The sequence below is a fragment of the Oryctolagus cuniculus genome, chromosome 4 (assembly GCF_051225735.1).
Source record: "Oryctolagus cuniculus isolate XC-2025 breed Fujian yellow rabbit chromosome 4, ASM5122573v1, whole genome shotgun sequence".
Lineage (NCBI taxonomy): Eukaryota > Metazoa > Chordata > Mammalia > Lagomorpha > Leporidae > Oryctolagus > Oryctolagus cuniculus.
The window spans coordinates 84,977,586-85,047,239 of NC_142870.1; the positions used below are offsets into that span (position 1 = coordinate 84,977,586).

Here is a 69,654-nt window from a genome sequence, read left to right on the forward strand (position 1 = left end):
AGCCTGGTTTGGGCTGCAGAGAGCTGGGGGGGAGCAGAGGGAGGCTATTCTCGCCGCCATGGAACAGTACCTGGACGGGAGGCGGGGCAGGGGGGACTGTGTGGCTCCTGCGGCCTGGTGGTCGGGGCCCTTTACCGGGGGCGGGGCGGGGGGGGGCTGTGTGGCTCCTGCGGCCTGGTGGTCGGGGCCCTTTCCTTTCTGGCTCTGAATCACGGTGCCAGGGTGAGGAGGAATTCGGAGTGATTCAGGCTACAGTGTTGGCCACTGGCAAGCCACCCAGGTGACTATTTCGGTAATAACAATACGCACTTTTATATCTTCCTTTCATCACAGATCTCAAAGCACAATGCAAACATTCATTAAGGCCTGGGCATTCCACGAGGCACTGTGTGTAAATATCACTCTCCCCTCTTGGCTGAGAGGGTAAGCCAGAGAGGGGCAGGATGGCTTCAGTTCAAAGCCGCTCACGCCTTGTGGAGGTTGGGTCTTCCAGGCATGTTGGGGTTAGGCAGCTCCCTGCCCCTCCAGCTACGACTTCTGAGTGGGATCCCCCGGCCCTGTTGAATGGAGATGGTTTCCTGGTCCCCACTGGGGTCGGGACAATGGAAAGGGGCAAGGACAGCAGGGCCTGGGCGGAATGCTGAAGTCAGGTGTACAGAGGAGCCCCGGGTTGGGACACGCCCCTGACTGCCAGCCCCACGCAGGGACAGTATGCACCCACCTCAGCTCCTGGGAGGGCAGTGGGGGCCCCCAGGCAGCTGCCTGAAGGAAGTCCAGAACGTTGTTCTTGGGGTGATTTTTCTTTGCCTTGCAATCTAAAATAAACTTTCCCTAAAATGTGGACAACGGGGGGAACGCGGTGAAGCATCCTTGTACTGTGCTCCTTGCGTTCCTCCTGCAAAGTTTCCGTAAACTTGATGCTCTTTTCAAATAAAAAGAGTGAGAAAGAGGCGAGCATGAACGTGTTCTCAGGAGCCCCATCGGCAGCGCGGCTGGTCCCTCCCCAGGCAGGTGCACGGTCCGCTGTCCCTTGCAGGATGGACCTCCCTCTCGAGAGCCACCGTGGCCGTAAGAAACAGGAGGGAAAGGAGAAAAGAGGGAAGCCGGTTCCTGTTTCTCCCCGCGGGCTGTGATCCCCTTGGTGGCGCCCTCCCGCCCCCTCCCCCGGCCCCCGCCCCCGCGCCGACACTGCCCCCTGCGGTGACTCACGCCCACAATCGTTTAAATACCGGGAGGCTCTGGCCAGCGGCACTCATGCTGCAGCCTTGAGCCGCCCCGCGTGCTCGTCTGGGGCTCCCTCTGGTCGACTGAGGGCGTGCGGGAGGCGCCAAGCTGCGGGTAAGTGCCAATCGGTCCTCTCCCCGCCCCCGGCCCTCCACCCCTTGCTGGGGACCCCGCTGCCCGCCCGCCGCGGGAGAGAGCCGGACGGGGCAGGGCTGGCGTGGTGCCTGGGATGCTCACCGAAAAGCCGGTGGAGCTGCTCTGGCGGAGACGGGGTCGGCCCCTGAGGTCAGCTGGGGCTTGAGGGCGACTCCAAGACCGCGCCCGCTGACTGCTCCGGACACCAGACCCTGGGGTCAGGTGGGCTGCTCTGCCTTTGGGTCTGGCCGGTACCAGGGAGACCCTCTGCTTGCGAGTGTCCTGGGAGGGAGGTCCGTCCTGTTCACAGACTCGGAGTTGCTGCCAACGCAGCTTTGCCCAGGTGCCTGGTCGCAGCTCCAGTGTGGATTCGGCTGCTGGCCCAGAGTGGGGCCGGTTCTGTGCGGGGCTTGGGTGTCCCGGCTCTGGAAGCGTCTCCCCCGGCCTGGGCGGCACTGAGGGCTTTGAGGGGGAGCTGTGCTGAGATGCATTTGTCATGGGGTGGTGGTGGTGGTGTGGATTTAGCATTGCCTTTCTTGAGCCTTGCTCAAATGTAGAAGCCGAACCCAGAGCCAAGGAATCCAGTGTGGAAAACCAGAACTTTCTGGACCTTCCCAATTGAGCCGAAGCATGAGAGCACTATGCCACCTTGGGGGCCAAGCGTGTGCCCTCCAGCAGGTCCTGGCCCCGGCCCGTATCCACTTTGGGGTCACCTGGGGCTCTGGGTGCTGTCTCTGGCCCCATTGACTGAGACACTCCCTGACAGCTGGCTCTGCCCTTTGGCAGCAGTTGAACATCTGGGCTGAATTCAGGACCAGACAATCCAATTTGTCTGTGGCCTTGAGTCAGGCGGTGGGTGGCTCAGCCCGCGGGAGGGGGCGGGGCCAGCGGAGGGTGTGAGCAGACCCCCGGAGAGTCAGGGCTGGGGTGCAGCCTTGCCTTGCTTACTCAGTGGCCGGGCTGGAAGTCAATCCAGACGCGGAGAAAGGAGGGCCGTCCTGACTTGGTCCCGCCGAGGCCGGGTTTCACATGGCAATTTGCTGCTCTGGAGCCCAGCCACCAGAGCGTGGCTGCAGCTTTGGGTTTTCATGGCTTCCCTTGCTTTTGGGACACAGAATTGAGAAGCCAAGAGACTTTGATCAGGGATGGACCCGGCTCTGTGTCGTGGGGCTGCCCCGGGTGCTACTCTGAGAAGGGGAGAGAGTGGCTTCTTCCATAGAAGCCCCGTGGGGAGGGTCCCGTTCTCCTGGGCACTGTCAGTGGCTCCTGCTCCCTTGCCAACCTAATTACAGCCCTGCTGTGGCTTCTGCAGGAAGCTGAGCCTGACCTCCCCACCCTGGGAGGAGCCCCTCAGAGGGGCTGGAGAGGAATCCATTTTCCTTACTCATTTTCTTTTTTGGAACAGTGGACAATATTTCGGGAGAGATGAGGGTGAACAATTGAGCGAGGTGGAGAGGGGGAGAGGAGGGCGTGGCCAGTCTTGCCTTGGGGTTCAGGGGTGCTCAGTGTTTGGGGTACAGCGTGCCTAAATCAGGAACCGAAGGGTGGGGCTATGTGTGTTGGGATTACTGGGGTCAGCCTTTTCCATCCCTTCCCTCCACCTCCGGGCTACTCCAGTGAATTCAAGGGACACTGGTGTCACAGCAGCCTGAAAGAAGATCCCGGGAACCATGCAGCCTGGCAGCCGGGAGAGGCACTAGACCGGGGCCAATAATGTGGGGCAGGTGGAGGGTGGACTACACGTGAACCTCAGCTTCTGTGCGGTGAGGACAGCAAGGCCACCTCTTCCCCACTCTCAGGCACTGCCCCATGTGGCTGGCAAGACCTTGAAGCGTCGTGGCAAGGTTCAGGAGTCCCGACTGGCTGTCAGGAGTGGTCAACTAGCTGTGTGTCCTTGGGCAAGTCCCCTTCCCCCTAGGGACCTCCCCCACCCCATTTTCCCATCTACACAATGACCAGATGGGTTGACCAGATGCTCCCAAGAAGCTCTTGCTCCAAGTACCACTTCTGGAAGTAACTTCTACTGCTGGGTACAACTGGGCGTGAGCCGCGGATTCCTGGTGGGGTTGCGGCAAGGGCCACTGAAGGAAATACGCACTTGGTGAGCTGGGCTGGGCCTCCCCTGGCTGAGCCTTCTGTCTCTGTTCTGGGTGCTAAGTGACAGAGTTCCCAGTTGGTCTGAGAATTCCTGCATCAGAGTTGCATGGGGATGGGGGGGGGGTGGTTCTGCTAAACAAGCAAAGTCCTGGGCCCCACCCACCCCTAGGGGTCAGGTCTCCGTGGGTGGAGCCTCCAGAGATGAAGAGTTTACTCAGCTCCGAAAATGACAGTGGTTGTCCCTGCCATTGATGGGGACTCACCTCATGCCGGGAGCTTGCTTAAGTGTTTGCACGTGTTAGCTCGCTGGAGGTGCCAGCAGCATCGCCGTGAGGTCGGTCCCATTAACCCAGCTTCCTGGGTGTTGCTCACGTGCTGCTCTGGGGGCATGAGTGGTGAGTAGTGAGATTTGAACTGAGATCTTGGCCCCTGGCTTTGGCCCAGCCCCAGTCATTGTGGCTCTGGGGGCATGGAGGCCTGAGCCTCTCAGCCCTGCAGTGGCTTCAGCCCCGTGGGCCTGGCATGAACGGGCAGCGTGACCGGGCCCGGCAATGGCTCCAGGCCTCAGCTGCTCTGTACCCGTCCCCTCTCTCGGGAGCCCTTAGCCTGGTGGGGTGCCCTCTTGCTGGTAATTAGGAGCCCTGTGTCGGGGCGGGCATGAGAGGACGAGAGAGTCCCTTTGTGGGCCTTGGTTCCCCTTGGTGTGCTGGGAGAGGCCTGGGTCCCAGGAAGCGGCTGCTGGCTCTGTGCGGAACGGTGGGCTGGCTCTGCCTGGCAGCTTTGGAAACAATGTGGACATGAGCAGAGGGTACCAGCTCCGGATGCCGCAGCATGCAGGCGGGGCCCAGCCCCGTGTCGGTCCAGTGTGACCTCCAGTGAAGAGAGAGAAGGAAGAGAAAGGCTGGGCTCCAGGTCCAGCCTCCCGTCTGTGAGGGAGCTTTTGCCCGAGAGTCTTTCCAGATGGGGAAACTGAGGCCAGCAGAGCTTACAGACTCCCACTCCGAATTACGTGGAGGCCAGAGTAGGAGGGTGGTTGGCCGTATCCTCCGAACGTCTTACTTGGGAGGGGTTTGAAGCACAAAGGGGTCTCCCTCCAAGGAACCCTGAGTAGATGAGCATTGGAGGCCGGGGAAGTCCCAACTTGTCCAGCAGCAGGGCCCCCGGCTCTGAGGCTAATTGTGTGTTTGCCGCTGAGTCACAGGGCGCTTCCACTCCTGGGGAGGGGCCGCGTCGCTGTCCAGGTGAGCTGGCTGTCCTGTCTGCCTGACTTTGTCGACTTCACGGGCCAGTGGCAGACGCCAGGCTGTGCCCCCTCCCCAGGGGCTGGACAGGGGCTGGACCGAGTTGTCACTGTGATTGAGGACGCGCCAGCTGCCTGGGGGAGGGAGGTGTAATTAGGCCAGCTTTGTGGGCCTTTAACTGCCATGGGTCACGGCTGCCAAGCAGCACAGTGCAGCGTGGGCTATTAGGCTGCTGTGTGCGGGGCTCCCGGAGGCCACGGGCTGTGCACGCGCCTGCAGCCCTCTCTGGGAATCCAGGGGACCCGCCCCCGGGGCCTTACGACTGGGTTTGGGGTGAGCTCCGCGGAGGTCCTCCTGGCAGTCGTTGGCAGCTGCATCATAGACAGGAGGCGACAGCATGTGGTACTGGGGCGGGAGCTGTGGGCTGAGGACTTACAGAAAGGACCAGCTGCAAATTCTTGCCATGTCTGTCGCACTGAGTGTGGCCCTGTCCCCGCCCCGGCATTGTCTCTCCTCTCCTCCACCCTCCCTGCCACGCGCCCTTCCCAGAAGGGTCCTTGGGGGTACTCCATCCTATGCTTGTAGGTGCTTGTAGGTCACTTGTAGGTGCAGCACACAGCAGAGACTGCCCTGGGCTTGCCAGGTGATGGCCACTTCATTTAGTCTCGGATACTCGTGCTCTGACCCCGCGGAGAAGCGTTGTGGGCACAGGAATCTACATTTAAAAGAATTCCGCAGCGATGTTTGGCCTAGTGGTTAAGACACCTGCATCCTCTATCAGTGTTGGGTTCATTCAGGTCCTGCCTGCACTCCCAATTACAGCTTCCTGCTGGTGTGCACTCCAGGAGGCAGCAGGCAACAGTAGTTGCACACCTGCACACCTGCACACCTGCCACCCACATGGGAGATTTGGATTGAGTTCCTGGCTCCTGGCTTTGGCGCTGGCCCAGTGCTGGTCACTGTAGGCATCTGGGGAGTGAACCAGTGGGAGGGAGCTCTCTCTTTCTGGCTCTCAAATTTATTTTTAAAAGTGCTAGCCAGCCCATCAGAAGGCACAACTAGAGCTTTACGTTTTGTAAGGCCATCCCGGGAAATCTTTCACACATGTGCACCCACGGGCGGCCAGCCCTCTGCACGTGTCCACACAGACCCCTGGCAGCAGAGGTGCAATTATCCTGGTAGGTGGGTCTCCTATACTCGGAGCCTCAGGATCCTGAAATTTGGGCAGTGGACAGGGAATCGGCTGTCTTGAGTCCACCCCCTACAAGATGCAGGACTCTTCCCTCCAGCTTCCTCACCGAAAGGCCGCGCACGCTTCCAGCGACGCGAGCGTACTGCTTGCCTGGAGTCGTCCATTCCGACTCTGGACAAGCTGTCTTTGAGCTGAAATTGCTACTGCACGACTTCTGCACACTAGAGTGGAGGCCCACGCAGGGCAGCCCTGCATGCGGAGGAAGGGGTGCTCATGGTATCCTCAGATCTTCTCTGCTGCTGCTGCCTGTCCCTCCACGGTGCCTCTCTGGGTGCCCTCACTGCCCTCTTGAAGTGCTTCAAAGGCCCACCTGGTGTGTCATTGGCTTTCTTGAAGCTCGGAGTGGAACCGGACACAGCACTGCAGGTGTGCGAGACTGTCACCTCCTTTGTTTCACACTTGATGCTTCTATTCATTCGGCCTCAGATCGCAGTAGCTTTGGGGGGCAGCTTCCTTTCTTTGTTATTGTCTACAAAAAGCACCGTCTTTCTCCTGGGGTGGATGTTGAGCCACTTTTTCGGTGCTCCCTTGTTAGACAATTCACTTTGTGACCTAACATTTGTCTGTACAAGTTCATGCACTTTTTAAAGGTGAGTGTACAGAGGCTGGTGCTGTGGCATGGCTGGTAAAGCTGCTGCCTCCAATGCCAGCATCCCATATGGGCGCTGGTTCGAGTCCAAGCTGCTCCACTTGTGATCCAGCTCTCTGCTGTGGCCTGGGAAAGCAGTAGAGGATGGCCCAAGTGCTTGGGCCCCTGAACCCATGTGGGAGACCCGGAAGAAGCTTCTGGCTCCTGGCTTTGGATCAGCACAGCTTTGGGCATTGCAGCTATCTGGGGAGTGAACCAGCGGATGGGAGATCTCGCTCGCTCTCTGCTTCTGCCTTTCTGTAACTTTGCCTTTCAAATAAATAGATCGATCTTAAAAAACAAAAACAAAAACAAAAGTAGGTAAAGATGAGTGCACAGCCGAGCCTGGCGCTGTTCCTTTGCACCTAGATTCTGTTGGCCAGAGTCCTCTTTTTCCTTTCTTTTTTTTTCACAGTTCTGCATACTCAGTCAAGTCCCCAATGCAGAAGTACAGGAGGTCAGGGGTTGGGTATATAAGCAAAACAAAAATCAAGGTCTGTGTGGGTGGGAGGTGAGTTTGGGTTTACCCAACAAGAGTGAGCCTGCTGGGGGTAAGGGCAGGTGCATGGGGCCGCGGCCATCGGAAAGCCTGGATTATTCTGAACTCCAGAGCCCACAAGTTCAGGGTCACAGGGAGAGGGCAGAGAGAAGCCTTCCACACCCTGCTGGTGTCTGCCCTCCACGCCTTCATCTGAGACTCCTGCCTGTGAGTCAGGACTTGTGCTCATCAAAGGAGAGACATCCCATTAACGCTCGGAGGACTCGCTAAGGATCTGGAGGCCGGGGCTTCATGCTTTGAGCCTCAGTGTCCCTGCTTCCAGCATCCCCATAAAATGATGGGAGGGCAGGGCCAGCAGCAAGCCCTTAGCCCTCCAGGAGGTGCAGGCGCCTTTGAACCTGGACAGAAGTTGCAGACACTCTCATGCACAAACAGAAGCATTGGTCCCTTGACTAAGCTTGCTGGGTTAGAAGCACCCTGAGGCCTCCTGCCTCCTCTTGGCACAGCCACTCACGTTTGCACGTCCCTGTTCCTTAGCACAGCACTGTTCAGGATGCCCCGCACCCGTTCCCTGTCTGCACCTCACGACAACCCCACCAAGGGGAGGTCGAGCTTATCATCCTTAATTCACGGGTGAGGAAGCTACAGTTCGCAGGCCTCCAGCTTCATTCAAGGTCAAACAGATAGTGGTCCTTAAGTATGAGCGTGGTAGCCACATCCCATATCTCTACATTACACACACACACACACACACACAAGTGCACAAACCATGCACACTAACGGATGCTTATCATGGTCATAGTGACTTCCAACACTCAAACTGCAGTGAATTTGGCTCCATCCCCAGGTCAGCTCTGTGCCGCAGGGAGCATCTGGACCTACCCCCCTCCCCGTTAGCTCAAAGTGCTTCCTGAGTTTTCTGGGACTTATTAAAGGCCACCCAGTCGTTTCTTTGTGGAAACAGGGACTCACACCCAGAAGGCAGGCAGCAGCTGAGACAGAGTGGCCTCCCCCAGCCAGACAGGCTGTGGCCTCAGTAGAGCATTTCTTTGTACTGGGAAGGTGGTTTGCATGAAACCTGGGTGGAGCGCCTGTGAAAGGGTTAACAAAGGGACAGTTGTTGGTTGTGGTGAGGGTGCAGAGGAGTCAGCGTCTCTGTCCATCCAGCAGATCAGCAGCATGGTCCTCACTCTGCCGGCTGCACAGTCCCTCCTGGGAGCCGCCATGTTGGTGGCCTTAACGTGTCCCCTCCCCCAGGTTCGGGTCACATTTATTCTCATTTCCTTTTTTTTTTTTTTTTTAAGACTTATTTTATTTATTTGAAAGACAGAGTTACAGAGAGAGGTAGAGACAGAGAGAGAGGTCTTCCATCTGCTGGTTTACTCCCCAGATGGCCACAACGGCCGGAGCTGCGCCGAACCGAAGCCAGGAGCTTCTTCCAGGTGTCCCATGCGGGGGCAGGGGCCCAAGCACTTGCGCCATCTTCTACTGCTTTCCCAGGCCATAGCAGAGAGCTGGATTGGAAGAGGAGCAGCCGGGACTAGAACCTGCGCCCATATGGGATGCTGGTGCTTTAGGCCAGGGCTTTAACCCGCTGCACCACAGCGCCAGCTCTCTCATTTCCTCTCTGTTCCACCTGCCAAGGCCAGGTTCCACCAGCATCTTCAGGTGCTGTGAAGGACACAGAGATGGGTAAGACACAGGCCCTGCCCTGTGGAAGAACCTTCAGGATACAAGATGAACTCCTTGTCCTCACAAAGCTTATTGACTAAGGAAGGAGACAGACAGGCACATGACCCATGCCCTGTCATTGCATGGGCAGTGATGGGGGCTGGAAAGACCACCTGCACGGTGGAGTAACTAACACCAAGCTGTGGCCTCGGGGAGTTCTGTATGGGCTGTTGCACTTGAGCTAGACTTGGAAGTATGGGAAAGCTTTGGATGAGGATGGAGAGCTCTCAAGGTGGGGGAAATCACTCCAGTAAAGGTGTGGGCGTGGGAAGGCCTGGGGGAAGGCAAAGAGGCTTGCAGGCCACAGCACAGGGAGTGTGAGTTGGGCACGCGATGACAGGGCTTGAAGCCTAGTCGGTGCTGTCCGTGCCCTGACCCTGGCTAACGTGCGCTTATCTCCCCTTGCAGAGGCCATGACGCCGAGACATTATCTCCTTTTGCTGGTGGGCTGCCAGGCCTGGGCTGCAGGGCTGGCCTACTATGGCTGCCCTAGTGAGTGCACCTGCTCCAGGGCCTCCCAGGTGGAGTGCACGGGGGCGCGCATCGTGGCGGTGCCCACCCCTCTACCCTGGAACGCCATGAGCCTGCAGATCCTCAACACGCACATCACAGAGCTCAACGAGTCCCCGTTCCTCAACATCTCCGCCCTCATCGCCCTGAGGATCGAGAAGAACGAGCTGTCACACATCATGCCGGGGGCCTTCCGCAACCTGGGCTCGCTGCGCTACCTCAGCCTCGCCAACAACAAGCTTCAGGTTCTGCCCGTCGGCCTCTTCCAGGGCCTCGACAACCTCGAGTCGCTCCTCTTGTCCAGTAACCAGCTGGTGCAGATTCAGCCGGCCCACTTCTCCCAGTTCAGCAACCTGAAGGAGTTGCAGCTGCATGGCAACCACCTGGAATACGTCCCCGACGGCGTCTTTGACCACCTGGTGGGGCTCACCAAGCTCAACCTGGGCAAGAACAGCCTCACCCACCTGTCGCCCAGGGTCTTCCAGCACCTGGGCAACCTGCAGGTGCTCCGGCTGTATGAGAACAGGCTCTCGGACATCCCCATGGGCACTTTCGACGGCCTGGGCAACCTGCAGGAGCTGGCCCTCCAGCAGAACCAGATCGGGACGCTGTCCCCCGGCCTCTTCCACAACAACCGCAACCTGCAGAGGCTCTACCTGTCCAACAACCACATCTCGCAGCTGCCCCCCGGCATCTTCATGCAGCTGCCCCAGCTCAACCGCCTCACCCTCTTCGGGAATTCCCTGAAGGAGCTGTCTCCGGGCATCTTCGGGCCCATGCACAACCTGCGGGAGCTCTGGCTGTACGACAACCACATCACTTCTCTCCCCGACAACGTCTTCAGCAACCTCGGCTCCTTGCAGGTCCTCATCCTTAGCCGCAACCAAATCAGCTTCATCTCGCCGGGCGCCTTCAACGGGCTCTCGGAGCTGCGAGAGCTGTCCCTGCACACCAACGCGCTGCAGGACCTGGACAGCAATGTCTTCCGCATGTTGGCCAACCTGCAGAACATTTCCCTGCAGAACAACCGCCTCCGACAGCTCCCGGGCAACATCTTCGCCAACGTCAACGGCCTCATGACCATCCAGCTGCAGAACAACCAGCTGGAGAACCTGCCCCTGGGCGTCTTCGACCACCTGGGGAACCTGTGTGAGCTGCGGCTCTACGACAACCCCTGGAGATGCGACCCAGGCATCCTGCCTCTCCGCAACTGGCTCCTGCTCAACAAGCCCAGGTTAGGGACCGACACCCTCCCGGTGTGTTTCAGCCCTGCCAATGTCCGAGGCCAGTCCATCGTCATCGTCAACATCAATGCCGCGGCCCCCAGTGTCCAGGTCCCAGCCGTCCCTGAGGTGCCCAGCTACCCAGAAACCCCACGGTACCCTGACACACCCGTCTATACTGACACAACGTTCATCTCCTCCACCACTGATTTCACCAGCCCCATGGAAGACTACACGGATCTGACCACCATCGGAGCCACCGACGAACGCGGCACATGGGGCATGACCCGGGCCCAGAGCGGACTGGCCATCGCCGCCATTGTGATCGGCGTCATTGCCCTGGCCTGCTCCCTAGCGGCCTGCATCTGCTGTTGCTGCTGTAAGAAGAGGAGCCAGGCGGTCCTGATGCAGATGAAGGCACCCAACGAGTGTTAGGGAGGCTGGAGGCGGGGCTGGGGACTGGGGCCTCAGAGGGGCTGCAGATTTCATCCATCTGCCTCCCCTGCTTGGTCCATAGAGCTGTCTCCCCGGTGGCTCTGTCTGGGCCCTGGAGAAAGGTGCCTCCACCTTTTCCTGGTCTTCCTGGAGAGAAGCAGGTGTGGGAGGACCTTCTTCCCAGCAGGGAGCTCCACCTGGCCACGGCAAGAGCCTGGGGGATTCCCAGTTCCCACCCTTGGGTTTCCTTCAAGAGGGCACCTCCCTCGAATCCTCACACCTGTCTTCCAAGGACAGCCTGCCCCATGCCCACGCCCCTCCTGGCTTCTGTAGACTCAGTTATTTCCAAGCCTGCTGCTCACTTGCTGGGCGTAGTTCTCTCCCGGGCCAGCCCCGCTGCTGGGTCCTGTGTAAGTCGATCACCCCTTCTTTCGCTCTTCTCCTCTGGGCCCTGGGCCAGGGCTTGGCCCCGCCTTCTCGGGCGGAAGCTCCTCCCTGGGTTTTCTGCAGCTCGAGGCAGAGCCAGTTCTGTCCTCAGTAAGCCTCCACCCACGTAGCTGGTTTCCCAGGAGCTGCCGAGCACCCTGGCTTTGAGGATGCCGTGACGAGAGGAGCATCCTGCTCTTAGGTCCTGGGGACAGGGCTGTCGCCAGCACCTCTCTCGTCATCATCACCTGGAAAGGCAGGGAGGGCACTGGTGCTGCAAGTTCAGCCCTTTAGAGAATGCTGTCTACAAACTGTGACATCTTGGCCCTGTAAGGAATAAAAGCATGTAGAATTTCTGACTTCCACAAGCACTGACATCAGCTTATTGGTACTGGATGGAGAAAGGAGCCTGGTGCCCTGGGCAGGGGGGGGAGGTTCCTCATATTCATCCCTGGGGTTTTCTTGTTTGCCTTCTCATTGAAATGGAACAAACATGGCGGCAAGCACGTGGCCTGGAGAATGTTCACAAACCAAATGCCCATGTAGTCAGCATCCTGGAACAGCTTTGTCAGTGTCCCCGCCCCCAGCTTTTCCTGGAGAACACGGGCTTCCGGCAATGGCACTGATCTGCCTGAGACCTGGTCCCCTGGAGCTGGATGGGCCCCTCCCTGCTCCTGGCCCAGGCCAGCCCTTGCAAAGGCCCAGCTGCCAGGGATGGAGGAGGAGATGTGGCGTGGACAGGACAGGAGACTCTGGCCTGGGCAACAGATTTTATTAAATCCTAAGACCCCAAGGCAGCCACACTGGCTGTGTGACCACGCCCTCCTCCCTGCCAACAAGCTGGAGGCCCTTTTATGGGCATGATGGGCCTGTTTCTGTTTTTAATTTTCATTCTCCATTTGGGGGAAGTGAAATAGCTCAGAGATGAGATCCTTTAATTGAACAACCACATGTAGCAGCATAGAGCGATCTGTCTAATGTCGTGGAAAATTCTCCATGCACAGTAGTCAGCCAGCAGCCACCAGTCAGCACGCTCACGTATAGCAGGGGTCAGACACGCTGCTGGCTGGGCACCCGGGGACTGCGGGCTCCTGGGAGCTCCTCCTTCCCGTGTTCCGGTTCTAAGAGTTGGGTTGTTTGGTCCAGGGTTATTTTCTTCCTTGAATGGAAATCACACCAGCACCTTTGCTACGCTTTCTACTATACCTGTGTTTACTCACCATTGAAAACAATTATGCTCATGGCAACATAGGCCTTTCTCTGGACAACTGGTCTACCAGGTGAAGAGCAAAAACAGTGAAAAGGAGAATTTCAGGGCTTTCTGTCTGCCCAGGGAAGATCTTTAGCTGACCCTCACTCATTCCCTTTGCCCCACAGAACATGTAAGAAGTCTCCTCGAGGGTCGGAGAGGGGGTCTTGGCAGCACAAGGCTGATTTCCTCTCCCATCCGCCAACAGAAAGGGTCCTGGAAGGGATGTTTGTGAAAATGGATGCACCTGTAGCGTTCTACTCTCTATCCCAGGGAATCTGGAACAGGCGGGGCTGTGTCACAAAGCACCATCTGGCCAAGGCCAATCCTGCATCTTCGGTGCGTTTTCGAAATGTCCGTAGCCACCAATGGACATGTGCCACAGCTTTCTGGTGCCCGGGAAGAAGTGAGCCTGGGGAGGGGGCGGGAGCATCATGGTGCTGCCGGCCGCTGCTCCGGTGGTCCTGGGGCCGGAGGGGAAGCCAGGCCTGCTCTCCTCCAGGCGTGAGGCACGGTTTGCCACCACGTCCCTCTACTCAGAACCATCATGTGCTGTTGTGTGCTGGCTCCAGCCTGGGGACAAGTGGCCAGGGCTGGGGGGCCGGGGGAGGGGCGGTGAATCCTCTTCATTCCAGGTACACAAACAAGAGCTCAGAACCCCTGAGTGTTTCTCACACTGGCCATGACATTGGAGTCTGTTTCTCTCTGGCCCAAAGGCTGGCCCGAGGACAGCTGTCTTCAAGTGACCGGGCCTGGGAGCGCCTGAGGTGGCGTTCCCTTTTAATCAGGGGTGGGGAACTTCTGGCCGAGGGCCATATAAGACCTGCAGAATCACCTGGTGTGGCCCAAACAAGGTTTCTGCAGGTGGAACTCGGAATTCAATAAGTCTGGAGCAGGCTCATTTTTCAAAGTTGATAACTTCTTACAGCCTGTGGGTAATGTTGGAAATACCCAGATGGCCTTCATCAGTAGAAAGCTTCCCCAGACTGCTTTATGTGAACCTTCTAGGCCGCCTGGCCAGTCACCCAGCAGCCTTCACAGCAGGGAGAGGGGCAGTCCATGTGGGAGGAAAGAGAATAAACGTCAATGAGAGCCACTAAAGTGCCTACTGTGCACAGACACCCACTAACACGTGGGGCACATGGTCCCTCTTCAGCCCTCAGAACACTCCTGTGATATGAGCACTCCCCTTGTGCCAAGTAGAAAATTGCTCGCTCTGCTCCTGATTCCACAGGCTCTGGGCTCTGCTTCTCTTTCAAACATTATGCAAGGCCTCCTGGCCTGTGCCAGCTTTTGTCATTAGCCCCAAGGAAATGGGAGCCACCCTCCTGCTGTTCCCCTCGGCCTCGTCATTGGAACTCACCTGGTGCTGTGTACATCAAGAGCTTTGTAAATCCAGGGAGAGACTGAACTCGCCCACGCATTACAGAGAATCTGCCTGCTCTCACGGGGCCTGTTGGGTTGTGGGTCCACTGCTCCTCTCTCGGATTTAGAGACACAGCAGGGTTCTTCCAACTTTCCGTGGGCAACCCCACAGCTTCCGCAACCTTTCAAATGTCGCTGTTCTAGGAATTGACGTCCAAACCCAGGAAGCTTATGGGGAGTGGAAAGCTGGCGTGGGTAAACGGATGTGGGATGCGTCCTCGCTTTTTGTTATAAACCACTGCAAGATTCAGCCCGTGGATCCCGCAGTCAGAGCCATGTCTGGGTTTTGGGCAGGCAATGGTGGTCTGGACAGGTGGGCAGCCACAGCCCAGTGAAACACCTCCTGGTTCCAGGTCCCTTCTCCAAAGAGGAGGTTGCTGCCACCAGCCCCTCTCCTTCCAATGCAGATCATGTTCAGCTTGCTTAGAGAATCATTGCAAATACACCCAAGTGCTTGGTGATGCATTTAGAGATTTCTAGGCTGCTGGGGTTTGCTAGAGTGTGAGCCCTGGTGGGCAGGGTGGGCGGGTCTGTCTTTTGCTAGGTGCTGCTTGTAATACATTTGGTGTACAGAATCAGCAATAAACAATATGCACAGGACACGGGCTGTCTCTGGATGCCTTGGCTGGAGGACCGCACGCTGGCGGTGCTCTTGCCACACGTGTGCCAGGCTGACCTGGACAGTGCCTCACTGAGAGTAGATTCTGGGCTGAGAACAGGCTGTGAAAGTGAGTGGGGACCAACAAGGAAACCATAAACGGTAACCATAGGCCTCTGTGGCTGAAGGGACCTTAAGGATAGGTTCAACAAAGCTCATTAACTAAAGGAGTGAGCTCAAGACAGCACGTGAACTGGTAGCTGAACCAGCCCTTCGGCCCAGGCCTGAGGACTCCCAGGCAGGAGTTTCTTCTGTGCCATCAGGAAGACAACGACATGCACTCAGCACTTGCTGCAGCCATGCACGCTCACACGCATGCACACAGGCACACACGTGAGCCTGCACACAGGTGCACACACGAGCCTGCACACACTGGGGTGGGAGGACCGTGCGGCACACGTCTGGCTCTGGACTCCTGCCAGCGCTTGGCCCCGGGCCCAGTGACCCGAGGCTGAGAAGACACTCTCCGAATAACAGGATCCCCCCTGCCCGACACCAAGAGCCTGGGTGTCCCCAGGCTGCCTCCCTGCTGGAGCAGGCCCAGCCGTTCAGAGACGGGAGCTCTGCTGTTCCCTTATTTCACTGTTATGCCCGGGAAAGGCGCCCCAAGCCACATCCTCGTAGCCCTTCCCATGCCTTCTGTCGGCTGTAAGGCTGTGTGTAAGGAAGTGGTGCCGGGCCTGAGGCCATAATGTTCACCTTATTGCGGGACCAGAGTGTTTCCATGGCGAGGGGTGGGGTCTTCTTGCCCTTCCTGCCCTTCCCTAACCACTGAACCTGACCCACATGGGATTCTCGGATTTCCAGCCATGGGGAAGACGGAGTGGAGTCCTCCTCATTCTCTCCTGGAAGAACCTGGGGCCCCTAATGCAAAGCCCCCGCCACTCACACGCACACATGCCCAGCGTCTTTCCTGCAGGCTGCCTCTGCAGTTTGATCACACACCCGCATGTGCGTGCACACACGCACCTCACCAGGCCCTCTGCCATCCTCACCCCACACACGTGAATGCAGACTTGCAGCGATTAAATGACTTGTCGAAGGACTGGCTGGTGGATTGGAGCCATAATTCAGACTTGGGGCTGTGGAATGCAGCATGCTGACGGGCGGACCAGCTGTGTGTGTGGAGGTGAACACCCGTGCCTTGAGGGCCTGCCTGGCTGGGTGTCTCCCCAGAGGCATGAGCCCACAATCACTTCCTCCATGGGTGGCTAGCCCGAGGGTGAAAGTGTTCCTCTCCATCTCAGGCCCAAAGTCGCTGTCCTATAACTTTTCCCCTTTTAACTCAGAAAGGATTTAGGAAGTTGACTCATAAACAAACAAAGCCAAAAAACACAGCACCCCTCCTGGCTCTGTTAGGGCCTCTCGCCAGGCTGGGAGCCGAGCAGGTGCCTGTGGCCAGCGGCCGGCTGAGGCACAGCTCCCAGAGCCCTGGCCAGGCTCTCGAGAGGGTGCCAGTGTGGACGGCTCTGAGAACTCTGCAAGCAGACTTCTGGAGCCTTCTAGGGCTGCTGGGTGACCTTGAAGTCCTAAAGGCCCCAAGCCCGCGACCTCTGTGGGGCTTTGGCTTCGCCAGGTGTTCGTCCGAGGGAGCAGTTCAGGGTCATTGTGTAATCTCCCGAGGCCCTGTGACCCTGTTGACATTCCAGGAACACTGGGGCCACGTGAAGGGAGGAACCACTGCCCGGAACTTTGATCAGCGCTGGGGCTGGATTCAGCTGGCCACAGACCACACAGACACCCCCTGCTCCCAAGGAAAAGCCAGGGTGCTGTCGCTGGACACAGAGCCACTCACGGTAGGCGGCCTGGGGTGGCTCCCAGCTCCGTGGAGGGTGTGGGGTGGGGAGTGTCTGGCCTGGGGGCTCCGCGGGGGCAGCACGGGGGCTTTCAGCTCTTCCCGGTGCAGAGTACTCCCCAGCTCCTGGTGGGCTGCAGGGTCTGCCCACCCCCTCCCCCCAGGGCCTGGGGGAAGCTCCTGAGGGCTCAGCTGGGGTGGGCAGGGGGATTTGAGAGGAATGCCAGTCTGTCCTCAGGGCCTTGCAGGAGATGGGGAGTGCGGGTGGCTGTGTTGCCTGGATCCCAGCTGGTCTGTTCCCACACCCTGGCAGCACGGTGGCTAGTCCCTCCTGCCATTCCCGGAAGTGACGCGGCTTATGAGATCCAGCCCACGGTCGCTCTAGGAGTACAGTCTGCACCAAGCTACCTTTTACTGAGTGCTCACTGATTGCCAGGTCCTGTGCTGGGTGCTTTATATTGACTGCTCCTGCATGTTTGGCACTCAACCCGATCCCTGCTAGCCCCAAGGGATGAGTTTGAATTATGGGGTGGGGAGGGACTGGGGCAAGCCCACACAGGTAGTAGGCATCACACTGGAACCCAGGTGGCAGCTTGGCAGAGCCAAGAAAGTGCTTTCCCCATTCCCCTAAGCGGGATGAGGAGCCGGGCCTCAGGTTCAAGGTCGCAGAACGCTGGGACACATCCTGTTCAGTAGCACACGGGCTTGGGCTCCTCCTCTGTGCCCAGCCCCAAGCCAGGTGCCTGGTGCAGAGCTGGATAGAGATACAGCAGCATGACCCCGGCTCCTAGGGGTGCTGGCTGGGTGGGTGCCACTGGCTGGAAGGCGACGCCGAGGGCCCCGCAGATGTGGCAGAGGATGGAAGTGACCTGTGGATCCAAAGGAGAAGCAGCAAGGACGTGCAGGCCTGGGAGGGCGGGCAGAATCCGGGTGCAGCAACAGGAAAGGCAGGCCCAGGTGTAGCAAGGGACGGAGGCAGCGAGGGCGTGCGGGTGGAGCCAGGGTGCTGGCCTGTGGCAGGGCCTGGTTCGCAGTTCCGTCTTGCTTCAGACACCTGTCTCCTCTGTGGACAAGCTCCCTCTCGCAGCCTTTGCATGGCCCCTGGCTGGAAGGAAGGAACTCGTGACCTGGGCTGCGGGAGCTGCCACCTCGCACAGCCACCAGCTCCTTCCAGAGGGGTCCGCAGCTGGGTGCTCGAGCCCGCGCCTCGTGTGTTCCACGATTATCTCAGCTTTGAAATAAAATGTCTTCCCACCTTATTACAAACAGGATACGTGTTTACTCTTTTTTTATTTTTTAATTTTTATTTTTTTGACAGGCAGAGTGGACAGTGAGAGAGAGACAGAGAGAAAGGTCTTCCTTTGCCGTTGGTTCACCCTCCAATGGCCGCCGCGGCTGGCGCATTGATCCGCCGCGCACCGCACTGATCCGAAGGCAGGAGCCAGATGCTTCCCCTGGTCTCCCATGGGGTGCAGGGCCCAAGCACTTGGGCCATCCTCCACTGCACTCCCTGGCCACAGCAGAGAGCTGGACTGGAAGAGGGGCAACCAGGACAGAATCCGGCGCCCCAACTGGGACTAGAACCCGGTGTGCCGGCGCCGCTAGGTGGAGGATTAGCCTGTTGAGCCGCGGCGCTGGCCAACGTGTTTACTCTTTAGCATTGTAGACTACACATCCAAATATTTAGTGTGCAATTTATTTATTTATTATGTTGTCCGGGCACAAGTGCATCTGCAAGTGGAAACTCAGTATTCTGGGCCTGAATATACTTGATTTAAGATGGTGCAAGCCTCTTGTCCATTAATACTGACTGGTAATACAATGATGCGGACAGCACAGGAGGCCGCCACCACACCTGTGCAGCGTCATTCACCCAGGAACCCCTCATGTGAGGTATTCAGGCTATTTCTGGCGTCATCCAATGCCTCTTCTCTCATGTGAGAGCCACAGTGGCCCTAATGGTGCTGTAGGTTGGGTGTTAGGATGGTGACCCGCAGATGCAGGAGCAGGGACTCAGGGTGCTTCTGTCCTGGGGACACTCGTGGGCAGCAGGTGGGGGCGGGCTGCCAGGGAGGAGTCTCAGGCTGGAAGCCAGCCCAGGCGTCAGACCTTGACCTGCTCCGTGGTGTCTGCTCCATGGTCTGGGGAGCAGCAGGTCCTCCCTGGGGCTGCAGCCGAGCCTCAGCGGCTGCTTTTGTTGTTCTGGCAGAGCTGGCGACCAAGCGGCAGAATCCGGCCCTGTTGGCGAAGCAGATTCCAGGGCAGTGAGCACTGAGTGTGTCCCCTGGGGCTCTGGGCTCCTGCCTCCCTCTGGAATGGGTGAGGTTTAGCTCTGTGGTGGATGACAGACTGGCTCGAGGCACACGCAGAAATGCACCCGCCCAAGAGCAACTGCAGAGGAGCAAGGAGTCCACTTGCTCCCAGACAACCAAAAACAGTTCTACAAAACATTACAAAAAAGCTAAAAAAAAAAAAAAGCCAGACTCCCCTCTGCTTGTGGAACATTTTTGTGGGTATCTGCTGGTCTGGCTCCCAGATGGAAAACAGGAGTCTCCTGGCCCCTGTCCCACCGTGGCCCTCTAGTGCCAGTCTCTGCTGTCCCCAGGCTAGGGGATGGCCCATTTCCAGAGTGCCCCAGTGACCTGCTCTCTGGATGGAGGGTGAGTCGGGGACCTGTCCATAGGCCTCAGGATCTGTGCTCCCCTAAACCAAAGGCAAAACCACTACACTTTGCCTTGGCAGGAAGGGACCCGAAAGTGCACAGACAGGCCCCGGAGGAGCAGTGGGATGATCTCATCGGGTTTCCGTGGCTAGCCCCTGTGACTGCTTGAGGACCGAGCTGGGGCTGGCTGAGCTCGGAAGGCCCGAGGTCCCTGGTGTTGCTGCACATTCACCGTGTGCCAGGCTCGGGGCTTGCAGCTCTGCACCCTCCTCACTCAGTTGTCACAGCAGCCCCTCCGGGCAGGCAGCATTGTGCCACTGTTGTTGTTTTTTTGACAGGCAGAGTTAGACAGTGAGAGAGAGAGACAGAGAGAAAGGTCTTCCTTTTTCCGTTGGTTCACCCCCACAAAATGGCCGCTATGGCCGGCGCGCTGCCCTGATCCGAAGGCAGGAGCCAGGTACTTCTCCTGGTCTCCCATGCGGGTGCAGGGCCCAAGCACTTGGGCCATCCTCCACTGCACTCCCGGGCCACAGCAGAGAGCTGGACTGGAAGAGGAGCAACCTGGACAGAATCCAGCGCCCCAACTGGGACTAGAACCTGGGGTGCCAGTGCCGCTGGTGGAGGATTGGCTGAGTGAGCTGCGGCGCTGGCCTGTGCCACTGTTTTGAAGATGAGCAGAGTGACGCACAAAGAGGTCCAGGGGTCTGGTCAAAGCCACACAGGCCGTCAAGGGTGGAGACGGGACTGGAGCCCTGACTGACCCTCAGCCACTACAGAGTGATGCAGGGGGGCCAGAGTGACGCGGGGTTGAGCTCGGGCCGGGAATGGGTCGTTGGGCACTTATCAGTGTTTGCACTCTTGCAGTTTGCACCATCCCCTGCCTCCTTTGCCCCGTAGCCCAGGGCCAGAGGGGCCTTGACCTAGCCTTTAGCAGGCCATTCCCCAGTGAATCCTAGAAGGTGAGAGGCTGCCAAAGCCAAGGGCACAGGCTCACCTGGAGGCTGTGCCCTCATGTTAAATTGCGCTTCAGGGACCCAGGACCCCAGCCTGTTGGGGGCCATCCATGGTTTGTCTTCCCTAGGTGGACCATGCCAGGCCTGTGGGCATCCTAGGGCAGCCATGAGTGGGGTCCCTGGGCCCTGCAAATGTGGGGAGTGGAAGGACCATTCCCCCCTTCCCACCTCGGAAGGAAGTGTCATGGTGTGGCAGCAAGTACCCTGCATGTGGCTCATGTACGTCCACGGGCTGCTCACTGTGGCTGTGGGAAGCCCAATTTCCCTGTCCTGGGCACTTTTAGGCTTGCTCTGGGATCAAGGTGTGTGTGGGAGAGTGTTAAGATCTAGCAGGTGGGCATAGCACCCTCTGCTCAGCCCCCGTGTTGGCGACGGGCACCTACACGGATTTGCCTACCCTGACTTCCTGAGCCACCAATGCCATGGTTAGGATGCAGGACCTGACTTCTGGAGCTGCTTCCTCTGTGGGATGCTCCCACAGTGCATTGCTCCAAGTGACAGTGGAGCAAATGGGAGAGGCCCTGGGGAAGATAGCAGCACGCAGGCTCTGGGTGTCTAAGCAGGGGAGGCGCAGTCTCCCCAGGAGCACGGGCTGTCTTTTCTCAGGCCCCGCCCACCTTGGCCACCGCTGACCGGCTGAAACAACTAGGAAAACCGGGAGGCGGGCTCTCCATCCAGCTCTGCAGGGGCACCCTGGGGCCCTGCCTTGCTCTCTTAGATGCATGTGGGGAGGCTGGCCACATGGGCTCCAGGGTCCTCCTGTTCCAGTGCTGTAAGGCCCGGCATTCCGGTGGGACTTTTTTCTGGAAACTTCCTTGTGGAACCAGCAGCCAAAGAAGTCAGTAAGGTAGACTGAGTGGTACATAACTAACATCAGGGCATGTTAAAAAAGGAGATGGGGCCAGAGCTCTGGCATAGGGGGTAAAGCTGCTGCCTGCAATGCTGGCATCCCATATGGGTGCCGGTTCAAGTCCCAGCTACTCCACTTCCGATCCAGCTCCCTGCTAATGCGTCTGGGAAAAAGCAGCGGAAGATGGCCCAAGTATTTGGGCCCTTGCCACCCATGTGGGAGACCCAGATGAAACTCCTGGCTCCTGGTTTCAATCTGGCCCAGCCCTGGCCATTGTGCCCATCTGAGGATAGCTCTCTCTCCCTTTGTCTCTGTAACTCTTTCAAATAAATAAGTAAAAATCTCTCTCTCTCACTATAGATATCTACATCTATATATCTATCATATCATATATACCTCTATATATCATATATGATATCTCTGTCTTGAGAACTATAGATATCTATATATCTCTATATCATATATCTGTATCTCTCTCCATCTCTATCTCTGTCATCTCTATCTATACCTATATCTCCATCTATATCTATACCTATGTCTATGTCTATGTCTATGTCTATCTATATCTATCTTTATCTATATCTATATATCTATATCTATACCTCTTTCTCTCTCTCTATCTCTATCTCTATCTCTATCTCTATCTCTATCTATCTCTATCTCTATCTCTATCTCTATCTCTATCTCTATCTCTATCTCTATCTCATCTATATCTATAGGAACTGCTCCCCTTTTCCTCCCAGGTGGAATTGAGGTCTGATTGGGGCTCATTAACCCTGGCTCCAACTCTTCTGGTGCCCAGCAGCTCTGCCCCCAGGCTGCTCATCCCATCCTTGGAGGGCTGTACTCAGCACCGCTGTCACTGGGCCCACAGAGGCCAACACCATGCTGAAGCTGGGCAGAGGGATGAGAACCCCTGACTTTTCATAAAAACAAATACATGAAACGAGAGCTGTGAGGCGTCCTCCTCTACCCGAGATCACGCCGAGGGTTAGGAGGGAGAAGCATCTGCAGGGCCTCCTTCCCGGGGCCAGAGAAGGAGGCTCCTTTCAGGGCCCCTGGGGTCTTGTGTAGTTGCTTCAGGGGCAACGAGGTGCTGCAGGTGCGGGCGGGACGATGGTTACCCCATCCCGCTTCATCCAGAGCCTGGTGCTTACCGTCTGTCCTCTGTCCGGGTGCAGTCCTAGGAGAGCGAACAGGCTCGAGCTGACGTTCACCTCTGTGACTGCTGGACTGGGGAGCACACACAGGCATCTTAAGCAACAAGGATGTTTTCTTTCCCTGGAAGTGATGACAGCGGGGAGGTAGCTAGCAAGGAGCAGCTGAGGGCCCCAGCCCTTCCCTGTAGTCTCACCTGTGATGCAGTCCCACCTGTACCACCCCCTCCCCACCTTCCATTCAGCGTCTGCCATTTGGTAGCTTAAACCCAGAGCCGGCTAATAACCAAGGTGGGTGTCGGCCACCCCTTTGTAATGAACTTTAGCTAATTATAATGTCATTATAATAAAATGACCATGGCTGACACTTCTACTCCCATCATGCACTGACACCATGACACTTCTGCAATTTCAATAAAAGGGCAAAGAAAGGGGAAGTCCTCAAGCCCACTCCTTATGAATATTCAATTAAAGCCCACCCCAGACACCACCCCCTCTGCCTCCAGATCATAAAAAGGGATGGCCCAGGCCGGCGCCGCGGCTCACTAGGCTAATCCTCCGCCTAGCGGCGCCGGCACACCGGGTTCTAGTCCCGGTCGGGGCACCGGATTCTGTCCCGGTTGCCCCTCTTCCAGGCCAGCCCTCTGCTGTGGCCAGGGAGTGCAGTGGAGGATGGCCCAGGTGCTTGGGCCCTGCACCCCATGGGAGACCAGGAAAAGCACCTGGCTCCTGGCTCCTGCCATCGGATCAGCGCGGTGCGCCGGCCGCGGCGGCCATTGGAGGGTGAACCAACGGCAAAAGGAAGACCTTTCTCTCTGTCTCTCTCTCTCTCACTGTCCACTCTGCCTGTCAAAAAAAAAAAAAAAAAAAAAAAAAAAAAGGGATGGCCCAGAGCCTCACTGAGTGCCGCTGTCTCTTGAGCATGTCCGCACTTCTTCAGTGTGTTACTTTCACTTTGCAGGAGAATCATTCTTTTTTTTTTTTTTTTTTTTAAAGATTTATTTATTTGTTTGAAAGTCAGAGTTACACACAGAGAGAAGGAGAGGCAGGAGAGAGAGGTCTTCCATCCACTGGTTCACTCCCTAATTGGCTGCAACTGCCAGAGCTGCGCCAATCCAAAGCCAGGAGTCAGGAGATTCTTCTGAGTTTCCCACGTGGGTGCAGGGGCCCAAGGACTTGGGCCATCTTCTACTGCTTTCCCAGGCCACAGCAGAGAGCTGGATGGGAAGTGGTGCAGCTGGGTCTTGAACTGGCATCCATATGGGATGCTGGCAGTGCAGGCAGCAGCTTTACCCACTATGCTACAGTGCTGGCCTGGCAAATCATTCTTGCTTCTCTGCTGACCGTTAGCTACATCTTGTCCTCAAATTCCTTCTTGGGTCAGAGACAAGAACCTGGAGCGAGACACCCCAGGAGAGAAGGAGCCATTGCAGCGTTCAGATTCGAATCCCAGTCCCGTGGGTGTTATTGTGAGCCAGTGCTGCCTTCTAGCAGCCAGGCGCACGTAGGAGGAGCTGCGGGAGGTGCGCGCTTTCTCCAGGAGCCATTACTCCTTCCCACCTTGATGAGACAGAAATCCTGGGGAGACTGTGAGCCATGAGTGTCTCCAGGGGACGGGGGAAGGGGGCTTTTGAAGCACAGAAGCTCTCTCTTCTCCGGCATTTCCTTCTCCATGTTTCACTTCCAGGAAGTCATTGATTACTATCTGATGATACTAACTGGAATATTCCAGAAGCAAACAACTTACGGGTTTTAAATTGCACACTATTCTGAGTGGCATGCCCAGCGTGTCCGTGCTGTATGCACTATCCACCTGTTAGTCACTTAGTCACCAGCCTCAGCTACAGACCAACCTCTCAGTATCTCAGTGCTTGTGTGCAAGTAATCCTTATTTCGCTTGATAGTAGCCCCAACGTGCTTGAGTAATGATGCTGGAAATATGCATATGTCAAAAAGAAATTGTGGAGTGCTTCCTTTTAGTGAAAAGGTGGAAATTCAGCATAGGTGTGTATGTATAGGGGAAAACACATGGCGTACATAAGGTCCATCACTGTCTGTGGTTTCAGGCAGCCACTGGGGCCTCAGAACAAAGCCCTGGGGGATGAGGGGTGACTGCTGCACTGTTTCGTGGCTTGGACAGCAGGAAGCTGATTGACGGAGGAGGCAGCCAGCAGAGGGCAGCAGAGAGAGGGTCAACGCTGAGTCAGGAGCCGGGATCCCCACCCTGAATGAACTCTGACCAGGAAGAGGTAAACTGAGAACAGTTAGGATCCTGTTCACTAGAGAGAGCCAGGGATCTTTCTTTGTCAATCTGGGTAAGTTCAAATGTATTCTATCTAAAGGGCATTTTGTTCTCCCTACTTTTTTTGTGAAATAAAACCTCTTCTGTCACAACAGAGGCTTGCAACCTTGAACATTAGTGAATAAAGTCTATCACTTGCTCACTCTATGCTAGAACCTGACCTAAAAGGTCAGCCACACTTACGAACTTAATCCTCACCATCGCCCTAGCACAGTGGGAACTATTACCTCCCCATTTGACAGATAAGCAAATAGAAGTCACGTGCCCAAGATCTTAGGACTAGAAAGTCGTAGGCTTAGGATTCAAATTTATGGATTGCAAGCCACTCCCTATCATGTACACGAATCACACTTGATTTGTGACCTATAGATGCTGGAAACTGCTTACAAAATAATATTTGGGGGCTGGTGCCGTGGATCAGTAGGTGAAGCTGCTGCCTGCGATGTCAGTGTCCTGTTTGGGTGCTAGTTTGAGTCCCGGCTGCTCCACGTCCAATCCAGCTCCCTGCTAATGCACCTGGGAAAGCAGTGGAAGATGGGCCAAGTGCTTCGGCCCCATGCACCTGTCACTGGAGAAAAGGGCCGTGGAAGCCGTGGGGTCCTTGTCTTCATGCAAGAAAGACTTCAGGTGGGAGAAAGAGAGCAGAGTGATAAGGCTTTATTGGGGACAGGGCATCTGTCAGAATGGAGGGACAGGGAGAGAGTGCTCAGTTGCTCGGACTGGCGGAGAGCATGGTTACGTGGTTGAATGGAGAGAACACACCTGGGCAGGCCAAGTGGGTGGCTCAGCAGAGAGGCAAAGGGCTGAGCGCGCAGTCTGTTTGAACACCCCAGGTTTTTAAGAGAGTCTGTTTACCCACCTCCCACTCTCCTCCAGGACAAAGGATGGGGAGTCCTAGCAGAAGGGTTTGTTGGATGAAAATGAGCAAATTCCTCCCCAGATTTGTTCGGGCCTCGGCAGACTAGAGGGAGGAATTTGCTCATTTTCACACAACAAACCCTTCCAATGGGACTCCCAACCCTTTGTCCTGGAGGAGAGGAGGTGGTGCGTAAACAGACTCTTAAAAACCTAGGGAGTCCAGACTGTGCGCTCAGCCCTCTGCTCTCTGCTCAGCTACCCCCGCCTGGCCTGCCCAGGTGTGTTCTCTCCATTCAACCACATAACCTTGCTCTCCCCCAGTCCGAGTGACTGGGCGCTCTCTCTGTCCCTTCCAATCTGACGGATACCTTGTCCCCAGTAAAGCCTTTTTCTGACTTCTACCTAACAGGAAGATGGCAGAGGATGGTCCATGTGCTTGGGCCCCTGTACCCACATGGGAGACCCAGAGGAAGCTCCTGGCTTCAGATCAACCCAGCCCTGGCCATTGCAGCCATCTGAGGAGCAAACCAGCAGGTGGAAGATCTCTCTCTCTTTCTCTCTCTTTCAAATAAATAAATAAATAAATAAATCTATGTTTGACTTGAAAGAGTTATAGAGAGTGAGTGAGCAATAAATCAATATTAATTTACTTATTAGAAAGGCAGAGTTACAAAGAGAGATTTTTTCCATCTCCTGGTTCACATCCCAATGACTGCCGGGGCTGGGCTGATTCAAAGCCAGGAGCCTCCTCTGGGTCTCCCACATGGGTGCAGGGGCCCAAGGACCTGGGCCAACTTCGGCGGCCTTCCCAGGCACATCATCAGGGAGCTGGATCAGAAGTGGAGTAGCCGCAACTTGAACTGCCAACCATATGAGATGCCAGCTTCGCAGGTGGAGGTTTAACCTACTACAGCCCCTAAAAAAAATCTTAAAAAAAAAAAAAAAAAAAAAAAAAAAACTATGGGGCAGTGGAATCTCCAAGTCTTGGAACTGAGAGTGGACACAATGGCCTGTTGCTTGTGATGTCCTCAAATAATCAGCTTCAAGTGTGAGTTGCTCAAAAGAAAGCTTTTACTTACCTGTGATGATGTTGCGGGGTGGCCGTGTCTGGGTAGCAAGCAAGAGTTCCAGGACAAGATGTGAGTAAAAGTCAGCAGAGAAGCAAGATTTATTTGCCTGCAAAGCAGAAGGAGTGCAGGCATGCTTAACAGAGAAGTGTGGGGCTGGCGCTGTGGCGCAGCGGGTAGAGCTACCACCTGCAGTGTCAGCATTCCAAATGGGCAACAGTTCGAGTCCCAGGTGTTCCACTTCCGATCCAGTTCTCTGCTATGGGCCTAGTAAAGCAGTAGAAAATGGCCCAAGTGCTTGGGCCCCTGCACCCGCGTGGGAGACCCGGAGGAAGCTCCTGGCTCCTGGCTTCAGATCGGCGCAGCTTCGGCCGTTGCAGCCATTTGAGGAATGAACCAGCAGATAGAAGACCTCTCTCTCTCTCTTTGCCTCTCTGTAACTCTACCTTTCAAATAAATAAAAATAAATCTTAAAAAACAAACAAACTAAGAAGAGGATTCCACTCAGTGAGGTTCAGATCCATTCCTTTATATGATGTGGAGGCATAGGGGGTGGTGTCTGGGGTGGGACTGAATTGAATATTCACAAAAAGGGGTTTGGGGCGGGGCTTGAGCACCATTTATTTGGCCTCTTTTTGAAAACTTGGGAGTGTCATGGCATCACATGCATGATGGGAGTAGGAATGTCAGCCATGGTGATTTTATTATAATGACATTATAATTACCTAAAGGTCATTATGGGGGCATAGTCAGCAGCCATGTAGGATGTTTTTGGCTACTGCTAGTTCTGAGTGGTGTTGTCACAGAAACTTGTGGTTTTTCTACTGCATGGAAAGTAGATGTGCCCTTAGCTTTTGTTTACATTGATTTCAGTTTACATTGATTTCAGATTACAGTGAGTCATGGAAAAAGGGACATGCACACTAATTGTCCCAGTATCTTTGTTAGCCACCTCTCTCAGCAAACAAAACTTACCTCTACTGTAAGTGATTCCAGCTGGGCTGCCTCTGGGCACAGGTGGGGTTGCAAGGTGCAGGTGCTGGGCTAGTAGGGGATGAAAGAGAATCAGGGCTTGATTCAGCACCCCTAGGGAGGGTTCTAGCAATGGGACAAGCTGAGCCCGAGGGGCTGGACCCTGCCCACTTGACCCATCTGTCGGCTGCCTTGTGAAGCTGGTGTCCCCAGGAGGGCGTGGGCGGACCGAGCCAGCAGCTCCCCCTAAGGGTGGGCTGTGGAAGAGCGCCGGGAGGGCCTGGCCACAGGGAGCATTGAGCATTTCTTCTCTCTCACAGAAGAGGTCGTTTGAAGGACAGGATTAGGTTGAGGGGCTCATGTGGTGGCCAACTTTCCCCCTTCTCTAGCCTAGATTGTGGCCAGTGTTGCAAGAGGAAATAAGCTTTTTCTTGTTTGTAACATCTAGTGTAAAGGCTTCCCAGTTTTTAAGGAGGTAGCCCAGGGTGAGTCCACGGGGATGCATGGGAAGTTACCCGTGGTTGAAAAGGACTCTACGAGAACTAGGGGAAAGAAAAAGCAAGGTAGAGAAGGAGCGGGTCACAGCTGGCTGAGAGCCCAGTGGGTGGGCTAGGTTGGATTTGGTGTCCCTGGATCTTGACCATGTCCTCTAGTGTCCCGGGGGTCCCTGGGGATCCCCTGTGGACTGTGACTGGATCCCAAGTATGATCCTTGGTACCTAAGCATCCTCAGCTCCCTTCATTTTGCCCAGGCAACCATAATCCCTGGGGCTTCCTGTGAGTAGGAAATACGGGGTTGGCCACAAATGAGCTTAGGCCTCATCTTTAACATTTTAGCAAGGTGGTGACCTTCACGGCACTTCAGGTGCAGCCAGTAGCAGCTCAATATGACTGTTAAGATAATCCTGAATGTTGGGGCTGGCATTGTGACATAGCAGAGCAAGCCATCACACGTGACACAAGCATCCCATATGGGCATCTGTTTGAATCTCAGCTACTCCATTTCTGATCCAGCTCTCTCATAATGGCCTGGAAAATCAGCAGAAGATGGCCTGAGTGCTTGGGTGCTTGGGCCCCTGCACCCAAGTGGAAGACCTGGAAGAAGCTCCTGGCTCCTGGCTTTGATCTGGTCCAGTTGTAGCCATTTGGCGCGTGGACCAGCAGATGGAGGATCTCTCTTTCTCTCTCTCTCTCTCTCTGTCTCCTTCTCTAACTCTGCCTTTCAACTAAATATATAAATCTTTAAAAGAAAATCAGGATACATTTGTTAAAAATGATCCTGAAAGTTATCATTTGATAACTCAGAGGAATTTTTGAATGGAGCATTCTTTAAAATACTTGTCAGTCATGCCCCAGGACCACACAGTTGGGAAGCTTGGGATGAGTTATGGTTTCGAAATTTCCAATTCAGGAATAATCTACCCACAGTTTGCATATGACATTGAAAAATTGTACCGTACCTGTAGCCTACTTTCCACATCTGTCTTTTATGCCTCGTTGGTCTCTTTTCTACTTTTCCTCTAATTTGGAAAGGACACAGGAAGTCCAAAAGACCTGGGTGTTGGTCTTGCCGGGGCTGATACCTTTCAGGGTGACAGTGGACAGCCCACATGGCACCTTCATGCTCAGGAGGTGAGAACCCTGGCCCCACCTATCCTGAAAGGTTGCTGTGAGGTGGTGTGCAACAGCTATTAAATATACCAGCTGTGGGCGGGCGTTTGACCTTGAGGGTAAGCTGTCACTTGAGATGCCCTCATCCCATCTGAGAGTGCCTGAGTTCGAGTCCTGGCTCCACTCCTGACACCAGCTTCCTGCTAAAGCACACCCTGGGAGACAGCAGGAACTGGCTCAAGTATTTGCATCCCTGTCACTCACATGGGAGACCCAAATGTAAGTCTCAGCTCCGGCCTTTAGCATAGCCCAGCCCTGGCCACTGTGGACATTTGGGGAGGAACCAGCGGATGGAAGAGTCCTTTCTCTCTCTCTCTCCTAAACAGTGGCCTCCTTGATGAGGCTAGCTCTCGCTCACAGCCTGACCCCTCTATGTGCTCTGTGTCCAGTGCTCTGGCCACTGTGCCTCGCTGCCCTTGGTAAAGGTGCCCGTTCTGTTCTCTCTCCCTCCGGGGATCTAGGAGATGCTCCCCAGAGCCTGGCTGCTCTGGGCCTCGCTCCTGCTGCTCGCCGGGCCTGCCCAGGCCTGCCCCGTGGGCTGTGACTGCTTCGTCCAGGAGGTGTTCTGCTCAGATGAGGAGCTGGCTGCCATCCCCCCGGACATCCCGCCGCACGCCACCAACATCATCTTTGTGGAGACCTCGTTCACAACGCTGGGGACCAGGGCCTTCAGCGGCAGCCCCAACCTGACCAAGCTGGTCTTCCTCAACACGCAGCTGTGCCACTTTGGGCCGGAAGCCTTCGGGGGGCTGCCCGGCCTGGAGGACCTGGAGATCACGGGCAGCGCCTTCTCCAACCTCAGCGCCGACATCTTCTCCGGCCTGGGCTTGCTGGGCAAGTTCACCCTGAACTTCAACAAGCTGGAGGCCCTGCCCGAGGACCTCTTCATGCACCTGAGTGCCCTGGAGTCCCTGCAGCTGCAGGGCAACAGGCTCCAGACCCTGCCCGAGAGGCTCTTCCGGCCGCTGACCCAATTGAAGAGCCTCGACCTCGCCCAGAACCGCCTGGCGCAGCTGCCCGAGGGTCTCTTCCACCCACTCACCAGCCTGCAGAGCCTGAAGCTGAGCAACAACGCCCTCTCGGGCCTGCCCCAGGCTGTGTTTGGTCGCCTGGGCAGCCTGCGGGAGCTCTTTCTGGACAGCAACGCCCTCTCTGAGCTGCCCCCGGCCGTGTTCTCACGGCTCTTGAGCCTGGAGACACTGTGGCTGCAGCGCAACGCCCTGGGGCACCTGCCACCCACCGTCTTCTCCGCCCTGGGCAACCTGACCTTCCTGAACCTGCAGGGCAACACGTTGCGGACTCTGCCCGCCGGCCTCTTTGCCCTCATGCCGCACCTGGCTGGCCTGTCCCTGTCCCACAACCAGCTGGACACGGTCCCGGAGGACGCCTTTGCCAACCTATCCAGCCTCACATCCCTCACGCTGTCCCACAACGCCATCACCCACCTCCCCGCCAGCATCTTCAGGGACCTTGGGGAGTTGGTCAAGCTCTACCTGGGCAGCAACAACCTGACGGCCTTGCATCCGGCCCTCTTCCAGAACCTGTCCAAGCTGGAGCTGCTCAGCCTGTCCAGGAACCAGCTGACCACCCTCCCGCAGGGCATCTTCGACACCAATGACAACCTGTTCAATGTGGCCCTGCACGGCAACCCCTGGCAGTGCGACTGCCACCTGGCCTACCTCTTCAGCTGGCTGCGACAGTACAGCGACCGGTTCTTCAACATCCAGACCTACTGCGCAGGCCCCGCCTACCTCAAGGGCCAGGTGGTGCCTGCTCTGCAGGAGGAGCAGCTGGTGTGCCCCGTCGCCCGGGACCGCTTTGGCTTCCTGGCCCCGGGGCTGGACGACAGGGAGCCAGGGGCCAGCTGGGATCTGGCCGTGGAGGGAGAAGTGGCCCCGAGCCGATGCACCTATAGCAACCCTGAGGGCACGGTAATGCTGGCCTGCGACGAGGCCCGGTGTCGCTGGCTGCACCTGCAGCTGTCTCCCAGACAAGGCTCCCCGGGGCTGGCGTACAATGCCAGTGCGGAGTGGGACTTGAGGTCCGGCTGTGGCTCCGTGCGGGTCACTGTGTCTATCCAGGCGCTGGGACCCTAGGTTCAAGGTGTGCTGAGCCAGGAGCCTGGCAGGTTGGGCTTGGGGTGGGACCAGGTGACAGGTGCAGGGCGGGTTGGGAGCTGGGGCTCGAAGCTTTGCCTTTTCCGAAGCAAAGGGACAGGTCGCGTGTCCTAGGTGGGGGATGGGGGTGTCAGGCCTGCTCTACCTTCATCACCTCCTCCCTGAGTCTGAGACCTCACAAGACCACCCTCGTGGGGAAGCTGCTCATGTGGGCAGAATAAAGAGCCCTGGCCTTGCTGCGGTGTTTCCTGTCGGTTACTACCCAGCCTGCTCCTTCTGCACCCTGGGGCTCCAGCCCCTGAGGTCCAGTCCCCGCTGCTCCAGCGACTTGGAGTGGGCGCCACCTCCTGGTGAAAACCCAGCTCGAAAGGCAAGTGCCTGCTCCCATTCCTCTCCCCGCAACTTTATTTTTAACAGGTACAGAGAACAAAGTGGGTGATGGAGGCTGAGGCAGCCAGAACGTGCAGGGGCAGGAACTGGTGGGGGCTTGTGGGAAACAGGGGCGCCGTGCCAATCCCCCGCTCCCAGGCTGTGTCCAGGGGAAACTGCCATCAGGAAGGTAGACCCACCCTCCACTCTGACAGTACCAAGCCCCGACGGGCCAATGCAGCTTCGTCCGTTCGCCCGCAAGGTGCAAGGCGGCTGACCCCGAGAAGGAAGGCAGAGCTGGCCGGGTAGGAGGGGCAGACCCTTTGGGGGGTCTCATGTGCTGCTGTTGTGCTCCCTTGGTTTTTCTGGTGCTCCCCAGTCTGCTGCTTCCTCACATCCCCAGCGTGGGTCCTGCTCCACCCGGCTCCACACCAGCCCCCGCCTGCCTGGCAGCCACCGTGTCCTCCCGTCTACCACATGCAGGTCCAATCCAAATGGTCCCACTGCGGGGTTCCACTTCTGCAGACTGGCAGGCCCACCGCCCCTCACCTGAATCCTCATGGCCAACATCAGGCCTGGCTGTAGATGAAGGCCAAGAGGGTCTGGGATGCTGAGGCAATGGAATCAAATGGGGTCAGCAACCCGACAGCTGGGGCGAGGGGACTACAAAAAGCTCCAGGAAATGTGCACTGGGCAAAGACTGCATGGATGTTAAAAACAGCTGGCGCTACAATAAAATCACCTCTGATCCCCTTCCCCAACATGCTGGAGCACCCTGTATTCAGATGGATGGAAAGACCCAGGGGCAAGCTGCACCCCGCTGCGGTGAGGATGTGGCCCAGGCCAGGTGCAGCTGCTCTGAGTCAGAGAAGTGGTCTGATGAGGGTGGGCTTGGGAGACGCAGGGAGGGGGCAGGCTGGGCGGCTGGGTCAGGGAGGCCATGGGGCAAGGGCTCCACATGACACAGAAAGCATGAGTTCTCCCTCATCTCCCGTGGGAATGTTCTGGAACACATTTCCCCCAGAGAGTTCAGCAGGTGTGCCGAGGCGACAATCCCGACATTTACTTGGTTGGTCCATTCCCCAAACCGCCTGGCTCATGACTCATCCTGACCAGTTCTGGCCAAGACTTCCTCAGAAGGGCAGGGGCAGCTGGGCCTCTCCGGCTTCCGGCTGGGTATTGGGTCTGCTCTCACGGGGTGGGTGAAGCTTCCCTGTCTCCATCACATGCACGCCTCTGTGAGCCTTAGACATGGTCCAGCCATTGGTGCGCGGGCAGGGACGAAGGGATAAGAGCATCAGGCAGACATTTCTCTCATTATACCCCCCCCAATAACTATGAAATTAAGAGATAGTCATTTCTCTCTATGTTGCAAGGCGATGGGAAAAGTGCACTGGCCGACAGCCAGCTGAGACCAAGGTCACTTGGGGAGAGGCGGCTCTGAGTGTGCTGTGCACCCCAGGAGTCCCCACGTCCTATCTCCTTGTGGGCAGCCAGGTCTGGTCCAAGAGCAGAGTCTCTGAGGGGCTCTGGACTAGAGATCAGCACCTTTTCTACCCTTTGCCCCTTCCTTAACACCCGGCACTCGGCGAGTCACAGCTCCCTGTGGGGGCTTACTTCCTCAACTGTTTCACAAAGAGGTCTGTTCTTAACCAGAATCATCTCAGAAGGACTTCTGAAAACCAGGTGTCAGGGGCTGCCAGTGTGGTGCAGGGGGTTCAAGTTCTGGCTGCTCCACTTCCAGTCCAGCTCCCTGCTAATGTGCCTGGGAAAGTGGCAGAGTGTGGCCCAAGTGCTTGGGCCCCTGCCCCCCACATGGGAGACGCAGATGGAGCTCCAGGCTTCTGACTTCGGCCTGGCACAGTCCCCATCACTGCAGCTATTTAAGCAGTGAAACAGTGGATGGAAGAGCTCTCTCTCCTCTCTCTCCCCGCTCCTTCTCTCTCTCTGTAACTCTGCCATTCAAAAAAAAGACAGGTACCTGGGCCCCACTTTTCATGAGATTCTGATTCAATCTCCCTGAGGGGAGGTGTCCTGATATCAGCTTTATTTATGTATTTATTTATGTGGCAGAGTGACAGAGAAAGAGGGAGAAAGGGTGAAAGAGAGCAAAAGAGAGATGGGGGGAGAGAGAGAGAGAGAGAGAGAGAGAGAGAGAGAATCATCCAACTGCTGGTTCACTCCTCGAATGGCTGCAACAGCTAGAGCAGGGCCAGGCTGTGACTAGGAGCCAGGAACCCATCCAGCTCTCCCAGTTGTTGGCAGGGACCTAAGTAGTTGGGCCATGATCTGCTGTCTTCCCAGGTGCATTAGTGTGAAGCTGTATTGGAAGTGGACTGGACTCCGGTGTGGCACGTGGGCATCCCAGGTGGGGACTTAGCCTGCTATAGCACAATGCTTGCCACAGCCTTTTAAAAATAGCTCCTCCAGCGAGGCCGGCACGGCACGGCAGCTTAAGCTGCCACTTGAGACACCTGCGTTGCGTGTCAGAGTGCCACGTCCGTCCCCTGCTCCTCGATTCTGATCTTGCTCCTTGCTGATATGCCTGCGAAGCAGCAGGTGATGGCCCAAGAACCTGGGGCCCTGTCACCCATGTGGAGACCTGGATGAGCTTCCTAGCTCCTGGCTTTGGCATGGCCCAAGCCTGGCTGTTGTGGCCATGTGGAGAGTGAACCAGTGGATGGAAGAGTTCCATCTTCCCGCCTTTCTCTGTCACTCTGCCTTTCATATAAATAAATAAATCTTTAAAAAAAAGTCCACAGAACATCCCCCAGTGACTCCAACACACAGCCAGGGCTGGATTTGTCTCAGGCGCTGGACCCAGGGCAGAGGGGCCCCTGCCCTCCACTCAGACCCACTGGTGTCACGCTCTATAGGCTGAGGAATGCCATGGCCACAGACATCGCACGCTGCCTTGTCTTCTTCCAGCACAGGGCGGTTGCTTCTGGCTAGGGAGTGCTCCTCAGTGATTCCCTGCTGCTGGCCAGCCCTGCGGCCTCGGGCAGGCGACTGACTCAACTCCCTGTGCCTCAGTTTCCTCCCCACGGTGTCCCTGACATAGCAGGATCTGCCTCATTAGCATTATCGGTGAAGGTAGCACTAGTGCATCCACGGGGAGTGCACAAAACAAGGACACACGGTACATTCTGAAAAAAGAGAGCTACCGTCCATCATGAGTCTATTATTTCTAGACAAGGCTTGTGGGTAGAGACGAGGGCAGGAAAGTAGTGGCTTTGACCACCGCATTTGTCTCTCCTGCTCCCGCTAGTCTGCTTTCAGGAGATTGTTAAAACTGCAGCTTGTGGGGCCGGCCGACATTGTGTGGGTAAAAGCCACCGCCTGTGATGGGTTGCTGGTGTGAGTCCTGGCTGCTCCACTTCTGATCCAGCTCCCTGCTAATGGTCTGGAAAGGCAGTGGAAGATGGTCCAAGTACTTGGGCCCCTGCACCCACGTGGGAGACTTGGATGGAGTTTCTGGCTCCTGGCTTTGGCCTCACTGGATCCTGGTCGTTGTAGTCAGTTGGAAACTGAACCAGCTCTCTACTCTCTCTGTGTAACTCTCTACCTTTTAAGTAACTTAAAAAAAAAAAAAAGTTCGGTGCCAACAGTGACTTGGAAACCTGCACGAAGCTGTCTGAGACCAGACGCTCCAGCGGAACGCAAGCCCAAGGGCAAGCGCCTTGTTCTCTGCTCGTTTCTGCCGCCGGCATCCACACGCATCCCGAGTCCCAAACCTGCCATGGCCGCGATCCTAATCCCGGAGCGCCGCCTCGTGTCGCAGGCGGAGAGCGGCCCAGGGACGCCGGGCGCGGGCTGGGTCCCTGGAGGGCTCGCGGCTCGCTCAGGAGCGCTGGCCGCCCGCCCGGAGCCGCGGGGCGCCGGGCTTCCTTCCGCTCAAGTCCGCAGGGCCGGCGGGCACACGCACTCGGTGGCCTGGGGACGGCTCCTGGCGGGCGGGCAGAGCGGCCGAAGCGCAGGGTCCCCGCCGCGCCGCGGGGCTGGGAAACGCCGCCGGGATGCGGTGCGTCCTGTGCGGTCCCAGCCAGTCCCGCGCCTGCAGCGCCTTCCAGCTCCAGCCAGACAAGGATCCGCGTCCACACGGACGCCAGACTGAGCCTGCACGTTCTCTGCGAAGCCTGCGCCTGTTTTCCCTGGCGTTAATACCAAGGGCCGTTCAGCACTTTGGAGTCTTTCCCCCTTGGCAGTGCTTGGCCCTTATTTCCAAGTGCTGAAAATGAATAAACAAAGGCCGACTCTTCGACGCATCCTTTACTCATCGTAAGCGGGTCTCCTCCACACGGAAATGGACAGCTTATTATAAATTGCCTTTGATTTGTAAGGTGGTACAGCTGAAACATTTTATTTTAAATTCTCTGCAGGTCAGTTTATAACGACCCGTGCTGCAGTGTCGTTCCAGGAGATGGAAGGGGTGTTGCCAGTGATTCCACAGAAACAGCGCCGCTGGGCTGCGGAGCGGAGGCGCGCGCGTCCCTAAGGGAGGGGAGGAGCAGCAGAGCCCGGGTCTCCTTCAGTAGCCCCTGGCGGTGACCTCCGGGCGCTTTCCCCCCTGCTGTGATTGGACTTGGCTCCTGCCACCAGGAGACAGAGAGGTCCTGGGTCCCGCCTGTGGAGAGATCCCGAGGTGTCCGTGCAAGCGCGGCCTCCTGGCACGCAGTGAGCTGTCTTGGTGTGGAGACAGAAGAGGTGTCCTGTCCCAGCTCAGGAGGGCTGGGGAAAAAGCAACCAACCCGTGCTTATTATTATTATTATTATTATTATTTAATTTATTTGAAAGGCAGAGAGAGAGAGAGAGAGAGAGAGAGATCTTCCATCCGCTGGTTCGCTCCCCAAATGGCCACTGGGCCAGGTTGAAGCCAGAGCTAGGAGCATCTTTCAGGTCTCCCAAGTGGGTGCAGGGGTCCTATCACTAGGGCCATCTTCTGCTGCTTTTCGGGGCCATAGCAGGCAGCTGGATCCAAAGTGGAGCAGCTGGGACCCGAACTGGCGCCCACATGGGATGCTGCCGCTGCAGGAGGTAGCTTTACCCGCTATGACACAGCAGTGGCCTGAAACCCTCCTCTCTCCGCCCTTTGTTCATCCCCACCCTCTCTGGGCAGAATGATACCCGGCACATGACCGGGGAAGGTGATGTGCCTCGCTGAGCGCACCGCTTCCAATACAAGTCTCATCCGGGGACCTTGCAGCTACACCCGGACCCACTCGCTTCACACCAGCCCCACAACAACATACAGAACTGTTCCACCTCGGAAACCTGATGGATTGTACCACTTCGGCTTCAGTCTTATTGCGACTATGAGCAGCTCATCTCTCTCCGGGCCTCAGAATCGCCACCTGGTAGCCAGGGGCTGAAAGCTGGGAGCGCTGACGTCCTGTTCAGGTGGACGACTGGAGGGTGTGCCTCCGGCTCCCACCTTCCATGGGATGGGTCATCTCGGGCAGGCACCCCACATCTCATTTGACGTGGGGGAGGTGCTGCGCCTGCCCTGGAGGACCCAGGCAGAATCGAAACTCTCAGAGCTCCTGGGGCCGCTCTTGTCCTCAGCCACAGCTCCTGTGCAGAGAGCACCACCACACATCTGGCCCCGCCCCTAAAGATCCCTCTCCGTAACCTCTCTCCTCTGCTCGTGCCCAGTGACTGTCGGCTCGCCCGCTCCTCAGGCGGCCCAGCCTTCTCGGGGCAGCGGATTGGCCAAGCGATCCGTGACATTACGATATTCCTGCTGTCCCTGTGGTTCAGAGTAGACGCAGCCTTCACAGTCCTCCACGTCATCCCCTCCCGGAGGCTGGCTCTCCAAGCACTTGCTTCTCACAAGTAGTGGTCTTCAGCTCTTCTGTGTCCCTATCAGAGAAGCTACAATGGCGGGCCTCCTAGAACAGTGTGTTTCTTTGCAGGCTGGGGCTCAGCGACCCCATGGCAGGTTCCATCTATTGGGTGATTTTTTGTTTCCTGGAGCTGTAAGGCTGGCCTGCCTGGGCCCTTTGTTTCCAATCCTGTAGAATGGATTATCCCAATAACAGCCTTTCCAGGCATTCTCTGCCAAGTTCAATGTCATAAGGATTCTAGGGACACTGAGGTCAGCCTTCATAAGCAAGTGCCACATGGTCATGGGTGTGAATGTTCCCGCAAGGTTACAAAAGTGGAGTGTGGGCAGGGTCTTCTCGAGGCCTTGGGAGCAGGTGCTCCAGTTGGTGGACCTGGGTGCTCAGACACCACTTTGCCAGGCACAGAAAGAGATGCGCAGTATTCGGGACGAATCTCTAGAAGAGACTGCTAGATGGCCTTGAGGGCTGGAGGAACCAGTACTGAGGAATCCTGACGTTTCTTTCCCGCCCAGGGGCACAGGGAGCTGGCTGGCCTTTGTGCACTTGGTTGAGAGAGAGAGACCTGTGCCCTCCCCGAGAAAGGCTTCCAGAGACTGTCCCGGCTGGAAGCGCTTCCATGAGCAGAGGCCAGAGTCAGATGCCGTCCCTCAGGCTTCAGGGCGACCCAGTGGGCCTGGCTGAACAGAGCATTCAGGACAAGGGGTGGGGAATTTTCCAGGGATTCCTTTAGCTGGAGGTGATGACTCGGGAAGCAGGAGAAGCTCAGCTCAGGTCCCCAGGGGCGCGCCCGGGCGGCAGTGAGGCTGCTCTCCTGGGAGCTGGACCCGCCCGGTTAGAACAGCTCCCGCCGCTGCTGAATTCCGCAGATCCAGGTTTTGAGCTCAGCATGGGGACGCGTGCAGATTCCAGCCTGGAGGCCGATTACATCACCCCCTTAGAGGGTGGCATGGGTTCTTCTCTTGCGAAATTTGGGGAGTTTCTGCCTGGAGTCCCCGAGGCGGTGAGCTTGTCTCAAGCACCTGTCACACCCCATCCAAGCTCTCATCCACAAGCGTCCTCCTCAGGCGGCCCCAGACGATCCCCATGTGGGTGAAATCAGCTTCTCACTGCTCCCCCCCTCCCCCCCGCTTAGGGCCCTGCTTTGCTCACAGTGTCACCAAGGCTGCACCACCCTCAGGGGCAGCAGGGCTGTCAGCCCTGTGACCGTGCTGGCACCCACCGAGCCCAACCTCCCTGCGGCAATGACCACATCCTCATTGGCAGCTCCCGCACTGCCCCCAGCTTCCATCCATGCATCAGAGGCTAAACCTGCATTGCTCCATCCTGACAGCCTGTTAGACAACCATGGCCCTCCCACTCTAGCCCCACTGCTCCCTGCAGCCAGGCTCAGAATGCTGGTCTTTGGGTCTTCATGGCCATGGCACTGGACTGGGGCCCTGGGACTCCAGGTGAATATTGTCTAGACTTGTCTAGACTTCATGTTCCTCTTCATTAGGAAGCTCGTGGCCACCACGTGCAGCTCAGCCCATCCAGGGGGAAACTCCCATGGCCTGCCTGTCCTAGGGCAGTACCTGCGTCGGGCCCCTCCTATCTTCTGTCTAAGCCTTCCTACAGCGAGTCCCCACATGCTTGTGCTCACCCCCATCGTCATCAGCCCAGAAAACACCTGGGAGACAGCCTCACTGGCCCTGCCGCCCTCACCCACCTCCTCCTGGGACTCAGGTGTGGGCTAGGAGTGGTAGGTCTGCTGGAGTTTGTTCTTGCACATGAACCTGGAGCTTGGTGTTTGTGGACCTCACTTCACTGCGCCCTGTGCTCCTGAGCATGAGAAAGTTGGAGGGGAGGGAGGCAGGCCCCCAGAGCAGGATTCCACCAACATGAGGAATACTCTCGAGCCCCTACAAAGCCAGCCAGGGTGGACACACCCCTCCTCCAGCCCACAAGAGGGGACGTTGGACTTCTTGGGAGAGGAGGGGGACCTCTGGGTTAGACTTAGAGGCTGTGGGGTGGGGTAGGGGGTAGGGGTTTCAATCCCTGCACTGATTTTGTTTTTCTCTGAGGTCTGTAGGAAAGCACTGCTTTTAGTGTGTGACATTATCTTGACATCTGTGAATGTGGCAAACTTGTGAAGACTCTTGGAGTCTTTAAAACCTAGATCTGTGACACTGGTGCACCTTAACGCATAGTCTTGCTTTGTGATAAGCGGGATCAGACACCACGAGGTTCACCTGCAAACACAAGGCCATGTTTAAATTGAGCTGTAAGAACTCACACGAAACGTCACTCTCCAAACTACAGCTTTAACCCTGGGGTATAAAGTCTCCTGGGCAGCCCACCCAAGCAACAAGGACCATGCACGGAAGCTCAGTGCGGGCTCAAAGGAAAGTCCCTCCGCTTGGACTCTGTCCCCTTCACCTTGGCTACATGCCTTCTAGTTTGGTCAAGTGAATCCCAGCCCATGACAAAGAGTGATCAGTTTGGGAGGAGGGTGGCAGTCCTGTTGGATGAAGCTGGCCCACAACACAGAAAGAAAAATTACAGAATCAGCCCAGGCTCCCAAAGTAGAGCAATCCGGGCCATCGGGTGGGGGCTGTGTGCAGCTCCTGTGGACAGCACAGTTCCAGCCCAGGGCAGGAGCCGAGGGGAATGGCGGGGCCCTGAGCTCCCTGGGAGAGGCGACATTGTTGATGACACCATCTTTGTTTGCATTTCCCTGAAAGCAGAGTGTGAACAAGGTCTCAGAGGTGGGTGGAGGGGGGTAGCTTAACTGGGAGGCGACCCCAGGGAGCCGGGGCATGGGCAGGGAAGGGGAAAACAAGGGGAGTCTGCATGACGGTGATATCTGCTCGCTTATTCCAGACGTCCCCTGTGTCTCAGGTCCGGCTCCTCTGCAGACCCTGAGCTCAGAGTGCCGATGAGGTGAGTTCCTGAGAACAAGGGGTCCCAGGAGAGATGGGGAAGGGGGGGGGCCACAGGCCAGGGATGAGCTGAGCCGGGTGTGTCCCAGGGAGGCTCCAGGCCCAGCTGGACCCTGTGCAGGGCAGTTCCCAAGTGTGAATGCTTTCTCAGAGTTTGCCCCACCCCTGGCAGGGGAGCTGGGCTTTTAGAGTTTGCCTGGCTAAAAAAGGCTGCACCTGCTGCAGCCCATGGGGTGGGGGGCACAGATGTTTCTTCCTATTGCGTGGCAGGTGCCTAGGTTGACATGAAAGAACACAGAGGTGGGGAAGGACCTTGGAAGCAGGAGGGGACCTTGGGTGGGCCACTGTGTGCCCTCTGCCTCTTGGGGCAAGACTGGTCTTGGACACTGCTGCTCCTGGTGCACTGCACCTTGGGTGACCTGGGTCCTCCATATGACTCTGGGACCCGAGGGAAGTCACTGCCTGTCTTTGTGTGTGTATATATATATATATATATATATATGGTTTATTTATTTATTTGAAAGTCAGAGTTACACAGAGAGAGGAGAGGCAGAGAGAGGTCTTCCATCCGCTGGTTCACTCCCCATCTGGCTGCAACAGCCAGAGCTGTGCTGATCTGAAGCCAGGAGCCGGGAGCTTCTTCCAGGTCTTCTGTGCGGGTGCAGGGACCCAAGCACTTGGGTCATCTTCCACTGCTTTCCCAGGCTATAGCAGAGAGCTGGATCAGAAGTGGAGCAGCCAGGTCTCGACCCGGCACCCATATGGGATGCCAGCACTTCAAGCCAGGGTGTTAACCTGCTGTGCCACAGTGCCAGGCCCAACTGCCTGTTTTTTTAAATTTTAAGACTTAATTATTTATTTTGAAATTCAGAGCTACAAAGAGAGAGAGAGGGAGAGAGAGAGAGAGAAAGAGAGAATCTTCCATCTGCTTGTTCACTCAGCCACAATAGTCAGTGCTGGGCCAGGATGAAGCCAGGAGCCAGAAGCTTCCTCTTGGTCTCCCACATGGGTGGCAGGGACCCAAGCACTTGGGCCATCTTCTACTGCTTTCCCAGGTGCAATAGCAGAGAGCTGAACTGGAAGTGGAGCAGCTGGGACTCGAACTGGTGCCCATATGGGATGCTGGCGGTGTCGCGGATAGCAGCTTTATCCACTACGTCATAATGCCAGCTCTCTCTCTCTCTTTTAAAAAAAAAAGATTTACAATTTTTATTTGAAAGGCAGAGAGAGAGAGAGAGAGAGTCTGTCTCTTTGTACTTCTGTTTTCTGTAAGCGAGGGGGCTTGGCTCTGTAAGACCCTCCCCCCTTCTACCTACAGAAGCTCAGCGCTGCATGGGGGGCGGGGGGAGTTACTGATAGGAGTAGCCATGTTGTCTCCTTTATTTGTCATCTAGAGATAGATGACTGACGTTCTATTATAAGCCTGTGGATGATGAGATGGCCAAATAGTGTGAGGCAGGCGCTAGATCGAAGTCGTTAGAGCGTTTGATGGGAATGCAGTCACAAGAGCTCAGGAGAGTTTGAGAGGCAGAGGAAGTGCCTTTTGGGGGCACGATTTTCAGCGGGTGCTTTTTGGGCAGTTGAAGCAAATAAGGCTTAAGAGCAAAGGGGAGAAAGCCAAGGTCACTGCCACCGGGGCCAGGACAGGGGAATGTAAGCGGCGGAGTTACCGCCCGCATGACCTTTTGCCCACCCACCTTGCCGGGACGCAAAGAGCTGGTTTCCTAGGAGCTGCAGAGGAAGACCCCTGCCATGTGGGGTCCACGGTGACCAGACCCAGCGCCTGGATGGATGCTGCTCCCTGGAGGGCCCCTAGAAGGGGACAGGATGTTGAGTGATGAGCGCTGCGTGCCTGTCTCTGGCATCCATAAAGTATCCTGGCAGGACGCGGGGATTGTGCAGAGCCGTGTGCTCCCAGCTGACTCATTCTGGGCCTGGCCAGGGACTCTGTGTCCCCAAGATTGCTTGGGGCCCAGGCCGGTCACAGCGGAAGCCTGCACGCCGGGCAGTGATTAGGGGAGATGGATGGGAGGGGCGTGGTTCCGGGAGGCCGGGGTCTGTTGCCTCGCACTGCTGTTATTTATGGCCTGCTGGGGCCGCTGTCACTGGGCTGACAGCTCCCTGTAAGCTGACCTGCCTGTCCACAGCCTGCAGCTTCTGCCTGCCCATCCCTCGGCGTGTGGAATGTCAGCCTCCGAGACAGTGGTGTGCAGGAAGGATTCCAGAACACGTCCCAGCCGGAGACCTCTGGACCCAGAGAGCGGTGTGTGCGGACACTCGCTTGTTTCCCTAGGTACTGAGGGAAGCGCACGCTTGTGAAATACACACAGCACAGCTAAGTCGGCTCTTGTCTTTGGGACACAAGAAAAGGGCACAGATCATCCTAAATACTAAGTGGTCCAAAGCAGTTCTTTGTAACTGGCTTGGGGAGCACACAGGGAAGGGGTTGGTTTGTGTGTGTGCTTTGGGCTGGCTTGTTTTTGCTGTGTGTGTGTTTCTATGACAACAGAAGTACCTGTCTGAGCCTGCTGAACCTGCCTGGGCTTAAACAGCCTCGTGGAAAAGGAGTCCAGAGGTGTCCTGGGTGCGTGCTGCTGAGAGGTGATCAAGGTCTGGGCGATCTAGGCCTCCCCACATGCACACAGAGGACACACCTTGGGGTGCATCTGGGGGTGGAAGTGCGGGGCGCAGTGGTGTGGAGCCAGAAGTCCCAGTGGGAATCCTGGTACCACCACATCCTTGATCCACAACATGGGCCTCATTCCTTCAGCGTGGCTTGCCTTGGGGGACAGCATGGAGCTTCAGCGAAATGATGGAGGGGGCAGTGTTTGGTGCTCCCGGGAGGTCTGTGTGGCTGTAAAATCCCCTGCCTGGGGGACCTTCCGAGACAGCAGGACAGGTTGTGTTTGGGGCCCCTGGGGTGGCTCCCTGGGATGCAGCCTTGAAGGGTGGGGGGAGGGGATGCGTGCCGCCTGTTATCTGACGTCACAGCCGAGAAATACAAACACAGGGACACAGGGATGGGCTGACTTCCAACACTCTCCAGGCTGCCAGGCTGCGTCACCGCTTGCTCGGCAGACCCCTGAGAGCCCCCCGGGAAACCCCAGGCTGATGCGGCCCCTTCCTAAAGCCCCAAAGCATGGGACAAATATAATTTTTGCCAACATTTCATGCATTTAGGAAAATTCTCTCAGACGTGTTAAGGCTTATGGAACAACTACTTCCATTACCGGGGAGGTTTTTTTTTTTTTCAAAAAAATTGATTTATTTATTTGAAATTCAGAGGTACAGAGAGAGAAGGAGAAGCAGAGAGAGAGAGAGAGAGAGAGAGATCTTTCAACCAGTTAACTCCCCAAATGGCCAGGGTGGGCACGGCAGAATCCAGGAGCCAGGAACTTCTTCTGGGTCTCCCACGTGGGTACCATCTTCCGCTGCTTTCCCAGGGAGCTGGAGCAGAAGTGGAGCAGCCAGGACTCGAACTGGCACCCTTATAAGATGCTGGTGTCACAGGTGGCAGCTTTACCACTACGACACAGGGCTGGCCCCAGGAGTTAGTTTCTGGTACATCACATAGTCTCTCTGATTTCCCAGGTCTCGGTGGATGAACCTCCATCCAGAGTCCCTCTAGCGCCCTGAGTACTGCTGCCCCGGCCCATGGCTGTGCAGATGACACAGTGGCCCTGGCCCCCAGGTGCTCACTCTGCCAACTGTTGCCCTCCTGAGAAAATGCTGTGACACAGAGATGCACAGATGACCTGGAATTCCACAGCAGCATTTTTGTCAATGGCTGCAAGACAAAGCCCCTTCCTCCTGGTGGTTTAAAACAACAATAATCATTGGTGATCTTTTGGGGTCTCTGCAGAGTGGGCAGACAGGCTGGCCCCGTGCCATCACCTGTGGCCTTGGCTGGAGATGCGGGCAGCAGCCGGAATGGCCCGCCGGTCCTGCACTCACTTGTCTGCCGGTTGATGCTCTCCCTGTGCCCGGGGCTCCTCGCATCATGGTGGCTGGGCTCTCACAGCAGAGGAAGAAAGACTTAGAGTCACACGGCATCATTTCCATGGCATCCCCTCCATTAAGGGAGTTGCAAGTCCCAGCTAGGTGCCAGGGGAGGGAATGCAGACCCCTCTCCTCGGGGACGGGAATGTCACCCTGCGAGAAGTGAGGCTGGTGCAGGATGGCACCAGCGTTGGGAAATGCAGCTGTCACTTGGGTCTGGGACAGGAGACCAGGCTGTCAGGGAGGCGCTCCAGGGGAAGTGATGCTTGGACGGGGTCTGAAGTCTGCAGGAAGTGAGATCTGAGGAGGGGGCGGTGCAGGTGGCAGGAGCAGCATCCACTTCGGGCTGTGGTGTTGGGGCAACTGCAAGCTGCACCCTAACACTGGAGCCGTGAGAGGCAGGGTGTGGAGGGGACAGGGCTGCAGGGTGGAGAAGTCATGACCCCTGCCCGCACCCCAGGTTTACCAGCCCCTCTGAGACCCAGGGGAAAGAAACCCCCAGCTGTCAGGGGCCTGCGTCGAGCTCCCTGACCCAAGGTGATTACAAAGATCCTGCCCTGCGCCTTTGGTCCCATAAATTGCCTGATTCTGTGAATGAGACTCTAAGGGAGGGAGTGACAAATTCCAGTCTCCACCGTGCCAGGAAGAGTCCGGGCCTTCTGTGAGGGAAGTGTCCCTGAGCCAAAGCCAGCAGCTGACAAGCCCCAGATGTGAGTCCCTGCTGCGCCCTTGGTGGCAGGCACCCTGGGTACACAGAGCGTCACCGGTGCATGGCCCGGAGCTCGGGGGCAGGCCTTCAGCAGGTGCCAGCACGTGTGCTGCGTGACTCAGCCCTGGTCCGTCAGTATGATGGAGTAAGAAGGTGGGTGCACATCTGAGGTCAGCGTTTCAACACTTAGACTCATGGACTAGCAAAGCGCATGGGTGCAAACAGGCAGGTGTGTCTTGTACCGATTAAGCATTTGGTCACGGTCATGGTCATGGGCGTGGGTATGGTCATGAGTGTGGTCCGTTGGGAGCCTTATTTCACCAAAGGACACCAGAGACCACACAGAAGGATGGACCCCACCTCAGGATACAGTGCTGTCTTCCTCAGGGCGAGCCCTGGCTGGCATGCATGGACGCGTTGCCATGTCCTGCAGGCTCTTCCCGGGGCCTTCCCCTTCTCCTGTGCCATGGGCTGCCCCAGGCTCTCTCAGGCCAGTGCCTGTGCAGACCCCACTGGGGGTTACTCTCAGCTCGGTTGCACCCCTGCCTGGAAAGGAGGAGGCTGATGGGTCTTGCTGGGGTCCCACCTGCTGCTGAGCCTTCTCAGTCAATTCAGTTAGAGATGGGACTGTGCAGCTAAAACCCACCAAAAAGGAGACCCACACTCACCCCGGCCCCGGCCTGGGGCCTCGCCCAGCCAGCAGCATCACCAAGCCCTGGCCGGACTTGGCATCCATGCTCTCCCTTGCTCCCTGTACACAAGGTGTTTCTTTATGATTTGATCTGCAGTCGTGAGGGTTGCTGTGAGCACTGGGGCGGTGCTGCAGGTCCCACGCAGCTTCTCTGGGCCAGCCCTGCTTGCATTGCACCTGCCAACCGGCCCATCACCGCCACCCAACACTGCTTTGCCCCTGCTCCACTCAGAGGCTCTGCTCCCCCAGCGCCGGGTGACTCAGGCCGGGGGCAGCTTTGGTCTCAGCTGGAAGAACCTAAAACAGAGAGGCACTGCCAAGCCTGCCACGCCTGCGTCCCCGCACCGCAAACCAGAAGCTCCTTCCTGGAAGGTGCCACACACTTCCTCCTTCCCTCCTTCCACTGAGCTCGGCATCAGTGCTCCAGGTAGCCAGGGATTTTGGTGCTGTGTCTGGGCTGGGATGGCAGGTGCTCAGGGTACCAGCTGCCTGCCCAGTGCCTTGGAGAGGGGCCTCCCAACCCCAAGCCCTCCCTGTTGGAGCAGTCGCCTCACCTGGAGTTAGGACCCGTCCTCTCCAAGCACCAGGGTGGTCTATGCCAGCGACATTCTCAGGGGTGCTGGCTCAGGTTGCAATTCTGTCTGTGTTTTCTGCAGTGCCCATAGCTGAGTAGGGTAGCTGGGCATGTCAGAGAGTGGAACCCGACAGAGGGGAACCCACACTACCCACCTCGTTTGTACTTAGCAGTTAAAAAGCAGCCCTCCTGGAGCTTTTTGGGAACGGGTAGAATGGAGCCCTCCCAAATGACTTGCTTGTGAAAGACCCCCAGTCATGCCTTCCTCATAGCCTCAAAGTGGAGCTTTGCCCCACGGCAGTGCGCTGCTGGCCTCTGGACAGCTCCACTCTTCCAGAAACTTCCATCAGCGTCACTCCCCTGCATCACAACTCAGTTGGCTTGCCCTGGGACCTGGATAAAGCCTCAGCTTGTCAACTTGAAATCCCAGGCACTTCCTCCCCGCTCCACCCTCCCTCCTCAGACTTGGCTGTCATGGTAGGAACCCTCTTTTAATCCAGACCCCCTGATTACAGATTCCAGGCAGACCACCAGCTAGGCCTCCCCACCTTGTCCCTCAAGTGTAGGTTCCACCAATGCCCTGCTGGTGATAGCTACACCCCCTCCAAGAAGCCTGCTCTGATTTCCCATGCCCACCTGCTCCAAATGCTACCCCACTGCTCCCCATGGACAATGAAACCTCTGCAGCATTGTTATAGCAATGTCATTGTCATTATCTCATGTATTTGTCTAGTCTCATCACCTGGATTCTAACTCTGTGGTCTCTGTGTGCCCCTTGAGACTGCCTGCATGAATAAAGACCCCAGAAACAGAACTTACATGTGACAGCAGCGTAGCTCAGAGTCCGATTTCTCATCATGCACCTGTGGTTCAACACCAGCCAAAGGACTGGTGCAGCTCGCCTGCAGCCCAGAGCTGCCCTGGCAGCCTCTTTGGGGTCAGGACACAGGTTTGCTCCTGGTGCCGAGCAGGCCTCTCACCTGCCTCTGCCCTGAGAATTCAGAATCATCATGAAAATGGACATGAGTCTCAACACTTAGGGTCAATTGCTGACACTCCACTTTAAAAAAAATTTTTATTGGGATTGTTGTGGTGTAGCAGGTAAAGCCACTGCCTGTGATACTGGCATCCCACTTGGGCTCAGGTTCAAGCCCGGCTGCTCCACCTCCAATCCAGCTCCCTGCTAATGTGCCTGGGAAAGCAGTGGAAGATGGCTCAAGCGCTTGGGCCCCTGCACCCATGAGGGGGATCTGGAAGAAGCTCCGGGCTCCTGGTTTCATCTTGGCACAGCGCTTGCTGTTGGGGCCATTTGGGAAGTGAGCCTGCAGGTGGAAGACCTCTCTCTCTGTGTCTCTCTCTTTCTGTAACTCTGCCTTTCAAATAAATAAAAGCAAATCTTTAAAAAAACATTCATTTTATTTGAAAGACACACACACAGAGGGAGAGAAGGAGAGAGGTCTCTAGAGCCAGGAACCCAGACTCAATGCAGGTCTCCACGTGGGTGGCAGGGACCCACGCACTTGAGCCTTCACTGCTGCCTTCCAGGGTGTGCACTGGCAGGAGTGGAGCTGGGACTCAAACCCCAGACACAGCAATGTGGGATGCAGGCGTCCCAAGCAGCGTCTTAGCCACTGTGCCAAGGGCCCACCACTCAACATCTAAACCGGGGTCACCCTGTACAGGTCACTTCCTGCCAAGTCCTCTGCCATGGATTTCCCGTGTCTCTGTCCCTGCCCCCCAGAGCAGCCTGGTTGCAGCCTGGGCCGCAACAGCTGAATCCAGGGCTGCTGCCCGGGATGGAGATCAGAGGCAGTGTGGTGCCTCACGGAGGAGGATGGAGGAGGAGGGGTAGTCAGTGTGTGCCAGGTTTGAGACGCCCAGGAGGCTGAGCCGCCCTGGAACCCAGGGCAGGTCCCTCTTTTCTCTGTGCCTCAGTTTCCCCCATCTGTGATGCCAGATAACTTCCCAGATAATCTGGAAAGATCTGTCCAGCTATCATCCAAAACTGCTGCAGAGGTTTGGGGAGGAGGGACGGGGTCCTGCTAGCACTCCACGCAGCCTGGTCCTGGGAAGCCTGACCAAAGCGCGCCCGGAGCAGAGCCCCCAGCCCTGAACGCCCTGTGAGTCACCTGCTCGGGAATGGACGGCAGACCCCCGAGGGTTTAACAAGGCTGGCAGCTGGGTCCCCGACCCCAAGGGTTCCACCTTAACTGCCTCGGGTGCCTCCAGCACGTTTTCACAGCCTCCCCAGGAGACTGTATGGTGAGCTCCAGGACCCTTGGAGCGCGCAGAGCACGCCGGCCGGCCGCTTCCCCGCCCCGAGAGGTCGGAAGCCGCTCCGGGCCGCGGCCCCTAGGGCGCGCTGTTGCGTCGCTGCTGCGGCCGGTAGAGCTCCGGGCTCCGGCTCTGGGAGCGGCTTCCGACCAGGGCCCGCAGTGCCCCGTGCATCTGCACCCAATTAATGCTGCCCGCGGCCTCGCCGCGCTTGACGTCAGCGATGCGTGCTGCAACCGCTCCGCACAGGTCATTTGACTCCGGCCAACCCTGCTGCCGTCTCCTCCAGGCAGGACTCCAGCCCACCCCCAGGACTGAGCCGCTGTTCAGGCTGCTCCTGTGACAAGGAACCCTTCCTCACCTCCACTCTTGTCCATTTTCCCCCTGGCAGTTTCCTGCCCCTCCTCTGCCTCAACAGTACCCTCAGGATCCCAGGAAACCCCCCAGGCCAGGGCATGGCCAGGTGCAGCAGGAGTCCCCTCATCCTCCTCCCTCCTCGCTCTCACCCAGGGTTCTGAGCGCTGGGTCAGCTGTTCCCAGCGCATGGGTGTTCATGGGTGTTCAGAGGGAAGAGGGGGGCTTACTGTGACAGGTGCAGCAGTGCGGTTTGTAAGGGACACTGCCTACGCAGAGTTGTGGGAAACGCCCCTTACCTTTGCCATTTTTCCATCACCCGCGTATGTTGGGGAAAAGTGATGTCCTGGTGTTGATGCTCATCTAAAATTAAAAAATAGCCACTCCCTTTAAGTCGGCTGTCCCCCGCTGGGGCGCCAGGGCTGCCTCCTCACACTTCACCCCTGCTTACACCCCTCCCCCAGTCTGCTCTCCTGGGCTTCCAAAGGGCGGGGCTTGAACTCCCTTGGTCTGGGTGGTACCCGAGGACCCCCTGCCTTCCAGCGCTCCTGATTCTAGGAGGAGGGGGAGCAGGCGCCAGCTTCCTTCCTGACTCCTGCTGGCCCTGACTTCCGGTGCCCGTTCTGTGTCTCCCATTCACAACCAGCCCAACCCCAGCCAGTGGGCCTTCCCGGCAGCCCCCGGGGGAGGGCACTGATGTTGGAGAGGGACACAGAGGTCAATGCTGGGCCAGCTCAGGTGGGGAAACTGAGGCCCAATCACACCACGGCTCCCTGACAGACCCCTTCCCCCTTGTTCCTCAGAATTCCTGTGCCCCTCCCCCCCCAACCTTGGGCCCCAGGGGACCAGGCTCTTGGATTGGAGGAATGCCATCCTCTCCTGGAGTCCAGGTGACTGACCCCTTGTGGCAGGGACTAGGTGGAATCTGCCTCCTGGGGCCCCAGAGGGGACGGAGCCTTCCAGGCGCTGGGTTTGCCAGGGGGCACAGGAAGAGGTGTGGGGAGTGGGTAGGGACCTGCTGCTTCTAACGCAGATCTCAAAGTCGAGAGCAGGCCTTGAATTGGATCTCAAATGGGGCTGGGGGCTGGCCAAGGAGACTTAGGCAGCCACACGTTTGGGCAAGCTTCCCTCCGCCTCCACAATGTGGCTGGCCAGCGCCCAGCTGGAAAGCAGACGCTCGCCAAACATCAGCGCCCGCGGGATCAAAGCGCCTCCTGCTGCTGCTTTGAGGGCAGGAGACCCGAGGGCAGGCCGAGTGCGGGGCTGGCCCAGGGTCACGGGACAGCGGGCAGCAGAGCCTGAGCCGCAGGGTCTGGGTCAGGCGTCCCCACCATGTGGACAGACACCCTGACCCCGCTTTGCAGGGTGCCCTGTCTCTGGGCGCGTGTCAGGGGTCCATGTGTGGAGTGTGGACATTTCATGTTTTGTCTCAGCTTCCAAACCATATCTGCCCCATAAAACCTGGAGACAAGAATTCTGTAGCTGCAGCCGCCTCTCCCTGGCCTGGTGGGTGTTAGGAAATCCTTGTTCCTGGCTCATCCAGATCCCCCAGGTGCTACCCTAAGTCCCTCCAGGTGGGGCTTGCTCCAGGGGCTCCAAACAAGCAGATGGGACTGGGGAGAGAAGAAGGGAGGCCCCTCGGCCAGGGCTGTACTCTGCTGATGGGGCTGCCTCGGGCCCAGGTGCAGGCCCCGGCCAGCTCGCTGTCTGCCTAAAGTCTCGAAGGATGCTGCTCTTTGCAGGGAGGTGGGGGGTTGCTGACTCCAGCCGCTGATTTATCGTCTGTTTACCCAGAGACACTGCTTGCTGAGTTCTGGGTGGGAGGGCAGTGAGGGGAACGGGTGTCCCTGAGCCACAGAGGGAGCCGGCCGGGATGGCTTCCACACTCCCCTGACGGGTGACCTCCAGGAACTCTTCCTCCCTGTCTCCCGTGCCCTGATGAGAAACAGGCCCGTACCACCGGCCGCCTGGAAGGCTTCTCCTGCATCCTTGCCTCGGCAGAATTCTGCCCCCCCCACCCCCCACCCCCCCGCAGCGGAGAGGAGGAGGAGGGAGGGGAGAACGCTGTGCCGACTCCTCCCACCGAGTCCCTGTGTCTCGATCCCAAGACATCAGCCTCGCCTCCATTCCCCTGGTGGGAATTTATTTTGGCACAAAAAGAGATTGAAATCCACACATGGTTTTTTTGTTCACAATATGCATTTTTTAAAATTATTATTTGAAAGGTAGAGTTACAAAGAGAGAGAGGCAGAGGGAAAGAGCGATCTTCCATTTGTTGGTTTATTCCCCAAATGCCCACAACAGCCAGGACTGGGCCAAGCCCAAGCCAGGAGCCTGGAACTCAATCCAGGTCCCCGGTGTGTGTGACAGGGACCCAAGTACTTGGGTCATCACTTGCTGCGTCACAGGGTGTGCATTAGCAGGAAGCTGGGTCAGAAGCAGTGCACTGGGTATGGATGCAGGCAGCCCAGGTGGTGACTGAATGACCATGCCTCACGCCTACCTCTGCATAAACTTTTTTTTTTTTTTTTTTTTTTTTTTTTACAGGCAGAGTGGACAGAGAGAGAGAGACAGAGAGAAAGGTCTTCCTTTGCCGTTGGTTCACCCTCCAATGGCCGCCGCGGCCGGCGCGCTGCGGCCAGTGCACGGCGCTGATCCGAAGGCAGGAGCCAGGTACTTATCCTGGTCTCCCATGGGGTGTAGGGCCCAAGTACTTGGGCCATCCTCCACTGCACTCCCTGGCCACAGCAGAGAGCTGGCCTGGAAGAGGGGCAACCGGGACAGAATCCGGCGCCCCGACCGGGACTAGAACCCGGTGTGCGGGTGCCGCAAGGCGGAGGATTAGCCTAGTGAGCCGCGGCGCCGGCCTTGCATAAACTTTTTAAGGTACCACATACACATCAGTACTTAGAAATCCTGCCTCTTAGCCTGGTGTTTCTTGTCCATGCAGAGGACTTTTACTTGACAGGTCAGGAAATATCTTCTCAAATCCAAGCGTGACTTTAGGGATTCAGGGTTGAAGTGGGGGGTGGAGCAGGGGCAGGCACTGTGGTGCTGGGAGTGAAACCACCGCTCGGGATGCCTGCACCCCATATCCAAGCACCTAGGATGCGGCCCTGCCTCTTGTGCTGGTCCAGCCCCCTGATAATGCACCGGGAAGGCAGTGGACGTTAGCCCAAGTACATGGGCTCCTGCCACCCATGTGGGAGAGCTGGCTCCTGTCTGTCACCTGGCCCAGTCCTGGCTGTTGCAGGCATTTGGGGAATAAACCAGATGATGGAAGACTCTCTCTCTCTCTCTCTCTCTCTCTCTCTCTCTCGGTTGCTCTTTCAAATAAGTAAATAAAAGAATGAAACTGGAATCCAGACTTAGTGGTGATTCCTTTTATGACTTGATAATTGACCAATAATAACGAGAATGGGCACAGTGTTCCTGTGACCATGGCTGAATCTGGACAGTTCTGTGTTGGTACAGGGCAGGATGCTGACGTCGTGTGCAACCAAGGTAACTGAAGCAAGAGGTTGGTGTCTGGGATGCTCACGACTTGGAAGACTTGGATTCTAGATCAAGCCCGACTGTGGGGAGCTTGGGCAAGTCACTAGCTTTGAGGAGTTTCCCCTTCCAAGTTTTGCGGAACCTTCCTTTATTTCTACCCTGCCACCACCTCTATGACCGGCCAGTCTGTGTGTCTGTCCCACCACCCATCATCTCCAGCATAAACAGTATCCCCCCTTCATCATCATCTGTCTTTCCGGCACAGCCTATATTCAGATCAGCAAAATTCCAGGCCAATAAACCAATTTGGAACACGCCTAGGACTTACTGTGAAGCAGTGTAGCCTGAAAAAAAAAATAATGAAGAAAAATGCACAGAGGGTAATTAGCTGGGATATTGAAATGTTTACTCTTGGGAGATTTGTTCAGTGAGGTTCAAGGTGGGGTTCGTGTCTGGGGAAGCCAGACAAGTGTCTTGGAACTTCAGCTGCGGTGGAGCAGCTGTGAGAGGCAGCGTCAGATTTCCCGTGATGGCGGGCAGCCTGGCCCCAGTGCCCAGCCCGATTAACTGTTGGCCTCCCAGTGGCTGGGCTGAGCCAGAAACATCGTCCGCCGTTTGAAGTGCTTATTGGAAAAGCAGATTTCTTCTTGGCTCGAGCTCTGAGCAGTTCCTTGTGTGGGGTACTCCCCAGGGCTGTAACTGAACACAAGAAAGCATCGGCCCACTTTTGGCATTCTTGCTTTCATCTCAAAGTCACATTTTAAAATTTATATTTAAAAAAAAAAAAGTCAGGGAAAGGGGCCAGCACAGGCTCACGCGGCCACTGGTGCCAGAACAGCCAACACAGCAGTCCGGGGCCAAGGCGGTGAGGATTAGGAGGAGGAATTAGAACCATACCTTGGAGCAGTGCTGCACGCCAGCCGCCGGGGCTCAGCCGCGTGGCTGGAACCGAAAGGTGCTTTTTTGAGGCTGGGCCCTGGTGTGATCTGGGCTCTGCAGAGCCAGAGTTCTGTGGGTGCAGATCAGGGCGCCCTAGTCCGATCCAGGTGCACGAGAAGTTTCTGAAAGCCCTGCAGAGCAGGGGGAGTCCAACGCCTGCTTGCACAGCCACTGCAGGCCTGAGCAGCCAGGCCAGCAGGGTGGAGATGCGTCCTGCGCTGTTGGGGACCCTGGTGATTGCGAGGGGGAGGGAACCCTTGTGGTTCCCGGAGTGTCAGTGCTCTTCCTCCTCCTCTGGCTCCTGTAGAACTCTGAAGACAGCAGGCATCTAATGGGTGCTTGTCATCAAGCCCTGACCCTAGAGCGCGTGAGCACCGCCAAGCCTTCTCCTACAGCTCTTAGTAAGATCTTCTCCAGGGGGCAGAGGTGAGGCTGAAACACCCAGGTTCCTGGAGGACAGAAATGAAATAGCGCCCTGGAGGAGGCAGTGGGCGCAGCCACCCAGGTGCCTCGGCGGAGCTGCCCCCGGCCACGGTTATTGTGGCATCGGCAGCTCGTGCTCCACTGTGCCCTTCTGATCTTCTCCAGGAACATTGTTTATAGGAAGTCATCATTACTGTGCAGTTGGTTTCCTCTCTGAGTCTAGGATCCCGCATGAATGCCTGTTTTACATTAAGATCAACGTTACCTTGTGTTTTGAAAAAAGAGGAGGAGAACTAAGTGGCTTCTAACAAAGAAAACACATTCGATGCAATTGTTAACATAGTGATCCTGCCTTCAGGACTGCAGGAAAGCCCTGGAAGTCAGGACACAAAAGCAGAAACCGAGGTGAAATGTAACTGCGGCTCTCACTGGGCTGGGCGGCAAAGGGGAGAAGGGAAGAGCTAAAGTCCATCTTGCTCCTGACGCCGTTCCTGGGGAGTGGCGCGGCGGCCCCGTGGACAGCAGTGCTGCACCGAGTGCAGAGGCAGTTTCCACACGGGTTTTCTGTGGTGCCCCTTAGTGACTCGTCTGTGAGGTGACAGTGACCTTGGTGGGGGGAATGGAATGTAGGAAATACCAAGGGGGCTTGTACTGCGCGTGTTCCATCCTTCAGGGCACTTGGAGTTGGATCTGGGTCAACTAGGTAGAAGGACAAGCTGTGGGTGTCTGACCCTTTGAGCCAGAGCTGATCTCAGGGGAGTCCTCAGCCAACCCCCCCTGCAGGAAATGAATCCTTTCATTACATATTGATTCAGCCGGCGCCCAGGTGCACGTGTGTGTGCCCATGTAGGTGTGTGCATCTATGTGCATACATGTATATGTGTGTACATGTAGGTGGTGGGGGTGGGGGTGTGTGTGACTACACGGCCCCCTCCCCTCAAAGCAAGACTCTCTGTGGCCTGGAATTGGCTCCTTCTGTGGGTAGTTGATTTTGAGAACTAGCCAAAAACCCAGGATCTTTTTTTTTAAGATTTATTTTATTTATTTGAAAGACAGAGTTATAGAAAGACATAGATACAGGGAGAAAGAGAGGTCTTCCATCTGCTGGTTCACTCCCCGAATGGCCACAATGACCAGAGACCCATACGGGATGCTGGCACCTCAGGCTGGAGCTTTAACCCACTGCACCACAGTGCCAGGTCATTAACTCTTTGGAAGAACAACAAGACAATTTCTGAATGCTCAGGACCAAGAGCCTGTGGGTAAAAGGCTTAATTACTCCAACTGAATGTTTGGGAGCAGAGCCTGGCCAGCCAAGAGCACTGCGGGAGGGGATCTGTGCTCTGTTGGCTGCAGAATTCCTTGCTGGGCCACATGAGCTGCCCTGTGCTCAGGGCGAGATTCCCAAGCCCTCCCAGGTCTGCCTCTGATGGTACCTGCCCCCTCCATGGGAGGCAGTGACTTTTGATGACAAATTTCAAAGATTTATTCATTTATTATTAGCCGAGAACCTGGTGCGTCCCAGCATTGTACTACACCCTGGAAGTGCTGGCAAGCTTGACCCTGTCCTGGAGGAAGTGGAGAAATGCACACCTGCCCCCAGCACGGGTATAATTGTGAGATGACGTGGTCTCTTCACTGACAGCAAAGCCACGCCACACCCCAGAGGTCAGCCATGGCAGGGCCAGCGTTGTGGGCAGTGCATTAAGGCGCCACTTATGACAAGTTCAAGTCCCAGCTGCTCCACTTCTGACCCAGCTTCCTGCTAATGTGTCCTGGGAAGCATTGGATCATGGCTCAAGTGCTCGGGCCCCTGCAGCTCACGTGGGAAACTTGGATGTTGTTCCAGGTTCCTGACTTCAATCTGGCCCAGCCCTGGCCGTTGTGGCCATTTGGGGAGTGAAGCAGCGGATGGAAGATCTCCCTCCAACCCATGCTCTCTCTCACCCTCCTTCCTTCTGTCACTCTGCCTTTCAAATAAATAAATCTTTATTTTAAATAATAAATATCTCAGGCCACAAGCATGATAGAAAGAAAGTGGGCCTGTGGCCATAGGAAGGGAAGGGCAGAGCCGGGGGATGTCCCCATCACACTGCCATCCTCTTGCTGTGTCTCTGACTTTAATGCACTTGTTTGTTTTGTCTCTAACAGAATCCAGGCTGCCCCGCTCCAGATGGTCTTGAGCAGAGCCTCTGGCCTATCTTGTTGAACGATGTCACCGGCTCTCTGGACAGTGTTTTCCCAGGCCACCTCCATCACCATGGCACAGAGAGAGATTACGCAGAGCCAGCTCTACTCCCATGGGCCAGCTTGCAGGAGCTGCAGAAAACAGGCCTTCACCCGTTCTAGCCCCATATGGGGGCTACTTCTTCTGAGCGGAGAGTGTTAGCCATTAGCCCATGTGTGTGACAGGGGCTGTAGAACAAACTGGGTTACATGCTACAGGTTTGCTTGCCCCTCTGAACCTGAGAATGGGGCTTCCCCTTCCGCTGTAGCCCACAGCTGGTGAGGGCTGAGCCCAGCAGAGAGTGGCTGCTTGGTGGCCCCGGAGATGACGAGTGTCGGCCCCTGCACACCGCTCCTGCCGGGTGACCAGAAGGATCGATCCCTGGGAGGTGGCACACACTGAGGCCACGTGCGGATGGGACGGACGCCCTCTCTGCTCACCCAGCCCGAAGAGCAGGTGATGATCCCCAACCTCAGGCCGACGCTGGCTGAGCAGGGCCAGGGAGGCCTGCAGGTGCGGACACAGTGGTACTGGGCTGTGACACCAGTGGAGGTGGCACCTGCCGGTGCTGGTCTCGGAGCCGAGAGTCTCAAGGCCGCCCCCCTGCCCCTGCCAGGGGGTTTCGTTTGCAGCCCCATTGTCAGCATCAAGAAGGGCTCCAGAGGACTTTCAGGCTGGTCGTGGCAATAAACAGAAACTGCTCTTCTCAGCATGCCTGAAGGACCTTTGGGCCTGTCCTGGACCAGAGACACCAGTGGCACCTGAGAACTTGCTAGGGAGACACAGTTGGACGCCACCTGGGCAGCCGAATCAGCGCTCCACGGTGGGACCGAGTGGCTCGTGTTGGACCGAGCCTTGCATGTGCTGCCGCCGCAGAACAGCTCTTTGGGCCAGCGGTCCTGGGCTAGGGGCGTCCCCTAAGGCGTGTACCAGAATCTCTGGAATTGGGAGGCTGGGAGTTGTAGCCTGAAAACGCCCCTAAAGTGATTACAATCTCTTCCCCCTCCCCTACTCAAGAAGCATCCATCTAGAAACTAATTTTGCCTTGGAGGAAACACCTCTGGCAACTGTCCCTACATTCTGATGGCTTTGTAAACTTTAGAAATTCTATCATCAGGGTGACATGTGCTTGGCCTGGAAACCTCCTTCCACAGTTGGATACAGTTTATACTCCAGGGAGGACTGTGGCCCCAACAAGTGCCTGGGTTGGGCGGCCAGAGCCGGGCAGGAGTGAGGCTGTTTTGCTCACCATCGGGCACGCACGCACGTCTGTGTTATTACTATTTTTTATGGGCCCCTAAAAGACACAGTCGTCAGGAGCGTCTTGTTAGTGCTCTAGACGGGGTAAAGGTACACAGGATGTCTAAAACGTTTGCCAACAGTGGCGGCTGTGGGGAGGTCTTTTCCCCTAGAACTGTAACGGTGGAGAAGCTGCTCCAGGTTGGAGGAGCTGGTGGGTGTTGCCTTGACGTTAGCCCAGGCCACCTAGCTGCTCCCTGCAGCTCTTCCCGATGCCTCTGCTGTCCAGGACAACAACGAGAGGAGGAGCCTGGCTTCTAGGAAGCGCCGTCTTGCTGAGGAAGCGGGCAGCCCAGGCCAGCCCAGCCTGCTCACCTGGAGACCAGTTGCGCCTCCTCCAACGTGGTGTTCCCCTTGGGGCTGCAGAGGCAGGAAGCAGGTGGCAGGGAGCTGCTTCCCCCACCCCAGCAGCCCCCAGGGAGCCCCATGCTGTGGCAGGAGTCGAGTGGCTTTGAGTCTGTGAGGTGGAGTTAGCTGACGTGCTCAGTAGCCGGCGAGCTGCAGGCCAGGGCCACAGGTCAGGAGGTCTCTGGGCCCGGTCATGTGAACACAAGGTCTGAAAGAACCCAGTGTTGCCAGCCTGGGCAGATAGAGGACAAATCCAATGGGCCAGCGGGAGCCTGACAGGGGAGGCGGCGGCGGCGGCGGGGGTGGGGGGGTTATGGCTCTGTAAGAGGGGCCCCACCTGCCCTCTGACCTCCCCTCTCTGGAACGCAACTCCTCTCGGCTGTGACCATGCAGGCAGCCCAAGCACCTGGAGCAGTGTCGCACACACAGTAGGTTCCTGAGAAAGTATTTGCTGACTAAATAATTGAATGTCTCTCCCATCCTTCCACCTCCCACTCGCTCTTAAGCACCCTGGGGAAGGCATGCAGGACCCTGTCCCCAGTGCTGTCAACTGTGCTCTGGGGGACACCTTTCTCCAGACATTTTCAAGGGACAAAGGGAGTTTCCAGGACCAGGGGCCCCAGGCCAGCCGGCCCTGGCTCCACCCCTGCCCAACTAGGAACTGGCTCCAGGGGTTCCTCAGGCACACAGGCTTCTCTGGCAGCTCCCCCAGAAGTTGGAGGACCACCCCTCAGGGCTGCAGAGGGGTCCAGCGTTACAGCGGGGCTGGCCTAGGTGTGGACCGCAGCCAGGGGGCGCTGTGGGGTTTGGCTGAGCCCAATGACATTGCCACAGAAGAAACATGTGGCCTGCAAAAGTGAGGGGTCCTGGGTGTGGGTCCCCACCTCCCCCGTGGCCTGGATGTGGCTACAGTAGCCCTGCAGTGCCCTCCCTGGTGGGGCTGCAGCAGTGTGACAACAGGAGGCGATCAGAGAAAAGGAGGAGGAATGCAATTGGGAGATGCTACGCTGATGTTAAATCCCACAGAAATGGTCGTTTTACAAGGAGGCCTAGGCCTAGCCTCTGCTGGGCTCAGCCAGCATGGGAGAGCCAGGGGAAGACCTACCTGAGGCCCTGGGCAGCCCCGGGGTTCCAGGGACCCCATGAGCATGTGGGTCAGGGTGGCCCCAGGCCTCTGAGCAGGGCCCCCTTTAGGACAAGGCTGCACAGCTTCAGGTCCTGCCATGACCTGCCTGATCTGAACATGTACGCAATCATTCGATCATTCATCACCCAGCACGTGCCTTCTGAACACACCAGTACTGCCCAGCACGATGCAGATGCAGGACTCCTCTCGCCCTCTGTCCTTAGCTTGTCTGGCAGGCCTGACACCTGCCAGCCTGCCCTTCCTCCTGGAGAGGGCTCAGCTTCCTGTTTCGCTGAGCAGATAAACGCCGTCAGAAGTGAGTCAAGAGCTCTGGCCCCAGGATGATCCCCCGCCCCCAGCCCCCAGCCCGCTTGCCTCCTATCTATCTCCATATCTCTGCTTCTCTCCTGTGACTGGGCGGGGACACCGCTGCCCTGGCTCTCCCAGGGACCTGGCCCGCCTTGCCCTTCCCTCCGCACCATCCAGCCCTTTCTCCACACAGGGTCTCTCCTTGTAGCCCTCCTCGCTGAGAAAGCTACCTTCCCTCAGCCCCGCTTCTTCCCTGGGGAAAGACGGCCTCCACATCTCTTTTTTGCAGTTAAACTCTTAACATATGTTTGCCATTTCCAAACACGCTCTTCCCATTCTCTCTCGAATCCACCAGTGACAGGCTTCTGGTCAAGGTTCCAACGTCCTCACATGGCTAAGTCCCATGGGCACATCTTGACCCTCCTCCTGCCGCAGCCCCTCCCTGGGTGGTGCACGCAGTCGGTCCACACCCTGACTCTATTTCGCGCTGCTCCGTATCAGTCTTTCTTGCCAATTTTTTTTCACATTCCTCATGAAGGAAGGACTCAGAAGCACGTCAAGCCCAAGCCCTTGGAATTCTCTTTTATGCATCATCATTCATCCAGTTCTCTGTCTTTGTTTTTTTTAATATTTTTATTTATTTGAAAGGCAGAGTTAAAGAGACAGAGAGAGAGATCTTCCATCCATTGGTTCACTTCCTGAAATAACCGTAGTGATTGGGGCTGGGGCAGGCTGAAGCCAGGAGCCAGGAGCTTCATCCTTGTCTCCCACATGAGTGCAGGGGCCCAAGTACATGGGTCATCTTTCTGCAGCTTTCCCAGGTGCATTAGTGGGGAACTGGATTGGAAGTGGAGCGGCCGAGACTCGAACTGGTACCCATATGGGATGTTGGTGTTATAGGCAGCAGTTTAACACACTGCATCACAACACCAGCACCCCAACTTTATTATTTAAAAGAATTTAGTTATTTGAGAGACAGACACAGAGAACTCCCATTCACTGGTTCACTCTCCAAATGCCCACAATGGCTGGGGCAGAGCCAGGTGAAAAACCAGGAGCCTGGAACTCAATTCAGGTCTCCCAGGTGGGTGGCAGGAATCAAATTACTTGAGCCATCACCACTGCCTCCCAGGGTGCGCATTTATGGGAAACAGGAGTCAGGCATCCCACCCCTGTATTCCAATATGGGAAGCTGGCGTCTTTGCCAGCGGCTTGACCTCCATGATAACTGCCTGCCCCAGTTTTTAAATGTGACTGGGACGCTGCTTCCAAAGTTACGTCTCCTTGGCAACCATTCCAGACCGAGCTCCTGCTCACCCCCCTCCAAATTCTCCCTTGCCTGCATTTCCCCCTCTCAGCTAATAGCAAGTGCAGAGAACCTGTGTGTCTTGTTTGATTCTTCTCTTAGGCTCATGCCTCGCACTGCCTCTGTCGCGGAACCCTGTGAAGTCTGTTCACAATGGGACACTTTTCATTGCCTTTGTCACCCACCGCCACTGGCGCATGGCTAGAGGATTATAAAACATTCCTAACTGGCTCCCCCCACCCCTTCCATCATTCCCCAGTAATCCCCCCAGCCTGCTGTCTGTTCTTCATGCAGCATGAAGGAAAGGAAGTCGGATCACGCCGCTTCCTTCGCTCTCTCTCTCAGGGTTAGCCATGTTCATGCCAAACGCCCGGGGGCCCTAGGTGGCCCGACCTCCCCCCATTACCTGACTGCCTCTCACTACTCTCTCTTTCCTCACTCTCTCTGGCCTCAGGACCTTGGCATGTGCGTTTCTTCTCTTTAGAATTCTTCTCTTCCAAGACCTTCACTCACACGTCACCTTAGCTATGCCTGGCTTAACCATCTTATTTAACACTGCAGTTCATCCCACCTGCCACCCCTGTTCCACGTCCTGCACTGCCCTTGCATTTGGTGGCCTGCCCTGGGTCCAGACCATAAGGGAATGCATCGTCTATAGAGGACATAAAAATAATCACGGAATGGACTTGAGGGTCAGTCTGCTCTTTATCATGCGTGGGCATGGCCATCCCAGGCAGGGGTGCGTGTGGGGCTCCTTCCTGCCAGGCTGGCGACCTCCACTGTTGCAGCTCGCGGGGAGTCTGCGTTCCCCAGTTGATGTCCACATCCCTGCAGAACCTGAGCTCCTCAAGGGCGGGCTGTCGCCCTCTTTGTTCACCACCGTGACCCAGCAACTGCCCTGTGGCAAGTGCTCAGTCAGTACCGCTGAACGAGTGAATGAAGCAGAGGGCACTGTGGGTGCCCACAGCGGGTGGTCCTCAGGAGGGCTTCCTGCCTGAACTGGTGTCTCTGTTGCCCACCCCTAAGCAGGAGAAAGGACCCAGACAGCAGGGGCAGCAGGTGCAGGAGCAGCTTCACTCTGGGGCACATCGGTCAAGGGGAGGGGCCAGGATTCCTGACTTTCCCTGCCTAATGCTAATGTTTAGTAAACCAATGATCACCATTAGGTCCCTGGTCCAGATGACATTCTGCAGAACGCAGGCTGCTGCTTGTCATCCAAATGGGGCTTCCCCACTCCGGCTGAAGCGCTCCAGGCCCCCGGATTCGAGCTCACTCTCCCAACACGGTCAGAACCTGTACTTGTCCCCTTGCTTTAAATGGGGGAGCTGGGACAGCTGTGGTTATGGCTGGAGGTGAGGTGAGGTGAGGATGGGGTGAGGGGGACGCTGCTTCTCCCTGTTCTGGGCAGAATGTGTACCTTCCTCCTTTAGGTTATCTGTTCATTTCTTTTTTTATTTTTTAAAAAGATGTATTTATATATTTATATGAAAGGCAGAGTGAGAGGAAGGGATGGAAGGAAAGAGGGGGGGGGAGAGGGAGAGAGGGAGGGAGAGAGAGAGATCTTCCATCTGCTGGTTCACTTTCCTAGTCTGGGCCAGGCTGAAACCAGGAGCCAAGAACTCCGTGGGGTCTCCCATGTGGGCCATCCTCCACTGCCTTCCCAGGCACATTAGCAGAGAGCTGCATCAGAAGAGTACTCGGGACCCGAACCGGCACTCAGGTATGGATGGGATGCAGGCATACTAGCTGGTGGCCTAACCCTCTGTGCCACAACACCCCCTCCCCCAGGACGAGTGTTACCCTCTTCCTGTGTGCATCTTCTGCTCAGTGCCACTAAAAGAACAGAAACAGTGCTGACTCATTTCAAATCCGGATCCTTAGCACAGAACAGTGACATCGGAGGAAATCAACAAATATTTGGTTAATGCATAAAACTATGTCAACATCAAATGCTTTTGAATGCCAGTCATAAGGATCAGTGTGGCAATCCATAGTGCCTACAATTCACAGAACATGCAAGTATATTTTTTCCTATAAAGATGAGGGGTCACTTTGTTCTCTAAAGTTCCCGAAGTCCAGTATCATCTACAAGTATTCAAATGCTGTCAACAAGGTGTTTATTTTATTTATTTTTTTGACAGGCAGAGTTAGACAGTGAGAGAGAGAGACAGAAAGGTCTTCCTTCCGTTGGTTCACCCTCCAAATGGCTGCTACGGCAGGCGCGCTGCGCTGATCTGAAGCCAGGAGCCAGGTGCTTCCTCCTGGTCTCCCTTGTGGGTGCAGGGCCCAAGCACTTGGGCCACCCTCCACTGCACTCCCGGGCCACAGCAGAGAGCTGGCCTGGAAGAGGAGCAACCGGGACAGATTCCGGCGCCCCGATTGGGACTAGAACCCGGTGTGCCGGTGCCGCAGGCGGAGGATTACCTTGAGTCGCGGAGCCAGCTTCTCCCTCCCTCCCTCCCTCCCTCCCTCCCTCCCTCCCTCCCTTCCTTCTTTCCTTCTTGCTTTACTGCCTTCCTTACTGCCTTCCTGCCTTCCAAAGATTTATGATTTATGTATTTATTTGAAAGGCAGAGTTACAGAGGCAGAGGCAAACAGAGAGAGGTCTTCCATCCACTGGTTCAACAGCCAGAGCTGGGCCAATCCAAAGCCAGGAGCTTCTTCTGGGTCTCCCATGTGAATGCAGGGGCCCAAGGACTTGGGCCATCTTCTATTGCTTTCCCAGGCCATAGCAGAGAGCTGGATCAGAAGTGGAGCAGCCGGGACTCAAACCGGTGCCCATATGGGATGCCAGGACTGCAGGTGGCTGCTTTACCTGCTATTTCACAGCACCAACCCCTGTCATTTCTTTCTTAATAAATGATGTTAACTTAAGTGCTGCTATTCTATATGTGGAGAACACGAGCTGCACAACTGGCCCGGATGTCCACAGCTGGCAGTGGGCCGTGCCTGCTGGACAGAAACCCTACAAGCTTCACAAATAAGTCTAGTGCACCCATTCAGTGTCAGAGTTCAAAGACAGCTCAAGTAATATGTAAGTATCAAGTTAAGATAGGATGTTGGACAAAATCAATTTTGAAAAATTCACAGAATTTTTAAAAAGCCAACCTGTAGACTTAAAACTGATGGTTTCATTACATGTGATGCCTCTGAGTATGAAGGCAATAGTCAGTGTTTTCACTGAGCAGATTCCTCCCCAGACTCTGAAAACCACTCTCAAAAAATATCACATCCTCCCCTCCCCAGGATGCACACAGACACCGCTCATTTTGAGGTCTTGTTGCAGCACAGCCGAGCAAGGTGTCTGACCCTTGGATAATTCCACGCCTCAGTTGACAGAAGAGGCCTGGGAATCCCAGCGTGGCATCTTCCATTTCCTTCCCAAGCCAGCCTCTTGGGGAGGCCCAAGACTTTGTCCTCTTCCCAGGCCTCAGACCATCTAACGTGTTTCTAGAACGTTCCACAGCGGAGCCGTCATTCACTCCACTGCCCCAGGCGGAGAGAGGTGGTGTGGCCAGTCATTCTCAGTAAGACTTCGACAGGGCTCCTTGTACTTGTAGGACAGTATCCCCTCACGTGGGAGCGACTGGGTGTCAGCCCAGATCTGGGAAGCTCTGGGGGGAGGAAGGAGCATGCTGAGGAGAGAAATGATCGTATCTGAGAGGACGGCAGGTGGAGCCACTGTAGAAACCCAGGGCCCAGGGCAAGCAGTGCCAGCCTTCTTACCCAGGCCTGACAGGCACCGCACACAGCAATGCCGGCTGGCAGTCATTAAGCACTTTAGTCTCAGCCAGAACTTTCTAAGTTTTCAGATTGTCCAAACGGTCTTGTTTCTTCTTTAAAAATTGGGGCCAGCGCTGTGACATAGTGGGCTAAGCCTCCACCTATGGCGCTGGCATCCCATATGGGTGCTGGTTCGAGTCCCAGCTGCTCTGCTTCTGATCCAGCTCTCTGCTATGGCCTGAGAAAGCAGTGGAGGATGGTCTAAGTGCTTGGGCCCCTGCACCTGCATGGGAGACCCGGAAGAAGCTCCTGGCTCCTGGCTTCAGATAGGCCCAACTCTGGCCTTTGTGGCCATTTGGGGAGTGGACCAGCGGATAGAAGACCTCTCTCTCTGTCTCTCACTCTGTCTGTAACTCTACCTCTCAAATAAATAAATAAACAAAATTAAGGAAAAGCACGCTTTCACAATGAACTCATGACCACACAGAAAAAAGCAGGGAGGAAATGTAAACAAAAGAGTAAAACAGATAGACATTTGCCGGAAATCAATCCAGCAAGAAAGACAGGGTATGCTTTGGAAACAACAAATTTCTTACAGTTGTGTCATGATATCTGGGGGTGGGGGAATGCACCCCAGGACCCTGTGAGCACCCAGATTATGGACGCTCAAGTCTCCTGTAGAAGACAGTATTGCAGCAGCCGGCACTGTGACTCAGTGGGCTAACTCTGCCTGCAGCACTGGCATTCCATATCAGAGTTCAAGTCCCGGCTGCTCCACTTCTGATCCAGCTCCCTACTAATGCACCTGGGAAAGCAGCAGAAGATGGTCCAACCATTTGGGCCCCTGCCACTCATGAAGAAAACCAACAAGGAGTTCTTAGGCTCCTGGATTCGGACTGCCCAGCTTTGGCTGCTGCAACCATCTGGGAGTTTACTTCCTGTGTGTGTGTGTGTGTGTGTGGTCTCCCTCCCTCCTTCCCTCCCTCTCTCTGCCACTCTGCTTTTCATTCAAACAAGTAAATCTCTTTAAAATGGATTTGCATATAAAAAAGGTATTGGAATATAACCTATACACACCCTTTCTGTAAACTTAAAGTAAGACATCTCTAGATTACTCAGAATACCTAATACGGTGTAAATGCTATGCAAATAATTGTTGTCCTGTGTTGTTCAGGGAATTGAGACAAGGAAAACCTGACTGCACACACTTTATGTATTTGAAAGACAGAGATGGGGCCTGTTCTGTGGTGCAGTGGGTTAAAGCCCCGGCCTGCAGTGCCAACATCCCATATGGACACTGGTTCGAGTCCCAGCTGCTCCACTTCTGATCCAGCTCCCTGCTATGGCCTGGAGAAACAGTGATGGCCCAGGTCCTTGGGCCACTGCACCCATGTGGGAGACCCAGAAGAAGCTCCTGGCTTCGGATCGGCTCTGCTCAGGTCATTGAAGCCATCTGGGGAGTGAACCAGCAGATGGAAGACCTCTCTCTGTGTGGCTCTACTTCTCTCTGTAACTCTTTCAAAAATAAATAAAATAAATCTTTAAACATACATACATATATACATACATTGGCCAGACATTTTAAAAAAAAGTTACAGAGAGAGAGAGAGAGAGAGAGAGAGGTCTTCCATCTGCTGGTTCACTCCCCAGATGGCCTCAATGGCCTGAGCAGAGCCGATCCAAAGCCAGGAGCCAGGAGCTTCTTCCTGTCTCTCATATGGGTGCAGTGGCCCAAGGACTTGGGCCATCTTCCACTGCTTTCCCAGGCCATAGCAGAGAGTTGGATCAGAAGTGGAGCAGCTGGGACTCAAACCGGTGCCCATATGGGATGCCAGTGCTGCAGGCTGGGCTTTAACTGCTGTGCCACAGTGCCGGCCCCAGTGCAGCTTTTTGAAAAACATTTCCGCCTGTGGTCGAGTCCACAGGTGCAGAATACACAGGTACAGCAAGCTGACCTCACTCCTTCCCTTTCTTGCCCTGGGGGAGTGGGATACAGCCCTGCAGTCTAGGCCCAGTATGAACCCCACGAAGGCGCAGGCGTGCACTGGGCCGGCTGCTGTCCCAGGGGCGCTCCTTGCTCCCAGCCAGTAGCCCTGATCAGCTGCGCCTGGATTGTGCGGACATTGCCTCGCATATCTGGCTTACTGTGCTCCCTGATCCACTCTGCGGCAGCTCTCCCGAACCGGGAGAGAAGGAGCAAGTGGCCTTCTGCTGGGACAGAGGACAGGAGCTGCAGCTGCCTCCCACCTGCCCTGCCCCAGCCTCCCCCATGTTCTCTCCACCACGCCCAGGCTGGCACTGAGAAGCCACAGTGAGTGCTGGGGTCCTCCGGGAATCCCTGGGAGGCGGTGCTCTTAGTCTACTGGTGCCTGTTCTTTCACCCACAGCCTGCGGGCGCCGACCGGATCCTGCGCGAGGAACGGAGCCTGGCCATGCGTTGGCCCGGCCTCCCAGCCACCAGGAGAATCTGAGTGTTGCAGGTACCCTCTGGCCCATCTGGCTTGGCTGCCTCTCTTTCTCTCTCTCTCTCTCTCTCTCTCTCTCTCTCTCTCTCTCTCTCCTGGATTTGACTCCATTCTCAGAGGAGAAGCGCAGTGGGCAGACGGTGGGCAGGGACGCAGGCATTCTCACTGTGCAAGGGCACCCGTACGACGTGCCTGGCCTGCCCCCGCCCCCGGCCCTCGGCTTCCCAGAGCTGCTGTCCAGAAGCGGCTGGCCCGTTCCACATCGGAAGTGTGATGACGCCGTAATTACCACTCAAGAAGCGCCTGTGAGAAAGAGGAGGGTCGTCCTTGGGGTCGCTCACCGTTCAGACTGCCTAGCTCCACCCTGACCAGAGGCCCAGGGAGCCCCGCCGAGTTCACACATGCAGCCACTTTCACCTCCAAAACCAACTCTACATCCCATGTCAGCGCCTGGCTCTGTTACGGGCTTCCCCTGCAAACTGAACTTGACAAGAGGCCAACATCCAGCCTGCGGGCAAGGTTGATGGGGGGTGCCCCCCCCCCAGAGAGAGGCAGCACTGGCGGGAGTGGTTCCGCCCACTGGCTCATGGCCCCGGGGGCTGGCAGGGGTTTTGCCCTCTCAGCACTGCGGTCCCTCTGCTGCGGCTCAGCGTTCTGGGCAGCTGTGCTTCTTTTCTTGTACAGGACTCGTTCGGGCAATGGTGGTGTTCGCTACACCCTAGAGAAAATCACGCAGCAGTCACACTGGGGTCTTCCAAGGTGTTCAGGGCAGGAAGCAGCGGGCAGTTGGACGGAGGCTTACGGGGCAGCACAGACAGTCCAGAAAGCGGAGAGTGGGAGGAGGAGGGAGTCCCTAACAGCCCGACAGGGGGTGCCTTCTGCGGCAGAGCCTGACCCATCATTGCTCCAGAGCCCTTTGGAGTTGGAGACGGATACTCAGCAGGTGTGGGGGACAGGGGCATGGATTTGTGAGTTCTATTTCTGTCTTCCTGTCTGGTTGGAGTCCTCCCTACTTTGCTTCCCATCCAGCTTCCTGCCACTCCTGCCTCAGCTGCCTGGGTACCTGTCACCCAGGTGGGAGATTCAGCTGGGGTTCCAGGTTCCTAGCTTCCTCCTGGCCCAGCCTGGGCTGTTGTAAGCATGTGAGGAAGAAAACCAGCTGACGGACCATCTCACACTTTGCCTTGCCAGCAAACTAAAATAAACTTATTTTTGCAATGCATGAATAGTCTGAAGACTATTCCCACAAACTGTCTGAAGATCCCCCCGTGTAGACTCAGCTAGGTCTGCTCACTGGCTGGTGAGACTGGAGGGTCAGCGGAGGGCAGGCGGGACCCGGGGGTTTGGCTCAGGCCCCGAGAGCTTCCCCACTGAGGAAGGGACGCGCGGGGAGCTTGGTGCAGCTCCCTCGCGGGTCCAGAGGGGCCTGGAAAGGTGCAAGTGGAAGCATCGGGCAGTTGGACAGAGGCTTACGGGGCAGCACAGACAGTCCAGAAAGCGGAGAGTGGGAGGAGGAGGAGGGAGGCCTGGAGAGAGAAGGGAGAAGGGGCGGAAGGCCTACGGGCGGGGGCGGGGGCGGGCAGTGGCCGAGCTGGGCCGCGGAGGGGCAAGGGGCGGGCCGCGTGGTGTGGCCGATGAGCCCGTAATGAAGGCCGGCGCCTGGGCCTCCTTTGTTCCCGGGAAACCATTTACAGGGCCTTCCTGAGCCCCCGTGCTTGGTGAGCGCGGACAAAGGCCGAGGTGGGCGGTGGGCAGAGCTGCCCGCCCCCGCCTCGGGGCCTTTCCAGCCTGGAAGCCCTGCTCCGAGGCCCCTGGCGCCAGCTGCACGGCCCGTGGCCGGGCGCGCGCCGCCTTGAGTGGCCAAGAGGCCAGCAGTGACAGAGCGCGCGTGGCGCGGGGCAGGGCGAGTCCCTCGGGCCGCGTGGCCGCCTCCCCGGACCCCGGCTGGCGCGAGTGGTCGCGTGTAGCCCCCGACGCCACCGCTGCCCGCCCGGCCCTGCGGGGGCCCGGGAAGGGGATCTGCCCCCGCCCCCGGCCCCCGGCCTTCCCCGGGGCCTGGAATGATCTACTTTAACAGTTCAAAGGACATTCCATTCCCATGACGAAACCAGAGCCGGTGATGTTGGCATCCCGGAGCCTGCTCTCTTAGAGCGAGCTCGGGCAATAAATCATAATGAATGCAAACTCAAACCCCGTTTATTTCGCGTGTAAATGATCTTCAAAGGGCCACTAAGAGCTCCCTGTGGGTCCTGACGTTTTACCTGGCAATGGTGAATTTTATTCCTTTAATAGATTCCTAAAGAACATGGGGTGAGAGAATTCTTTGGAATGTCCCCTCAGCTCCAAAATTCCTTTTCATCTAGCAGCGCACCAAAACGGACAGAGGATGTTGAAAGAGACTGGAAAAAGCCATGGCCAAGGCAACTTTATCTATCCATCTACTTCTTGCCTTTATTGCTCTTCTTCCCCGGCACATCACGCACACCTGTTCCAAAAGCAATGATGCACACAGGGATACACGTGGGCTCACCCAAGGCAGGACACACACACACACACACACACCCCGGTCAGGGTACCAGAGCACCTGCCAGCAGTGCATCAGAAACATTCTCAATGGGAGCCCTTCTTGTGGCCTGCTGGGTTATAACAGTCACCGCCTGCATCCCATTTGTGCACAGGTTGGAGTCCCGGCTGCTCCACCTCTGGTCCAGCTCCCTGCTAATGGGCCTGGAAACAAGCAGAGGAAGATGACCCAAGTCCTTGGGCCCCTGCACCCGTGTGGGAGACCTGGAAGAAGCTCGTGGCTCCTGGCTTTGACCTGGCCCAGCTTTGGGTTGTTCAGCCATTTGGGGAGTGAGAGAAACAGCAGATGGAAGATATCCCTTTCCGTCTGTCTGTCTCTCTCTCTGCCTTTCAAATAAATAAATAAATAAATAAATCTTTAAAAAAAAAAAAAACCCTACTCTTATTAACCTGTGATCTAACAGGAGACTCCAAGGAAGACAGAGAGACAGAGCAGCACAATATTTCCTCCCACAGAACACAGCATTCTAAAAGCCTGAACCC

The 69,654-nt window shown here is 56.5% G+C and overlaps 2 protein-coding genes across 2 annotated transcripts; both read left to right on the forward strand.

The window, feature by feature from the left end:
* Positions 1–1,226: 1,226 nt before the first annotated feature.
* Positions 1,227–11,769, forward strand: LRRC15 (leucine rich repeat containing 15). Its single transcript, XM_008266682.5, has 2 exons — positions 1,227–1,338; positions 9,216–11,769. The coding sequence occupies exon 2, from the start codon at positions 9,221–9,223 to the stop codon at positions 10,973–10,975; it is 1,755 nt and encodes a 584-aa protein (XP_008264904.3). The 5' UTR covers positions 1,227–1,338; positions 9,216–9,220; the 3' UTR covers positions 10,976–11,769.
* Positions 11,770–16,380: 4,611 nt separating this feature from the next.
* Positions 16,381–32,344, forward strand: CPN2 (carboxypeptidase N subunit 2). The gene is made up of 2 exons (XM_008266681.5): positions 16,381–16,529; positions 29,541–32,344. The coding sequence occupies exon 2, from the start codon at positions 29,544–29,546 to the stop codon at positions 31,173–31,175; it is 1,632 nt and encodes a 543-aa protein (XP_008264903.4). The 5' UTR covers positions 16,381–16,529; positions 29,541–29,543; the 3' UTR covers positions 31,176–32,344.
* Positions 32,345–69,654: the final 37,310 nt, after the last annotated feature.

Excerpts from the sequence above, each read along its gene's own strand:
- LRRC15 (XM_008266682.5), top strand. The coding sequence starts at position 9,221 with ATGACGCCGAGACATTATCTCCTTTTGCTGGTGGGCTGCCAGGCCTGG.
- CPN2 (XM_008266681.5), top strand. The coding sequence starts at position 29,544 with ATGCTCCCCAGAGCCTGGCTGCTCTGGGCCTCGCTCCTGCTGCTCGCC.